Below are 72,089 nucleotides of genomic sequence, written 5' to 3'. Positions count from 1 at the left end.
CCCCACAATGGGTGGAGCCAACATAAGTTTCATTGTTGATGACAGGTTCCCTTTAAGTAAAGCAGCTTCTTTTCTGCTGTTCCTCCTGCATTGAACAGTGTATCTGAAAGCCTTCCGATGTCCACCCACTTTAGACAGTTAGGGAGGTTAATGTTTTAAAGAAGTTTGGAACTTTTTGTACATGTGGATCCATATGCAAACTCTAAGGCGCTACCTATTAGCAAACTTTCCTCTTTTATATATACAGAGGCCAGCAGTGACTTCAAATCACGCTGCATGTGCCTGCTACAGATTATAACTGCTGCTATAGCAGGCGCCTCTATAGAGTATGCGCTGTTATTTTCATGCTCCTGGTGCCTTCACAATTTTCTAAACATAGATAACCTCTTTAACCATTTACCTCCTCAGAAGACTTTCACATACAAGCAGGAGGAAGGACTGAAAAAAATACACCTCCGCTTCACTTAAATACTAAAGTTTACAATTACAAGTTCTCAATTTAAAGAATTTACACAAACTGCTTAATAAGGAATAAAAAAGTTACATGTTTGAAAGTTTATTATAAAGTTAACAATCATTTGTATCCCCATCTTATAGATTTATATCTAGGGCTCAAACCCCTAATCATTGTAAGGTGACTTTCAAATTAAATGAGTCTGTGTCCAGCGCTGGAATTGACTAACTTGAAAGAAAAGACAAAACCTGTCCTTGCAGGAAGTTAGCAAACAAGACTGATAAGTTTAAAACCATAAGGCACTTTACATAAGGCGTGTAATTAGGAAAGCAGCAACTATAATTGGGTGTTCTCACCCAGGCAATGTAACACTATTGGATGTAAGTACACAAAGGAGTCTAATACTATTGGCTACATGCAAATACTGAAACTTCCCAGGTGCTTGCCTGGATACCTTCCACTAGGTGCTGCTAGTGAGCACTAAGTCTTTGTGTTCAGAGGGAAACACCCAAACTTAGTTATCACTACACAAAGTTATATGAAATGGATACTAAATCTTTAAAATGTCCGACAATATGTAAGATGGCGTCTGAGTCCAGTGTGATATCTTTAACATTTCCCCCCTTTTGAGCTTTGCATGGCCTGTAACTTTTGTCCAGGGTGACCTCCTCAAACTCCAGGTACATACAGGTAGGCTAAGTCCTTACCTACTGGACTTGTTAACTCTTCACCAGATCCCCTGGAGGCCAGTCACTCGGGGGTTACAGGCCTGCATACTCAAATTACATAATTGTGTTTCCATAGTTTATGGGTTTATTAACAAGCTGGTTCTTCAACAAGACTGTATCCTCCACACCGGGACTTCTCCTGTCATGGTTCTTACCGCCTGGACGGCCATCTGGGACATGGTGGACTTGATGAGGAGGACCACACAACGCACAATAAGTGACGAGAGCAAAATCACAATCCCCAATATCACCCCCACTTAAAGGAAACCCTTCCAATCCCCCAACTACAAAGTGAAGGACAAAGTGTCCACCCCAGAGTTTCTCTTGAGTTCCCTGGACAGTCCTTCAATCTCTTCAAGTGCATGGGTAATGGATCCATAGGGGGCGATGTCATCTGGGATATATATGTGATAAGCCACTCCCACCATCTTACAGACTCCTCCCTTCTCAGCAAGGATCATGTCCAAAGCCATGGGGTTCTGGGAAGCATCTCCGATATAATTCACAAATCTCTGTTGATTACAATACAACCAGTTAACCCAACCAACATTTTTGCTCATAGCTCTCTGGGGAATAATGGACTCTAGACCTGCCCATATCTGATTGTGGGCCTTGTACTCTTCTGGGACCCCCCTTGGTGCTCCCACTGTATCTATATAAATGTTGTCATCTTGGTGCTTCTCTCAGACCTCCAGAATCCTTTGGGATTCTCTACCTTTTCTTTATGTGTCTGATCAAACTTATCCCTGGGAATCACGAGGAAGGAATGCACAAAAGTTATCACCGTACACTCACCTTCCCAGCCTCTAGGCCTGACCTGACTCTCCTATCCCCACAAATCCAGTACACATCAGACACTGCTAATACAGGGTTACCTGTGCTGTCAGTGTTATAAAAGGTCATTGTCTTGTTGCACAAACCGTAGGTAAAATCTCCTACCCTGGGGGCATCCTGGTCACCCCTATAGATACAGTGATAGTCATGGTTGGGGTGTCTCTGAGCATACAGTCAGTCAGAAGAGACCAGCTAGCAAGAAGAATAAGTAAGTTTGCAACAGTAAGTGTGGGAAGCGTGCTGACTTCCCTCTAGCTGCACAGACGTGGCACTGGTCAGCAGGACCGTCGTAGCGAGGCTCCAGACTCTCTCTCTCTGGAGTCTCTTTACCATCACGTAGTCTCCTGGCTTAGGAGGTTATGCATCCTGAGATCTCTGTCTGGATCTGAAAAAGTAATCAGAAACACTTTTGCGGACCTTTTCAAGGCCTGGCTTAACTGTATGGCATATTCCACTTGGTTTTCTAGTAGGGGCCTAGTCTGGGTGCATAGCCAAAAAATACTTCAAAGGGGGACAATCCCATCTTTTTGTTAGGGGTGTTCCTAACTCTATGGTGGGCAGCAGGAAGGCACTCACGCCATGGTTTCCCTGTTACTTCCATGGCCTCCCGGATCTCTAACTTAAGAGTGCCATTTATTCTCTCAAACCCACAACTAATTCGGGAAGGGGTGTGCAGGGCCTGTTCTATACCCAGGAGGGACAAGGCTTTAGGTCTTTACCTGTCCAGTGAAGTGGGTTCTGCGACTGGACTCTATGGTCTCCGGAAGTCCAAACCTGCAGAAAAATCTTACTCACCACCTTCTTGGCTGCGGCTCTGGCAGTAGCCTTGGTCATGAGAGAAGCTTCTGGCCACGCTGGAAAGAGATCAATGCACACAAGCACGTACTCCTACGTGCCACTTTTGGTAGCTGGATAAAATCCATCTGCAGTCTTTGGAAGGGATACAGCAGCTTGGGTGTCACCTTCCGTGGGGTCTTTACCACCTTACCCGGGTTGTGGCGGGCACAGACTATACAGGCTTTCACTAGTCTAGTGACAGGGGTAGTAATGCCCGGGGAAACCACTTATGGTTTATGAGCACTAGCATGGCCATTTTGGATGTGTATGTGTCTGTAGGCTACTTGACTTACTGTCGGGTGCAGGGCTCTGGGCAGGAACACCCTCTCTCCCAGCATCCAGGTCCCATAGGCATCTGAGCTCCAGCTTTCCTCCACACTCCCTTCACTTCTGATGACTCTCGGGCCACCAGGGACTGGAACACCTGTGGATCAAACTTTTAGCTCAGAACTCACCGCTGAGACTTCAGGACAGTCTCTGGGCTCCATCTGTGCAGCTGCCTTCGCCATCCCGTCAGCCACATCCTTGCCCTTGGCTTGTGGAGTTACCAAATTGTGTGTGCTTTTACTATCCTCACCTCTTGTGGAAGTAAGAGAGCATCCATGAGCTCTTTACCCAGCTTGCCAAGCTTAAAGGGGTTCCCTGCAGAGGTGAGGAAATCTCTAGCCTTCCATATGGGTTCATAGTCATGTTTAGACCCCAGAACTATACCTTGAGTATAGATATTTGCCCTTTTACCTTCCGCCAGCTGTAGCGCTTCCCTGAGTGCCATCACTTCACCTCCTGCGCTGACCTGTGTGGAGGGAGTGGTTCTTCTTGTACTACCTCATGTGCGCCACTGACCACTGCATATCCAGTGTAGAACCGTCTGTCTTCTCCTACAGACCTGGAGCCATCTATGAGAAAAAACTCAACATCTGCATTAATCACCCTTCTCTCCCCCCTCTCTGAATCCTGAAAGACTGGCGATAGAATGAAGGATTCAGAGCTGTGCACCTTATCAGTGTATCCTGGGGAATCAGGAGTGCACACTGGAGTCTGAGCTGTCTGGCCTTTGCTCAGATGCTTGGGTGAGGACACTGTGCAAGGTATGTGGGGTTTGAGTTTGCAACTCACTGACCTTGCTGAGCAGATTGCTGGCTGCAGCTACTGACACATGAGGGGCTCCCCTCACGACTGAGTCTAACCCAGCCTAATAGTGGGCCACTGGGGAGGCCACCACGTTCCTGGTCTCGACACCTGTGGCGTGGCCTAGATACTCAGTGCAAAATAAAACAAAAGTTTTATCCAGTGGGATGTGACTAGGGCCAGTGCACACAGGATTTCTCAGCTTAAGGCTATGAAATGCATCAATTGCCTCCTGACTAAGGGCAAAAGGGGAAGAGTCAATTCAATTATCAAGGGGCAACATCAGGCTGGAGGCAGCAGACCTTATCCCAGGCTGCAGGAGCTGGCCAGTCCTAGAAACATGTGAAAAGGCTTAGGGCCTCAGGGCAGGGGCACATTCTGGACTGCCAGCTTTCTTCCCTCTGCCAGGTATCTGCCTGTGGCTGAGAAGCAGTGGCCTAGGAAGACCACCTTCTCCTGGCAATACTGGAGTTTGTCTCAGGAAACTTTGCAACCCTTCTGGAACAGAAAACACATAAGGTCAATAAATGCATCCTGGCAAACAACAACAGTAGGTCCTCCGCATACTGAAAAGGAGAACATCCAGTAAGGGGCTAGTCTGCCAGTCTACTCCCTATAGGGCCGTGTAGTATGGAGTACTGGCTGGGGGAGTTTTACCCCCCTTGTGGGAGTCTACATCAGATATACTGGAATACTACACTGGTAAAGGCAAATAGGTCCTGGTAATCCTCATGTAGGGGCACAGAGAGGAAAACATTTGCCAACAGGGAAGAGTACTACAATGAAAGGCACTAACCCTTTTTTGGGGGGGCTTTTAGAAGAGGGGGACTGTTCTTGCTGACATCCTTGTCCATTACCACTCCCCTTGTCCCGCCCTGTTGGGGCCGTCTACGTTTCCTAGAGTGTGGGAAGTCACTTCAGTAATGTCTCTTTGTATTCTTATCACAAGCAAATTCCTTTAAGTCTTTTAGATTGTCAGCTCTGTTTCCCCCACTCAACACAGATGCTTTCTGTGCACTTCAAGGCCACTTCTCACAGACACAGATAAGGCAAAGCAAAGCCCAGCTGCCCACAGATCTCTCCCTGATTAACTCTTTCAACTCCAGAAAGCAGGTACCAGAGACATTGCAACACTTTTTCTAGTAATTTTTCTGCAATTGTCAAGATCAAATAAGTTTTAAAATAAAATAAAAAACAAACAGCGTTGCACACTCAAGACCCTTAGCAAATGTTTGAAATTGGTGAAAATATTCACCTGCCGGCATTTATTTCAAACATCCGCCAGGACGCCTCAAGGGTGACTCGGCTGCTACCCTACAACTAGCCTACAGTGTAGAGTTATAGGCAATTAACTTTCAGGGACTTGAAGGGAATATACTGTCTTAAGATGGCCACCACTAAAAGATGGTAGGGCGTGTTATCTTCTCTAACCCCCCAGATACGGGGGTGGAGTCTAAGAGGGTGCTGGTCTGCATTCCAAAAGATTTTTTTTTTTTTTTAATGAGCACTCTCTAGGATTCTTGTACCTCTGTCCTGGTCCGTCCGTAGTCACTGGTCTAAGTCTCCAGTAATCAACCCCATCCACTTTCCTTTGTCATTAACTCTCTACTTACATCAAAACAACCTTCTGCCTGGGTGTGCCACTTTTTGTCTTTGAGCCAGCCACCATTTACATCAAGTGCTGCCTCCTAACTTTGCACACTCAGGGGATCATCTAACATACCCAAAACTTCAATACCGCATAACTTCCTTTTACGCACTCTTTACCTTTCCTGTGTGACACTATGTCAGTTGCCTTTTTAGGTCTGCAGTGTCCAGCTACAGTCTTACTTTGCTCACTACCCATTTTGTGGAATCTGTGGAATACCTGATTTTGTTCAAGGGCTATAGATATCCTCCGTACATACAGCTCCAGACTACCCTGCTAACTATCAGTAAGTACAAATTAGAGACCTTCACACAATATTTCAGAAATCAAGGAGAACCCTCAACTGTAAAATTCCCGTCAGTGTCCTTCCTGCCTCTACTGTCCTTTCCGCATCACGGGGCCGCATCAATCCCAAAGGAATGATACGTAAATTTGGCCAGAATTTGTCTCTGCAAACTTCCAGATTCTATCTGCGCTTACATGAACAAAAATCTCCACCATCACAAACTTTCTGAACTACATCAACAATTCACAAAAGGGCACTGCAGACCTTTTTCTACAACATACATTGTAACGTCCAGTCTCTGTCAATCACCTTACAAGATATCCTTTGCCGAAATAATAGTGAACATACTATTAAATATGGACATGTAAGGCAAAGTACATATTATCACACAAGGAGATGACCTTACCCAGTCCCTTTCAGCCAGTGAAAGAGAACTACAGTCAAGGTAGACAAAAATAGACTTGACTTACCCCGACGAGAGCTCATTGTCAGTTCTGGTCACTGGCCGCCTGGACTCTTGCGGAGGTCACCTCGATGGTTAGATGTCCATAAAAGTATGCCCACCCAGGGACGCCAATTCTTATAGATTTATATCTGGGGCTCAAACCTAATCATTGTAAGGTGACTTTCAAATTAAATGAGTCTGTGTCCAGCGCTGGAATTGACTAACTTGAAAGAAAAGACAAAACCTGTCCTTGCAGGAAGTTAGCAAACAAGACTGATAAGTTTAAAACCATAAGGCACTTTACATAAGGCGTGTAATTAGGAAAGCAGCAACTATAATTGGGTGTTCTCACCCAGGCAATGTAACACTATTGGATGTAAGTACACAAAGGAGTCTAATACTATTGGCTACATGCAAATACTGAAACTTCCCAGGTGCTTGCCTGGATACCTTCCACTAGGTGCTGCTAGTGAGCACTAAGTCTTTGTGTTCAGAGGGAAACACCCAAACTTAGTTATCACTACACAAAGTTATATGAAATGGATACTAAATCTTTAAAATGTCCGACAATATGTAAGATGGCGTCTGAGTCCAGTGTGATATACATACTATGAAACTCTATAGCGAATGTTCTCTAATTGTATTGTAAATGTACAATCTCAGAAGAAACCTAGCTGGGTGTCAAGTGAGAACACCATTTCAAAACGGGTAGAAAAGAAACCTCCACAATGAATGGACTGGTACAGATATAATGAAAAATGACATTTCTATCAACTAACATATCAAGTATTCCCAAATAAAGACCAACACAAAGCTGAATTGTCAATATTTATTTGATTAATAACTTACAAAAAAATTGGATGAAATTAACTTATGTAAGGAGAGCTAAATATGAAATGTACAATGTGTTGATCACAATGTAGTACATCAAGACAGACAGTAGTAAAATAATACTTGGCACAATTAAATAAATACAAAATGAAATATACATACAGTTCAATAGCTTAAAAAAAAAATGTATTGCAGTATTTTTGTAGTTGGCTCGCAAATGGGGAAAAAAGAGGGTAAAAAAAAGCATTTTGGGGCATGAACAAGGACACTGTTCCCTAACAAGGTTAGGTTTCACTATATAAAACATTTTAGTTTCTAGATACGAGGTTCCACAGATACCATTGCCCTTTTACCAAACATGCTTTCATGTACTAGTTACTGCATAAATCCAGGCAGCCAATCAGTGTAATGGTAGATTATCAGTGCATAGAGCTACACAGTCTTCTGTGTAACTTCCTAAAATATTGGATACAAAACAAAAAAGACTTGTGTGCAATAGAAGGACATACAACAATAGAAAGAGAAGAACAAAACAAAGTGCAGACCGGCATGATCAAGAACCACCCCAGCCCCTGGGGAGGTTATGGGCACACACCCCAAGCTCTTCAAAGTTTCTCACGTTACATAACACAGTTTTCTGAAAATTGGGGTGAAAAAGGTAATCTTAAAAGTTGTCGGTCTTGGCTTTCACAGTCCCCACTTTTTATGGCTAACATCCATATCCTTTATTAGCTCCAGTAAATGGCTCATATTAGAGGCAGCAGTATAGAGTATCAATTCTGGAGAGGAGAGCGGTTAAATCTCAATTTTGCCTTGCCCCATATGACAATGTGTATATTAATGCGCAAGTAAAATACAATCTTTTGGCATTTAATATCTTCGATTTCTTTATAGTAGGCTTCCTTTAAAATTAATCAATTATCAGGAGATTCCTCCTGCCTGCCTGTGCCCTAATAGGTAATTTAATGATCTTGGAACCTAACTTTTTAACGTTATTTTAGTAATATGCAAGTTAACTGCAGAGGCTGCTGGGGCGTGGAATAGCCTTAGATCCCAGTTCCTGGCCAGGCTAGTACGATCTGCAGTTAATTAACATATTGCTAAAATAAAAAGTTTAACTATTTAGGTTCCAGGATTATTAAATTGCAGATTAGAAAAGAGGCAGGCAGAGGGAATCTATCATCAGATTTACTTCTGATGGTAGATTACTCATGGTAGGTTTTCTTTAAGACCTATACAGTCAATATAGAAATGATGTGCTTTATAGCAGTTGATCCGCTTAAGATATTGATGAGGTGCCATCAGGTCTAATTGGTGTGTTTTTCTACTGCTGTGATCACAAGCAATATTTCCCTTCAACCATTTAATCTTATTCCATTACAGAATTCAGTGGTTTAACAGTTTGAAGTTTATGTTCTTAGTAGCAATAAAGGCATCATGTGTTTTACTTTTTGTTTTATAATTGAGAGAAGAGCATTAAAAAAAAAAAAAAAAAAAAAGTGTATATTTGAAGTACCAAAAGAATAAATGAAACAAATGCTGCAAACTTTTATATAAAGATGAATCTGTAAAATGTAAATTTTACTTGAAGTATTCCCATGAAGACCAGATTCTTAAATATAGTCAGGATAACAAAATAACACATTCTCTAAGTCACCGTTTAACAAAAATACAGCATTTCCCAGTTATAATTCCAACCTGTCTTTCAGTCCTGCGGTTTTCAATCTTAGTTGCCCCTGTACGTGAATGTAAATCTTCTGATTATGGTGGGATTCTTCACAAATAATTTCTCCTGTCTGCATGGCTGCAGTGCTCTCTGCCTCCTGCATTACAAGACCAGCTCAGATACAGGCACTTCCTGCTGGCAAGCAGCAGTGTGCAGAGGCTAAGGCCACTTCCACATTCACAAGTGTGATGCGATGAACTCGCATCACTCTCGCAACGTGTGTTGCTCAGATCTCCTGGCCCGAACGCTATAAACCGAAACTGACATGCAGAGTTCAGTTCCGGTTTGCAGCATTCGGGCCAGGAGATGCGGGCAGCACGCGTTGCGAGTGTGATGTGAGTTCATCGCATCACACTTGAGAGTGTGGAAGGGGCCTTAGTCTACAAACTACACAGTCTTTATCCAGGAAGGAGATATATAGCAGAGCTGACTGTGTGTGTGTTATAATTGAGTTACAACAGAGAGTGAGCATCATTGTGTTTTATATCGAATGAATCTCACCATCTCAGATCAGTCTCATCTCTCTTTTTTTCTTTGTGCCAGATACTAATACAATGTTCAGAAGCTAAATGAAAATGTAGATAAACTCTGAACCAAAGCACATTTTCAGCACAGAAGAATCATGAAGTATAGTCTCTAAAATTAGTTGTGGGCCCTTGCATCCCTTACGGCATGCCCAAAGTAGCATCCGAGTCGGTACACAGCCCAAACTGGCAGGAAAGGGAGATTTATGTACCTTCTCTGCCCAAAAGAAACAAAAAGATAAATCCCCCCTTTAGTATTACATTCAGCCCAGAAGTCAGACAATATATAACAGTATTTAAAATTACCGCAATAGCACAAAGGATAATGTACAAAAAGAACATGACACAATGAAGATGAATATTGTATGTGGGTTCCCCTGTTGCAACAATGGCCAGCGCAACTAATTTGTCCACAATATTTTTTACCTTTTGAGGGAACACAAGAAACCGTAAAATTCCTTGAAACTTTTTGGACAGAAAAAAAAAATCAGCAGCATTGATTAAATAACATCAACGTCGCCTGTGTGATACATTATCCAAGTATATTTACATCAAGAACTTTTGTTTGTGCATAGTCCAGTCTAGCATTCAGGAAAACATGAACCAAAGCCAATTTATTCTATTATAATCTATTTGGACTGATTCGTCAAGCTCTGTGTAGCGCTGCATAATCTTTTAGTGCTATATAAATAAAATTATTATCTGCACCACTGTGGCCTACATGCAGTGTATAGTACTTTCGCGCCGAATGGGCACAAGTTACAACACAAGATACTGGAGGGTTTCAAGTAGTTAAACTAACTATGAAAGAGATGTAAGAATCTGTTTTGTGTGCAGCTAAATATATTTTCAGGCTGGTTTGGGACTAACTAGTGTTACTCAAAAGATTTACTTAAAAGGAGTTCCAGTAACATGGTTATCCCCTGTAAATCAATTCAACATCAGAACAGTATGCAGCTAGCTCACCCTAGTGGCGACTACAGGCAGTATCAAAGTTCATCTTTAAAAGCTACACTGGCTGCTATTATTTGCTGCCATATTCAAGAGCAGAAAAATGATGCTTAGCTTTATGATATACAGGTTTAAAAGACACTGCCCACACATTACAATGTTTTCCTTATAACGGAGTGTGTAAAGTGAAGACAATCCATTGGTTTACATGGTGGATATTGCTGGCAAAAAAAAGTTCCAAAATCCGGCTTAAATTTGAAAATTATTAGGGGGAAACCATAAAACAAGAAGCAGCATGTCTTTTGTTATGTGTTGTTCACAATATGTGGTATGCAAGTCATAATGCTGAACTGACCCTTACTAATCCTAGTAGAATCTATTAAGGTTATTAGGTAGGCCCAGTTACTTCATCACAACAAAGCTCTATCCACAATGAAGAGATATATACAAAGCATATTGGAGCACAAAATTATGGAGAAATATGTAGTCGATTCAGACATTAAATGCGGGTTAACTGAATGCATCAGGCACAGGAGTTAAAGATTTATCTGCACAAATATACTGTCATGTACATCAAAAATAAGTGCAGTTTTAGTCTAATTTCCATCTTTCATCTATACCAAAGCAAAAAAATATCTATGGCACAGTACAATATAGGAATTTGATAAAATACATTGAATTGTTGTTTGTTTTTCTAGGCGAGAAAAATAAGGGGGGTTGTTCATTTAAGGACATGTTGATATGTTACACAATATTGAAAGCTATACAAATGATAGCTCTAAACCAGGACTTGTGAACAGTTTCAGAATTGTAGAGAAGCAGCAACCACCCTTGTACCATAAGAGATTGTAATGTTTCTACAGTAAAGCTGACCTTAGAAATCTTTAAAAGGGCTTGGCCCCTTCACCTCATGTTTTTTGTAATGTGTGTGCAATTGGGGGAGCAGGATATTGGGTAATGTAGCAATATAAAACGGCATCCAATTAGTTTTTGAGAAAGTCGTCTTTTAAAATCATTCAAATGAGCCTCAGGGGCTCCGACTGCCTACTAATAATTTATGTCTCCAGTATTTTCTCTCCGTGTTTGCTCGAGTTTCCTCCGGGTCCTCCAGTTTTCCCCCACACTTCAAAACATACTGGTAGGTTGATTAAATTGTGAGCCCTAGTGGGGGCAAGGAACAAATTGGTGAGCTCTTTGCAGCGCTGCGTAATCTGTGTGCGCTATATAAAGGAATTATTATTATACATCTATGTATACATCAGTTTTGCACTTTGATATGTAAAGTGAAGCCTCCTGTCTTTTAACTCATCAGCCAGACAATAATATAATAAGGACCTGGCAGGGCAATTGCTTAAATATAGAGATCAGATGACCCTCCATATGCGGCCACTTTATGGTAAGGAATATTTGTCTGATGGGGAAAAAGACGGGAGGTTTCACTTTACATATCAAGAAAGAAGTGCAGAACTTTTAATAGATATCATTTAGTAAATTACCTAATATTCTGCTACACACACATTACAAAAACACATGAGGTAAAGTGGCCAACCCCTTTAAAAATGGCAGAAATGCAGTACCCAAGAACATAGGAAATGCTGAAACAATGCACTACCTTCCCCTTTGGCCAGTTTCACACTACAGCATTTTGCACCAGTATTTGTAAAGCGTAACCAGAAGTGGAACCATACTAATACTGCCATGTGACACTGGCACCTCATTGTATACTGTGATTCTATTTCACATGTATTGGACCACGTCACAGGAAGGAAGCCTCTGCCCTAGTATTGCCCACCACTTCTCAGGCAGTCACCATTGAACCATGGAAAGTAGCAGCAGGAGATGATCTGTCTGCAGTATATATTTACACATGTGCATTTGTAAGTCTGATGGCCCTAAAACAAATTGTTATTTCCGTAGATCATTCATCTCTAGGTTTAGTGTTTACTATTACTATACATTTAAATTTCAGGTACATTATTGTTCCTTGGTTATCAATCCAATTATTTGTATATTTGTAGTGTTTTACCAGGCGACAGCATGAGAAGGTATTCCTGGAAACCATTTTTCCATACAGTTTTAACCACAACTCTGGAGATTTCAACTAGAACACGTGCAGTTTGATGTAACGTTTGGCTGCTTTCACTTGTGGAACGATTATACCAAACAAAATAAGACCACAAAATTACAGGGATCAACATTTTCCTATTGGTCTCTGTAAATAGGTCACAAGTTGCAGAATTCCCTCATTTTTCCTACTGAAAGTCACAAAAAAAAAAAGAACAGAAAATAGATTTTACAGACAGGTAATCTTACACCAGAATGAGCTAAATTCAAAGAAGAGGTTGCTAAATGTTGCTGATGTTCACAGATATGCATGTTATCACAGTTTTGTTGTGTTGACTAGTACAGGTGACTGACCCAATAAATTAATGTACTAAAATTTTTTTTTTGGAGCAGAACTACTATAAAGTGACATAACAACGCATCCAGTAATATACAAGTGTGTGTTTAACCGTTACATTCCCCTTCCCCCAAACTAACACAGAGGAACATTAAACTGTACCAATAAAAATTAAATATTATAATCATTTTTTTTTCTTTCTATTTTCTTTGGCTCCACATCCATATCCAGTGTTGTCTTGTCAGTGTGAATGGGGCTTTGTTCAGGATGTGAGCACATTCACCTCTGAACAAGCTCTTATTGACATAGTTTGGCATATTCTACTAGTTGCCTTAAATTCCTATAGAACACTACTTGCATGCAACTGCTGAGAACTGCTCCACTTCATAAAGGGAAATGTATCAGGAGATCTCCGAAATCCAGAAACAGACGAACAGCTGACAGTCATACAATGTAGGAAATGTACATTCATTTTTTCCCTGTTTACCATCTTCATGTGCCCACATCAAGTTAACCCCAAATGCTGAACATCCCAAAGAAATATAGTATTCTTCAGCCCAGCATCAAGATTCACATTTCCAATGACACTATAATGGAGCACAACTGGGAGATCACATTACAGGAATAAAATGCCACAGTATTGTAGATCAAGCCAGGCCACATTAGGGGATTATGATGATGTACTAGAAAGTCTCACTCCACTGGATGTATTCAGAAAGAAAGGGGCAATGAATAGATTTTGTTCAAGCAGACCAAGACTGAAGCTTGTCGAAAGAGCAATGCCATGCTTTGTTGTGAATGGTGCAAAATAAATAATTATTAAAAAAAATTACACAGAACAAAAACACAGATTGCAGATTCACGGCTGTTCAAAAGATTTCCAATGCAAGGATCTAATAAAATCCTCCCCCAATATCTTCTTTCTCTACATCAGTGCGGGCAGAAGGTCCTGTCCATGGTCACTGTGGTTGATAAAATGCTGACAGAGAAGTTACTGTAAGATTTATCAATAGCCCTACAAACAGCATGCTATAGTTCAAGGGGCAAGTTTTCGCAAGAGACATATAGACATCTTCAGGTACCACCCTTATCTGCGGAGACTACACCAGCTGATAACCTGAGCCTGACGTTTGTTCATACTCTATTGTGTATTGCCTTGTCCAGTCCACTGTTACAGGGCGGAAGAGGCCACAGCATCGGAATTCAAAGAAGTCTATGATATTTCTGATACATCCATGGCTGGAAGAAAAGAAGAAAAAAAAAAACCTTTATTAACTGTACAGTGCTCTAAATAACACTCTAAGACAGGATGCAAGAATATTCTGTATACCCAATATTTTGTGACCATGCTAGAAGTTGAAGCACCTGAATTTTTATCTACAGCATTTTAGCAATTTTAATCTATTCACAGATTTCTTGTCACCCCATTTCAAGACTCAATTTCATCTTTCCACCTAGAGCTGTGTTTAAGCTTTTTTTTTTTTTTACGGGACAACTTGTAGTTTCTATGCTGGATTAATACTTCACTTGTGAACATATTCAGCAAAACATAGAATGGAATAGATTGGATTAAAAAACTATAAATTTCCTTTCTGCATGCTGCTGTAGGAAAAGGTCTCTGTATATTGGACACTGTGGCATCAGTCTCCCATGGGCTATAAGCCTCCCTTCAACGGAGACCATGCATATGTCACTGTAATGAAACCATCTATATCTGGACATATAGGTCAAAAGAGACCCTGATCATCATCATCAGCAGAATCACTGACTGCTATTGCACTTTATTGATACAAATTAGCGCCTAGTTGTTACTGTCCTTCCCCAACCAGAATGGTTTTGGGCATTGAATGTGTTCAATTCAGTATATAGTAGCCCATACATATTTTTTGTGCTGAGGGTGTTACATACTTTTTGTATGTTTTGATGTTTTTAATTGGGGTATATCTTTTATGTCATTTGGTGTCTGTAATTAATAAATATTGATATTTTGGTATACTGGTTTGTTGTATGAATTTTTTGAGTATATACCGTATATAAGGTTTGTGATTCATAGGTTACATAATCACTGACTGCTGTCCTTCACTCCTCCTTCTGTTGGCAGGACACATTCCACAGACATTGCATCATTTTATCTGTTTTATAGTTTTGATTTTTTTTTAAATAGATAATTAGTGGGATTTGATTGCTTGTATAAAACACTGCACAGCACTACTATACTACACTGTATTACTCAGGTAGCACAGTCTATTAATACTTTGGGCAGCACAAGACTGACCCTCCGACATTGGTTCATAATTAGGACATGAATAGGTAGTGCCATAGAGACAAACATTTTTAACCTTTGCACTAATGCTACAATCCAGATTCTCCCCGGAGTATTCTTATCTTCTGTCATTGTTGAGAATTCAGTCACTACAGACTCCACATTATATTCTTTTCTGTAGCGATACTGTCACACTCCATGAAACTCTCCCCTATGTATACATCAATGTTCCAAGGCCAGATGTTAAACTTTTACTGTATCTAATATAAACAGATAAATATTAACATCACTCCTAGTCCAGAGTTTACTTCTTTCTAGCTACATCTTGACAGTTTCATTGCCTTATGTAAGGGAACATGTCACCAGTATTTTAACCACTAAACTAATAGAAAACACAGGTAAGACAAAAAATTTCTTTATGTTGAAAATCATCAATTTACCTATCAAATATTGCCACCAAAGTCATATGAAAACAAGCTGAAAAGTCACATATTGCTTCTTTTATCATTTTAGAGATGTGAATATCAGCTTTAAAATGCATCAGGATTGAGGCTCTGTCACAATTTCCACTTGATCCAGGGGAAATGATAGATGGCAACAAGATTAAACGAGGTTCTTCCAACAGTTTGCCATATAATTTCACATCACAGTTCAAGAGGGATATCGTTCTAAAATTCTCCTGTCTATCTTGCCGTTTATCTGGCTTAGGGAATGTTACAACTGTCGCCAGTAAGTTATAAGCTCCCATTAGTCCTTTTCCCTGCCAATACCTAAATACTCTTCTATATGGTCTAAGTTGCTTTGAAAATTGTCGATAGTGTTCATTGAGTAGCCTATCTCGTCCTGGCATTTTATTTAGTTTGGAGATCAGAATTATTTTCTCCAGTTCCTCTTCATTAAGTTTTCTGATTTTCAGACAGTTTGGGGAGATTAATAGCAAAAAATGTTAATTTTCACACTTTGATGGTAATTTTAACATTTTAGCATTTTTTAAAGTTATATAGTTTTGCATAGTACAACTGAAAGATTTAAATTGTGTTCTTAACTTGTGTTTTTGGGTACTGTTACAAAAAAATTTAAAAAAAAATTAAAATTGTTTATGCACCCTATTCATGTCTGCAATCAGTTGCTCCATTTGGCCGCTTTTTTTCTTTCAGCCTCTATTCCTAGCCTCGTGACAGGCCGGCAAGCCAAAGATGGGACAAGAAGGATAATAGATCTTTTACAATGGGTTCAGGTGTCCCGGGCCCCCAGTGTGTTCCTGTCATTGGATGCAGAGAAAGCCTTTGACAGGATACAGTAGGGGTACCTGGAAGCTACATTAAAGTAATTTGGTCTGACAGGAACAATATTACAAGCTATTCAGGCATATTGCAACCCAAAGGGACAGGTCTTAGAGTCGGGTTTATTCCTCAGGATTTGGAATGTTACTTGGCAAGAATGCCCATTATCACCAATGATTTTTGCTATGATGATGGAACCCCTGACTGGAAAATTAAAGGGATCCAAGTGGTTAGAGAAACACACGCAGACAATATAATTTTTATGTGTACGGACCCCGAAAAATCTGTAAAAGCCTCAATGGGTATAATACACAACTTTGCTGATGTCTCCCTTTACAAATTAGATACTTGAGTAAGCAGAGTTTTTCAGCACAAAAAATGTCAAGAAAAAATATAAAATCAAAACTCACCTTTTCGGTGCCCCCCTTGAGCTCTTCTCTTCTTTGGTCCGGCAGCGGCAGGTCTCTGCGTGCCAGCCTTGCAGACTATGACAGCAGCCACCTGTAATCCTATTGTGTGTTCTGGTCGGGCCTCACACAGACCTGCCACTGCCAGACTGAAGAAGAGAAGACCTGCGGGGAGCAGGAATTGGGCAAACTGGGGCTGGCCGAATACAGGGCCAGGGGGCTGGCTATATACTGAGGGTAGGGGCTGGATGGCTATATACTTGGGGGGAAAGGGGGGAGGGGACTGACTAGCTATGAGATTGTGAACAATGCATTTTTAGGTGTTTTTTCCCCCTGTTTTTTTAGGGTCCTCAGCTTATAATAAAGTATATATGGTATTGGTAAATCAACACTTAATCTCCCAACAGTAACCAAGGGGAAACTAATTGACAAGTATAATATTTTAGATGGCTCAGGTGAGTTCAAATACTTAGGAATACAAATATGTTTGCCCTTGTATGTCTTAATGGTTAAAAATGTAAATATGGTATATGAAATCATGAAAAAAAAGAAAAAGGTAAATAAAATAAAATTATCACAAATAGCTAGTATACAGACTTGTAAAATGACATTTTTGGCAAAAATACTCTTTTTAGGTGTATTCCATTAAGCTTCCCTAAACCTTTAACATAAAAAAGTGCAGACTCTGCTTGTAAAATGTATATGGAAAGGGATAAAAACCCAGGATAGCAAGAAATATATTAGAAGCACTGCTTAAAAATAGTGGACTAGGAGTACCAAAGTTGGAACTATATCCTAAAGCCGACATTTTGGATGGAAAGGCTGAATGAGACCATAAAGAGGATAACCCGACTGCCAGTGCAGGGGATACGAGGATCAGACCTATTATTTGGTCAGATCTTTTAGGAACACCGTTCACAACAGAAATTAAAATAAATTTAGCATATATGGAAACGGGCTGGGGAGAGAATTATGGGGGTATGTGGGGGTCTTTTTGGGGGTGACAGGTCCTCTTTAATTATAAAAAGGAAAAGGTTCAGTTGGATAAATGTATAATTTATATGCATGTTTGGAGTTTGGGTTACAATTATAAAATATACAGAGCCAATTAAAAACATTTGAAATGTGTTCAATTGGATCTTTATCTACAGCTAGCAATCCCCCCCACGTTGGTCTTTGCATGAATCTCTGCTCCTACAGCACATAGCATGGCAAACCTGAGAAACATGGTTCTATGTGCTATGGAGCCCAACATATGAGTGTCTGAAGTAATCCTTACCCAATTGTGATAGCTAGAACTGTGTGACACTTCTCAGATTTAAAGCAGATTTTATTTTTACATAAAAGAAAGAAAACTAGAAAATATATATCTCATTCTCTACTTGAGGGTGACGCGAATCCCTTTTAAATGAAAAATTAAGAATCCTGGTCATGGGACTCTATAAAAACATCCCATGGTTTATTTTCTCTACGCTTTTGTAGACTATGCCTCTGCATGGTAACAGAAAGCATATAAATGCATTTAAGGGCAATCCTGCAGATATGGTACATTAATTGAGCCTATGTTCATTTGATAGGTTGGCCAAAAGAAAAGAGCAGACAAAAGGAAATACACTACATAGTTTGATTGCCATCTGAAACAATAGAGACATCATAGAAGCTGTAGAAACAAAACAGCAGGACATTTTTAATGACTACCTATTGCAAAGTTTCTGGAGAGATGAGAGAATACAAATAATGGCAGCAGTGTAAATAGCCTTTACTGCTTCTATTCTTTCGGGGATTATTTTTTTTACAATCAATGGATAAAATAGAATTCTTCATGTGACGTCTCATCTAAAACCCTTCAGGCTATCTGCACATTTTGCAGAATGGACTTATACACTTTTCACAAACCAGAAGCTTCGATCAGCGGCTGATCATAATGGTATTAGGCCAGAACTAACTCAATGGATGATACAAGAGAAAGGAATCAAATCTGCTTACTTGAAAGGGCTTTCAATAGAAGTGGTTGTGACTTTGAAGTGTTTGTATCTCCTTGCATTCATCCGCTCATTAGTAGTAATTCCCAAACAGGAGATCTGTGAAAGAAAGAAACACAATAACGTCTCCTTATTAGAAGAGATGATTTGGATGTAAGCACAGTATATAATGGAACATAATTTTAAGAAAACATTGATTCAATTAAGGTGATTTCATTACCTACTAGAAAACGTGAAGAAAAGGGCAAGAAAGTAAAAACGGAAGTAAATAGTTTGGTCATTGTTTACAGAGACACAAAGCTGAAGAAAGGGGAAGTAGAAAAATAGGTAGTGGAAATGTGAAAAGATAGAGGTGTGCAGTACACATTGCTTACTTAAAAAAGGAAACTGTGCTTTATTAGACTATATATTACAGGAGGAATTATTAGTATTTTACATCACTTTTAAAAGATTATCCGGGTTTTCATTTTATAATATTCTACCCACCCCCATTCACTGTCATGATATCAGTAACATTGCAGTTTAAGCTTATTCTAAGAGTGGAGGTAAAAAATATTCAATAAGATTTCTTATCGATTTAAAGGGGTTAAGAGAGGACCTGTCATCTCTAAAAAAAAAACTGCACTAAAGTAAGCAGCTCCTAGTGCTACAGCATATGCCGCAGTGTTACATTGCTAGCGTTATCGGAAAACGCCGATAACTCTAACAAACACTGCAGCGCTGTACAATTGAAAACGGGCGGTGAATCTTGGAGTAGGCGGGCGGGTCCAGGGAAGGGGCAGGGCCTCGGACCCCCCCCCCCCCTCCTGAATACGCCCGAGAAGATAGGGAGATGGGGAGAGCTCGACTTCCATGTTGAACTCTCCCCACCTCAGTGACATTATACAACCATTTTACATCTCACTTCAAAAATTGATTTTGCCATCACACTGGCCTATAAAAACTCGGATTTAGAAGGTCTCTAATGTGTCCCACAACATACTGGTAGTGGTTTATTAGGTCATCTTCTACTGAAGAGGTCCCTTTAAATAAAGGTAGTTTTTTTAAGTATGTATTACACATTAGACTTCTCTAAGATTTACACTCACCGGCCACTTTATTAGGTACACCTGTCCAACTGCTCGTTAACACTTAATTTCTAATCAGCCAATCACATGGCGGCAACTCAGTGCATTTAGGCATGTAGACATGGTCAAGACAATCTCCTGCAGTTCAAACCGAGCATCATTATGGGAAAGAAAGGCGATTTGAGTGCCTTTGAACGTGGCATGGTTGTTGGTGCCAGAAGGGCTGGTCTGAGTATTTCAGAAACTGCTGATCTACTGGGATTTTCACGCACAACCATCTCTAGGGTTTACAGAGAATGGTCCGAAAAAGAAAAAACATCCAGTGAGCGGCAGTTCTGTGGGCGGAAATGCCTTGTTGATGCCAGAGGTCAGAGGAGAATGGGCAGACTGGTTCGAGCTGATAGAAAGGCAACAGTGACTCAAATTGCCACCCGTTACAACCAAGGTAGGCAGAAGAGCATCTCTGAACGCACGGTACATAGAACTTTGAGGCAGATGGGCTACAGCAGCAGAAGACCACACCGGGTGCCACTCCTTTCAGCTAAGAAATTGGACAGTAGAAGATTGGAAAAATGTTGCCTGGTCTGATGAGTCTTGATTTCTGCTGCGACATTCGGATGGTAGGGTCAGAATTTGCCGTCAACAACATGAAAGCATGGATCCATCCTGCCTTGTATCAATGGTTCAGGCTGGTGGTGGTGGGGTCATGGTGTGGGGAATATTTTCTTGGCACTCTTTGGGCCCCTTGGTACCAATTGAGCATCATTGCAACGCCACAGCCTACCTGAGTATTGTTGCTGACCATGTCCATCCCTTTATGACCACGATGTACCCAACATCTGATGGCTACTTTCAGCAGGATAATGCGCCATGTCATAAAGCTGGAATCATCTCAGACTGGTTTCTTGAACATGACAATGAGTTCACTGTACTCAAATGGCCTCCACAGTCACCAGATCTCAATCCAATAGAGCATCTTTGGGATGTGGTGGAATGGGAGATTCGCATCATGGATGTGCAGCCGACAAATCTGCGGCAACTGTGTGATGCCATCATGTCAATATGGACCAAAATCTCTGAGGAATGCTTCCAGCACCTTGTTGAATCTATGCCACGAAGAATTGAGGCAGTTCTGAAGGCTAAAGGGGGTCCAACCCATTACTAGCATGGTGTACCTAATAAAGTGGCCGGTGAGTGTATATTTATAAATTGTTTAAGGGGACCCATAAGCTGTCTTTGTAAAAACTGTTCAGAGTAGACATTTCTCATGGGTATCTATTGATATATGATGCATAGTGTACTTGGGATGAACTGGACCAATAACTTTAGGCCAACAGTCTCCTTTAGGTCTGTGACCTACCTTACAGATAATAAGGTGGATAAGACACATACAAGACAAGAATGTTCTTACCTGGTACATTTGGCACATCAATAGCACAGCCACCCACATTAAGTGAAACACGCTGTTGAGGAACATCCAGAACATCCAGGGTGAGCAGGTCGCAATTTGGGTCACATATGTCCAGAATCCATCTTTACTGTATGTAGTGTCACAGTGTATTCCCCAATCTATAAAGACAAAAGGTTCATGCAGTACTTTTCTTAAGCCAACATATAAGCTCCAGTGTTTTGAATTTTTAAAGACTAAGGGAAAAATGGAAATGTATAAAATGAAAATGGATAAAAGCCTAACTTTTTTATTTTTCTGTGCACAGAGCTGTGTTAGAGCTCGTTTTCTGCCCAAAAAATAGCACTTCCTAGTGGCTGGATTTCATATTCCACGCTGGTCACTGGGAAGAGAAAAATCCAAATGCGATAAAATATTTTTTAAAACGCATTTGCGTTGTGGACTCAGTTTTTACAACTCTCACTGTGCGCTCCAAATGACACCCCTACTTTATACCTTTGGTCGATAAGATAGAAGGAATTGTTTCAATAGATTTTTTTTACAAAATTAAAACGGTTTGTACATCTGTGTTAGGTATAATTTTTGCAGGTGTGATGATGTTTACATTGCAACCACTTTTGGAACTATACAACCTTTTGATCACTTATTAAAATGCTTTTTATTACATTTTCTGTGGTTTTCTTTTAGGGGGTTCACCGCAGGGAATAGCCGTTTTTGTATGTTGATAGATCGGGACTTTTTGGGATATGGCAATACCTAACCCTTTTGTGATTTTATTTGTTTATTTTTAAAATCGGCTCTAGAAAAAAAAAAAAAAAAGATTTTTATTTTCGTTTGTTTTTTTGCTACCTTTCAGACCCCCAAGGGAACTACAGTATATCGAAGATTTGGTATGGATCTATAACAGTGTGCCGACAGGCCCTAGAGTCTTACAGACTGCGGGCTGCCATAGGTACAGATTGTTTCTTTCAATGACGTCACACAAAGAAATGATCCCTTTCAAAATGGCTACGCCCATTCACCAGCGGCACGTAAATCGTTAACTTGTGGGCGTTTGCTGCATAATGTAGACAACATCCACCATGTATGAAGACTCGGCGTTTAATCGTCTTCATACATCCTTGATAACAATATGACGTACAAGTAACAGTTAGCTATTTAAGATGACATTAGAGCAGAACAAAATGGTCCCCAGCATGCCAAGTACTGTAGCTTCCAATTCTCCATCAAGTCATTTTTATAGATATGGAAATGCAATAGCACTTCACTCAATATTTTTTATGTATTTTTTTATCTTTCAGATAGTCCATCAATAAAAACTTTTGGCCAACCATTTTAAACCATTAATTAAAAGGGTGTCAACAAGATTAATGTGTGGAATTTTGCTTTACTCACAGGAAATGCACCCGTAAATCATCCAGCAAATCATGCAGAGCAGGAAAAATAGGTATCCCATGAAATATCGATGGTTTCCTGCACCTAGACAGATACAAGCACACATTAATGTACACTTTTTCCAGAATAGTGAATTACTGATGATGGTTAAACTGCTGATCCATATTGAAGGCCCAGTTTGAAGTGGTCACAGCACTCCAGCGGTCGTTGCACTTGGATGTTGTGTCCTTTCGACACACAATGTGCTTGCTGCTCATTTATATGCAAGTTAATGGAGCTGACTTGCAATACCAAGCAGAGAAACTGAAGACTTTTTCCTCTACACCGAGCACATTATTTGTTCTGATTATGTGGCCTCTTCAAACAGTTTATCAGTGATGGTACTGGGTGCCAATCCCCAATCCTAGTCGTTGGTAATCAACTGAAATAATACTTTAGCATCCCGCGGTAGCATTTTTCATTAATCTTCATTACATCATCGTTGATAGCAGAATATTGAATGCATGCAATGCGACATACCTACACAGTTACCAACCCAGGGACAGTGGTGGTCAAACTTTGCTATGCAGCGATTGCAGATGCCACAGTGCTTAGATCTCACTGGTTTTCTGATCTGTAAACAGGAATGTATGAGATTAAAATAATTTTTTAAAAAAATGAAGGTAATTCTTCAGATTAGATTACGGGAGCACAATACTAAAAAAAAAAAAAAAAGGCCTGGTGGCATGATATTATTGGAGATTCTGCATAGAAGTGAATACTTTCCCTCCCCTATAAAAGCTTTTTCTTTATTTAGGGGACAAAAGCTTGTAGGTGTCATGTAACATATACTCACCAGACAGGTACTGCAGAATATACTCAGATCCAGACTCCCAGTCTCGGCGAGCTCTACAATTGTCTAGTAATGACCAAAATAAAACAAGCATTTAGTAATGGGAGACAATTCAATACAAAACACATCAACAAATACAAAAACCTCAGTAGACTTGAATTTTTTTTATAAGACTTTAGATGGCAATTCCTGCACAATGACAAAGAATCAGCTGATGTCACTGTCTCTCTGGCTGGGGAGGGAGGAGGCGGGCAGAAACACCGAATGGAGCACAAATTATAAGTAGCCGACCAGAGCCCCTGAGGCTCATTTGAATGATTTTAAAAGAAGTTTTTCTCAAAAACTAAGTGATTAGAAGAAAAACGGAACAATGGATCCTGTTTCAGTAGGCACACAAAGGCTTGTAAGTAGGCTTGGTTTAGAAGAACGAGATCCATGTAGTAGATTCCCTTAAACATCCCAAATTGCTGGAAATAACAAGAGCTTATCGTGTAATTGTCCCGCCAATTAGCCGACAAACATGTGTACACTAATTTGTACATTTTTTACGCTACCAAAACAACAATATATTGATATATAGAAAAAAATTATTGTAAGTGTATTGAATAGTGTAAAAAAAGGAAAATGAGCACTAAACATGTATGTTGCCCCATGCATTCCCAAGTGTCATAGGATTCTTAGCTTGGACTAAACTCTTCCTTCCCCCAGCAATGACATCACCTACATTAAGTTACAAAAAGAAATGTAAGCACCGTTTTAGTTTCAACATCAGAATTAAGAAGAGCTTCATAGCCTAAAATACACCAGATGAGAGGAGTGGCTGGGAAGACCCATCTCAAAAAGGGCTCCCTGTCAGTTGTATAGAAAGAGAACCAACATAAGATTTTATTAAATTTGTACCACACTCCTGAGCTGCTGCACAAGCTTAACCCAGTGTTCCCTGACATGTTAGAGAAGAGTCTCACCTGGGGGCTCTCTCTTTCACATCTTTTGGGGTTGCCCTTCTGGAGGCAGGTGCCGGCTGTCTTGTAAAAAATCCTGCACGCTGACAGACTTTGACCCAATGGCACAGCTACTCCCTCCTAGGGGACTAGGGAAGGCTAGAGCTAAAGCGGTAACTAAAACCCAAATTCCCTGTTTTAGACCCTTATGGCCGGGCAAGACACTTGAGGTCGATGGAGCACCTCACTGCTTTATTGGACAATTCCATGAAGAAATTACAGGGAACACAGTTGCTGTAGGATTTGGGTGCTGACAATTAGAAGCCCCTGTAAGCGTTCTGCTGATGAATAGATCTTGGGCCCATGGGTTCCCTTGCTTACACCTTAGTTGCTTAAATCGGTATGTGTTGTTCAACATATTTATCATGAGTCAAGTCATCTTCTTCACCAGCTGCGCATGAGAACTCATAGGGGACCTTGTAGGTTTCCTTAGACTTACATAGTTGCTGGAATGTTTCAAACTAATTGCCATTAAAGTGGTATTCCCCCTTGGCAAAATAATGTTCTTGTTTGTATGATGAAAAATTATAAAATATACTTTCTTTATCAATTCCTCACAGTTTTCTAGATCTCTGCTTGATGTCCTTCTATGGAAAGCTTCTAGGTTAACATCCAGTGGATAGAAATCTGACCATGGTCACACAGGTGCACTGTTCGTTATATCACATAGAATAATCAGAGGTGTGTGTTATATTACGTGTACCTGTGTGACCAGTCAGATTTCTGTCCACTGGAAATAAAGCAAGCAGAGATCCAGAAAGATTTGATATAGAAAGTATATTGGAAATTTATAACTTTTAATTATTTAAACAAAATCAATTACTTATTGCAATGGGAATACCCCTTTTACTATATATACGGTGTTTTGGTTATGTACTACTCTGGCCTTCCAGGACCTAGTCGCATAGGTCAGATTGGCTTGATAACTGTTTCTTTATAACTGTATTGTTTAGAAAACTGAAAAAACCCTTAATAAAAATTGTAAGTTGGGGGAAAAAAAAGCCTAAAATGCATAAGAGGGTGTTATTTTTTTTTTTTTTTTTACATGTAATAAAAATTAGTTTTGTGTTTATTATGGATATTGGCTTCTTATTGTTTGAGGTCACATACATGTTATTGTTGCCATTATTCATGCTCCACTACTAAATGACAAAAGTATGTGCAAGTCTGAAAGGGCCTAACATGGCAGATGAAAAATGACAATAGGGCCAGAAATAAACTAGGAGAACTTCAAGTTTACAATACTTGTCTTGCAAGACAAGATGTCTGGATTTTACCTTTTTCTTTTGTTCTTCTGTGGCCTTGATGATGCCTGGATCAGATTTCCAGGATTTACCAAAATTGTAGAACAGTGCAACACTGTTTGCCAAAAATGGAAGATGGATGAAGACAAAATTCAGATGTGCTACAGATTAAGGAAGAGCAACAAAGTGACACATTCATTTGCCATGGTTACACATATGTATAATTCTGACGTAAAGAAGAGCACAAAGTGAAGCCTTATGTAGAGTAAGAGATTTCCACAATTCTAAACCTTAGATGAAAAGAATGAATGGGATATAAAAATAAGTCATGTGTTAATAGCAGCAGACAAAACAGCGTTCACAGTCATAAGATAATCATATGATTTTAGAAAAATGTTCTGGAATTTTTTTTTTTGCATAACAATGCAAATCATACGTCTTATATTTTTTTTTTTTTTTAGAAAACAGGCAAGGTAACTCTGCTATAGCAAATATGCTACAAAGTATACATTTTTTATAAGTCAATTTCAACCTTCAAAGAGTTTCCCATAAAAGACATTAATCCCTCATCAGATTAATGGGGGTCCGACTGCGTGGACCTTCTGTAAGCTGCCCTGTGATGCCAGCTTCCAGCATCAACTCATTCTGTCATATGGGCCAGAAATTCCATTGAATTCAAGAGAACAAAGGACGAACGGACGAGTTTTCTTCCTACACCTCATAAACTGCTGTGTGACAGCTCTCAAGATGAGCAGCATTGGCATCAAAAAGCAGCTAGAAGGGACTTCTAGGTTCCTCTTTTGGTCATCCAGGTGGGTTCCTTCGGGCAGAATTCTGGCATGTATCACATATCCTGTGGATAGGAGATGCAAGTCTTTCATGGAAACTTATCAATAAATAAATAAATACCCATGTCCAGAGATGGGTGGGCATGCCAGGCCGCCCGGAAGTTGCCGTGCCCCTTTAAGCGAACTCCGGCACGGGATACCGGAAGCAACGGAGGATGTAAAGCCCATCTGCTACATTTTTCTAATGGTCGGACAACCCTTTTACGTTGTCTGGAAAGTCTACCCAAGTATTTAAAAGTCCCTGCAGACTAGAAATAGCAAACCACCGGAGGAAGCATATAGCAAAACACGTGTCAGGGCAGCGCACCCCCTAGTCCGAACCGTAAAAATTATGTATTTCGGATCCCTCTCGTCTATAGGTGCTTGAATTAAGTTTGAGGCGATTTATATACTGGGCGATATTCAGTGAGATTGGGCAATTTATATTTGTGGGTATTTGTACATCAAGGGGTTCCCCCGCCCCCTTGGTTTTTAGTGTTTTATTTTATCTTGTTTGAACTGATTAATGAAAATTACAATTTTATATCATTACTAGTCTCTTATTTCTTATGGTCTGCAGGGACATAAATACTAGTTTGGAGGAGGAGGTACATACATTTCGCATTTTATAGCCCAAATGTAAGCAATTTTCAGATGCTTACTGATATTTTAACTTCCAAGAACAAAAGAATTGGCTTAGCAGAATTCCAACATGGCCGGCCCTTATTTTTCTTGTACAATCTAGTATTCACAGACACAGAACATTGTTGCAATGTTCTCGAGATTTTAATGAAAACCTTAATCGAGAACAGAAAGAATTCAGCATTGATCATATAAGATATAGATGCATAGGCTATGTAAACAGATAATAATAATCCCATTAACTTAGAGATGACTAGTGCTCAGTAAATGTAAGATATCGCTACAGGGGCTTTGCACTTACAGCCTTTAAAAGGAACTGAAGCAGGACTAAAAAAAAAAAAAAAAAAAAAAAAAAAAAAAAAAAAAAAAAAAAATTTGCCAAAGCCAAAGGAATGCGGAGGAGGAACAGGCACACAATGGTTATAGGACACTGGAATCCGTGCACAACTCATGTCTAGACAGACGTCATCATTTCACTATGAAAAGCCTTAATGGTCTTTAGCCGAATATAGGAGAAATGAAGTAGCCAGGATACTTGAGCAGTGACTGCTATGAGTCAGCAAGATGAAAGACATGGAATCAGAGGAAGACTCGGCAGAGGAAACAGGAGGCAGGCTGGCTGCAGGAACAAAATATCATTTTTTCAGACATCACTGCAGACATAAAAGGGCTGTGCAAGATCCTGCCTAACCATCTAAAAACCATCTGCACTGCATAGAAAATACAGCCCAAATAATTACACTATACCGAACGCATAAAGTTAAAGTAATATGGTCTTCAAAATCAGCCATCTGTAGTAATAATAATAATAAATAATAATAATAATAATAATAATAATAATAATCTGTAAAGGATATCATTCCAAAACCAGAAGAACCAGGTAACATACATCCAAAACTTGGTCGCCAGGTATATTCCAAGTGGAAGTGCGCTATGCATTGAGTGATCAAAGAAAGACCTGCAAAAGGAAAGTATTGTAATAAATGGTTGGAAACAAGCAATATGATAACATGAACACTATGTACAAGCTGCATATGCCAAGTGTAAGGATAACCTCAAGTGAACTTGTACTAAAGGTCTTTCTAGGCACTACATGGACAAAAAAAAAAAAAAAATTATAAAATATATAACCACATCTATTACTCCCACAGTCTTGCATCAACAGTAGTAGTTCTCTACATTAACCTGAAGTTGGGTGGTACAGATCTGTGCCAGGTCTGGACAAATCTCACCTAGTTATGAGACTATCACAATCTGAGAAATTATTGACCTATGTGGAGACATTTGATAGCTAATGATCCTCCACTGCAAATGGCAGTGACACACACTCCCTTATCACAGTACTAGAGTCATTTTCAAGAAATCAGATCATTTTCTATGGCTTACTTCACACCTGAGTTTGGCAAGTTCTATTACACATTCTTATTAATAATGGATAGAAAGTAGCAGAACGTTCAGTTCGGGTTTAGATGCGTCCTGCGAGACCCGAACACTTGCTGGATTAGCGGCTAACAGCTAAACCAGCAGATCGACACCCTTAGCCAACTAGCCATGGCTTATTTTCTGGATTAGCCGTTAACCGCCAATCTGGCAATATGTCCGGGTCTCGCAGGACACCCCTGAACGGAAATGCAGGCATGAAATGGATGCATAACAGAAAATAATGAAAGGTCAAGTAAAGCCCACGGGGATTAGACGGCCTTCTGTTTTTACTTTTGTTACCTCACCTTGAATTAGACACAAAAATACTTCATAGCTCACACACCAAAACAAGCAAATTAAGTAAAAATAACATATAGAAAAATAAAATAATCAAGAATGTAAAAGTCTGGCAACAGAAAACATGGAAAATACTCTCCATTTATTAGCTATAATCAACACATTTGATATGTGCGTACATACAATGATAATAAGAACACCTAAAAATATATCTAAAAATATAAGAGATAAAAAGATAATGGTCTAACAGTCTATATTCCATATCTTAGGAAATAATATCCTTCTGTAGTAATATGTAATTCAATATAGTCAAAGTCCCATAATATGAATGGCTTTGGAACGTCAAAACATAGTTTACTGGAACTTCCAGACACAGTCGTTATTAAAATTCATCTAAAGCAAGGTACAGTATTTTTCGGACTATACGGCGCACCGGAGTATAAGGCGCACATCAATAAATGCCTGCTAAAACCTCTAGGTTCATATATAAGGCACACCGGAGTATAAGGCGCACCTGATTATAAGGATGAATGACCAGCAGGTGGCAGACTTGTGCACAGTTCAAGGCAGCTGTTGTCTGCAAGTACGGTTCATATATAAGGCGCACTGGACTATGTCCGAAAAATACGGTAATAGACAAGACTTGCTGTATACCGTGTTTGGTGCACAGTTTGTGTAACACTCACTGCGATTCACTAAAATCGCCCGATATCCTGCATGTGTCACTTCCCTGCTCAGGTCCCCCGGATTTCACCTTCTTCCTGGTGCATGCAAGTGCTTGGGCTAGCGACACAATTTGAAAGTTAAATAACGCTCTCAGTCAGAATCAGTTGGATCGTCTGACGGCCCGCGCCCTGATGATTTCTGTCACATGAAAGCCAGTGCAGCTGCGCCAAAATCCAATCGCGTGCGACACAATCCCCTGTTAAATACCTGTCACAGTCGTGCACAACCCGAAGTAGTCAGAAAGTCCAACGAAAGTGTGTCTGTGGTCCCTTAGTAAATAAGCCCCTCGGTGTTAAATATACGTGCACTGTGCGCTATAAGACCTCCAATGGTCCCCCACCATATTGTGCAGGCGTCTGCCGGTTTCTTGTAATGGAGTCATAGCTTTTCTTAGAAGTCTCTGCGCATGCGTATGGTTTCTGAGGAGCACCACTGGTCACTGGAGACCAAATAGGAGACGAAACGAGTCTTTAGCACTGAATTGCGGTACTTTTAGGTTTGTAAGCATAAATAATACATTTGGTTTTAGTTACCCAAATGTATAAAGCTTATGGATCGCCGATCGTGTTGTTTCAGAGGGAGAAGGTAGGACTTATCACTAGACACGTTTCGAAGTTTCCAACTTCTTCATCAATAGCCTAATCGGTAAAATAATCCGGTGTTGCAATTTATTCTGTTTGGGCTCCATCGAAAAACCTGTGCTGGACTTTTTTTTCCCGGAGATTGTGAAAATCTGTACTGGATAATGTAATCTTCAGAGATCACAAACGAACAAAAAGATCCAGCTCTCTTGCTTCAAACTTTATTGGTCTTTATTCATATTGGATCCAGGACATCACGTGAGTTACAACTAAGCGACAAGTTTCTGACATCCTCTGGCGTCTTTCATCATCAGCCATGTCAGTAATTCTCTAATCTCATGTATATGGGAGTTGGATCTTGGACATGTGAGAGGGACGTGGCTACACCTGAATCAAGGTGGAAAGTTGGGGACATAGTTCCAAAGTATGTAATATCTTCTCACATGGGTCTCCTAAGAAGATATACCCGCCACATTTCCCCAGCATGAATTAACAAATATAACAATACCAAACACCAATATCAAAGGTTGGCCCAATGGTCTAGTAGCCATTTTCATGGCTCCCTTCCTCTAAAATCATTGGTGCTCGACACCCCAGGACTATTAGAGGATGCAGATTCAGATTTGTTGGCCAGAAATGTAAATAGTTGCTCTATGACTCTATGTTTTCTTTGAAGTATAATTTTGTCATCTTGTCATGTAGCCATTTTAAGACACATTATCAACAGTGAGGGTCTTGGAGTCAAGGGGGGGCGCAGTTGGTTGGTGCCAATTACGTTATCTCATAAGGCCAAGTTCATCGGCCCATAATACATGATTGGAAAAGAGGGGGCACTCCAATTCTATTACCTTGCTCTGGATGAATTTTAACAACAACTGTCTCTGGAAGTCCCAGTAAACTATGTTTTGAAGTTCCACAGCCATTTATATTATGGAACTTTATTGTCTATATTGAGCTATACATATTACTACAGAAGGACGTTATTTCCCAAAATACAGAATATAGAACATTATCTTGTATCTCTTATATTTTTAGATGTTGTTATTATTATCATTGTATGTATGCACATATCAAATGAGTTGATTATAGCTAATAAAATGAGAAGTATTCTCCATGTTTTCTGGTGCCAGAGTTTTTACATTCTTGTTAATTTCAATATTTTTGTAGCTCAAGTACCGGCTACCTTGGTAAACATTGTTCAGGTGTACCTATGTATTTGTGCCATTCTTTTTTCTAGATTTATATACAGAATTCGGGTATGCACTGACCTAATACATTAATGCAACATTTGTTTCCCCATGATCATTTTTTCTAAAGGAAAATTAAATGCCAGATTCCCTCTGCCAAGTAGAAAAAGTAGAACACACTGCCCAAGCAAGTAAAAATTATCTTTATAGTTTATAAAGAGTGTTCATTTTTACACAAATAACCACATGATGTACTGTATATATGCACTGATCAGTTCACTTACTTTGATAGAAACTGCACCGTTGCCCACACTCCACCATACATAAGTCCTTTGATTAACCAGGAATCAATATCAAGATCAGCAATAAATCCAACCAACCATATAACGAGGAATGGCGTTCCTAGCATTACTTTTTGGCGGAATTCCTGAAAAGACAGAAGATTGAACTAAAATGTATTGAAATCAAAATCAAACCCCCTACTTTGTGTCTGGTGTGATGACTTGCAGTTAAGATAATAAATACCTCATGTGGAATAATAATAAGGCTTGCTGATTCCAAGTAGAGGGAGTAAGTGTAAATGACTAAGGAAAATAAACCCAAAACGCATTTCTGAGGATGTGCCAGATAATCACAAAACAAGAAAAACAGGAAGACTAGAGATATAGTAAGTCAGCCTGGAACTGTTGGTGGTCTGGAGATGCACAACCCCTGTACAATACAGGGCATTTTTAAAATAACTTTTATTAGCAATATGTACTGTACTTGGCAATCTTCATCAGCACCATTGAGATAAATAGAGCTGCTCTCTTCATCTTGGGCTACGACCGGATACAATGGACCCCTGTTCTCATGATCCGTGGGGTACCATTTCTGAGACCCCCACTGATCAGCAAGCTAGCCCCTATCCAGAGGATAGGAGCTAACTTGTATGTGGTTGGAGAACCCCTTTATGGCGGGAGGTTCATTGTTCAGATCAATTTTTGACATTTCGCTATGTGCCTCTTTAAATGACGATATGTTTGGAAAAGCTTTACATAACAAATTTTCCTTTTTTTAAAATGACATATAAAAGACTAACTTGATATGTAATCAATAAAAAAAAGTTTTTTTTAATAAGTAGTAAAATTTTACAAAAATATGTTATAAATATGTAAAGCATTATTCCATCACCCTTTCCCAAGAACAACTGCAAATGCATAGGGTGCATGTACTTCTGAAAAGTGAAAGTTTTTCCTTCTTCTACATTCTGCCTTTAGTTGACAGGCTGGTGGAGGGACACTTCAAAACGCCTTTATCTCCTGAACCCTGGCCCCTAACATTTCTGGTGTCATAATATTAAAGGGTAGAATCTTCTGTTCCTGTTTAATATAAGGCTGGAAGCATCCATACACAATCCAGGTATCATATTAAACATGAGATTCTCCTGTTTCTAGTTGCCAGGGTTCAGGAGATCTAGCCATTTCAATTTGGCCATTGTCAGTACGTTTATAAACATCCTTTCTGCACGTGGCATGTGAAAATAGGCTCTGGTAGATCCACAGGTGAATTGGGCCATAAAAGCAATCAAGAGTTTTAGCACAAAATTAAAAAAATATATATAATCTTGTTACCTTGTCTGCCTTTAGCTTTTTCAGGAATGAAGGATTATCATAACCTTTGGCTTGTCTTGCTTCTTGCAAATGGTTAATCATCCAGACATTTTTCCTTTGTTTTGCCAAATCTAGAGGAGATTCTCCCTGTAAGAATACAGGTAAAGCATGAAAGTATACCACCTAAACACATTTTAGGTCATAACTTTAAATCAAGAATATAAATAATATCTTACAAATAAAGGCATTTGGACTCCAAATCAAGTGAAATCAGTCAGTCCAATTATGAATTAACAGCGATTCTGAACCACCGATTCACGGCGCTCGGCAATCTCTGACAGCTCCATAAAGATAAATGAAGCAGCATGGACATGCGCGGCCATCTGCTCGCCTCGGGGAGCAACAAAGGGGACCGACGGAGGTACCTCGCACCCCATCGCACCCCATCAGACCGCCCCATTCTTGTGAACTATGGGTGTCTTATCACTTAGATTGCTGATCAGTGGGGGACTAACTTGTTTTGTGGGAAAACCCCTTTAATGGTTTAACTATGAAATAATTTATCAATTTACTCATCAGAAAAGAAATTGTCCTAATTAAAGTAATTTATACCTTAATGTTCTGTGCATCAACATTGGCACCGGCATCTAGAAGCAAACTGATGACTGTAGTATTTCCGGCCAGAACAGCCCAGTGTAATGCAGTGTTCTTGTGGTATTTATCACCAAGATTTACAGACACATTGAATGTGAGCAGCAGTCTTGTGGGGTCCACACTACAGAAACAAAGGGGAGATTTTGAAATGACACAATCTCCTAATAGGACAGGACACATGTGTCCGGCATCAAAGTTAACGCATTCCAAAACGGCAGCCATAATCATCAATGACAATTTTCATAATGTCTATTGAGACTCTGGTTTTATGCTTACATTGTAAGTACACATCAGCTGGATTCCTTACCTAAACTTACAATAGAAGGCAAAGTATCCCACAGTATAAACATACAGAGCGATATTCCTGCCACAGACTATTATGGTACCCATCAAACGCACACCCTTATTCACTGTATTCAGCAGGATAGTGTAGTCTACTCTTTTGACCACAGTCTCCACAGTAGTGGTCAATATGCAGCAAAGACTTATCGGCTATGGAGAGGGCTCAGCCCGTGACCAGCACCCGATCAGCTCTTGGTCCCCCACTTTTGTGCTCCTGTACAGCTCCTTTCTCTCCCACTGATGTCCGCTCACCAGGCTGTGGCCTCGTAAGGAGCAGGAGCTGTGTAGGAGCACAAAGGTGGGGACAAAGAGCTGGGCAGTCTGCAGCACTGACAAGTCCTGGATTTTGGATGCATTTCAAAACACAAGGACAACACAGATGATTTTGTCAGGATGCAAGGCAAGTTATAACACAACTGAGAAATGCTTAGAGAAAGCAAAAAAGCATATTTGTAATGCAGCTTTAATGGGCTTCTGTAGCCTCTCTTTAGTGAAAATGAGGTCCCTAGTGGGAGGTGCTCTTTAACCAGCTTTCAATTGGCTAGTCTCTAGGGCAAAAATTGGGATGGAGATCAACTTGATCAAAGGATTCGTGATTCTTATAAAGGACACAATTGTACCAAAAATATCCAAACATTCAAAGTGACATTTAAGCCTGTATACAGCAAGTCAAATAGCAGCCAATTGCTGTCCTCCACAAGTAGAAGTAATATAAAGCTGGAGACACAGATTGACTGCAACAGTCATGTACTGTATGTGGGCATGACATCACTGAAGCAAGGAGGATGACCTCTTAACTGCAGAAGTGGAGAGGGCTGAAGTCCACAGCTGGAGGCAGCAGGGATGGAAACCAGCATTGCTACTTTCATAAAATATTAAAAGGTTTGTCCAGAATAGCAACATTTGTTAACACATTGCTGGAGGGTTTGGAAAAATAAACAAAGAGCTTTTACTTACCCCCCCTGACACTCCTGTTCACCCATGGCAGTGCGCGTCACACCAATCACACCCACTGACACGCACCTGCTACAAATGGACACTAATACTGTAGCTTGTGTGCGGCAGTAGTTTGGACAGGAACTTAAGCAAAAAGAGCCCAGAATGGGAGCATCAGGGGAGGCAAGCATAAGCTCTGTTATTTTTACAGCAACCCCCCTCCAGCCGTGTATAACTAATTTTTAATTCCTGGGCAACCTATTTAAAGAACTTGGAAAAATTTAATAAACATATATAAAAGCTTACCTATGTGTCCGATAAGCTGCCCACATTAACGGAGTCATGCCATTCTGATCCATCATATCTACATCCTGGAACAACAAAGTCAATAACATGTCAGAAGTCAGCATTGTGAGTCCTTCTCTCTGATGGCCTTGTCATACCAACTAGAAGTTAGAAATTAGTGTTGTAGAAAAGAATGCATCACTGCTCAAGTATCAGGCAACTGATTTAAGGAAAGCACAATAAAGGATCACCACTGTATTGTCTTAGGATTAGATGCCAATGTAGCATCGATCAGACAACCTAGAGTTAAAGTACCCTAGGGAGTCTGAAAAATAGTAAAAAATAAAAATTATAATAAAAAAAAAAAACTTCAAAAATGCACGATTTATCAAAATATAATAAGGTTTTTTCACTCCGTTTAACAGAAAATAGCGCCCAAAGTTGGAAATGGCACTTTTTTGCCATTTGGAAAAATATAAAAAAATTCAATTAAAAGTGATCAAAAAGGTTGTACAGTCTTCAAAATGATAGCAAAGAAAACGTCATCAAAAGTTGCAAAAAAATGACACCACCCTCAGCTCCATACACCAAAATTTGGTGACACTACCCCCACACCGTGAGGGACCACTACCCCAATGTTCCTTTCTTCTTCCCAGAGTTCTCTGCCCCATGTAACAAATTGTGCTCGTGGCCATTTTGCTAATATATGGGAAAAGAAACATTTTTTTTTTTTAATTCGTTCCCACGAATCACTGTAAACTTCGGATCTCGTGCAGAATCGAAGTTTTCCTGTAATTCTAAACTAATTTAGAATCGTTAGAATCGATTCGCCCATCTCTAGTTGGAACATAAATGGGCCGTTGCTGCTCTAACCTAAAAACAAACAATCAGTACTGCAGTTTCTGAAATCAATTTGCACTGCACATTTTTTCTGAAAATAACATGTACGCCCTCTGCTGGTTGTCAACAGAACAAATTATTCTGGGCAAAAGATATGACAATAGTTTGAAATAGTGATTCTTTCTTATTCCATTAGCCCAAATATCAATACTCAGTATTCCCTCAAAGAAAGGAATAGGGAATTCTGGCCTGTACAACTCAAGTCAGAGGTCTACTCGTTTCAAATAATCAGGAATTGCAGATGCTTCAATGATTTCTAAAAAAAAGAAAATTAAAATGCAACATGATGATGTGGTAACAAGGAAATAAAACTGAATATACTACATAGGAAACACCTGTGGGTCCCTATTATATTTATAAAGTGTAGTACATGCTATACAAAAACCTGTACCCACCTGGCCCTTTGCTATAAGATATGCCACAATTGAGGTATGCCCAAACTGGGCAGCTAGGTGAATACAGCTGCAGCCTTCTCCATCTATAAGTGAGGGGTCAGCGCCATATTTCATCAACTGGACAACCATGGAAAGATGTCCTTGTCTAAAAAAAACAAAAAAACAAAATTATAAAACAGCAACAGTAAATTGCCAGTGAGATGTATCTTATGATAATCTTTTACAACTCCAAAGCAGATGACCGTATTTTATATGTACACAATGCTACTTACCGATTACATGCATTTCAATGGAAATACGTGTGTCTGGGAGGAGCACCGCCCACTTGTATTGTCTTTTTCAACAAAATGCAAATACAACATGTGAACATAGGCTAAATATCCACAAATCCTTATAATGAAGGGCAATAGTGTATCCCACTGAATGCAATTTAGCTATAATTGGGAGGAGTAGTGAACATCAGAAGCTTGGTGACACAACTGTTCTTGTATAGGGTAAGAACCACAGCGTACGCTCAGCGGAAGTCTAAGGTGGATGCATACAGGTGCATCTGTCCTCCATAAGCTATTGAGGCCTCTGCTGAGCCTATACTACTCTTTTAAGCAAAATGAAAATAATGCAGCCTACTGTATGTGATGTATACTGCACAGATGGAGGCAAACAGGATCCCTCTATCTGCAAGTACAAGTCTTTGGACACTTTTGGTGTGTGCAATGAACGTGTGCGTGTAGCCTATTAGAGGGATGGAACACGGTGACCAAAGGATGCTTGTCAATTTACAAGAAGCTAATTTAAGGCAACATCCAGTATTGAGATTACTATGGCTCCACTAGTTAGAACCGTCCATATTTAACTAAGTACAACATCTGCACAAATTTCCAACACATTCTTTTTCCCTTCCTCAAAATACAATGAAAATACAATACAAAATTTTTTATGTTAGCATTTAAGCAACAGTAAATAAAGAGGAGGCCATGTTAGGATAATCTGGTAAAACACATCCCTCTGACATAAAATGTAACAGTACCTAGTTGCCCAATGTAGAGGAGTGGAGTTTAAATCACCGCCAAGTTGGTCCACAATAGCACCTTTTGATATGTAGAACCTGCAAATGAAGAAATATATTAACTTATCCCATCAAAAACAGACCATTTCCATATAAGCAAAATTCCTTCGATTAGCCGGGAAAGGTTCTTTGCTAACAGTGGCTCCAGCAATAGAGAACTGTATACTTAGGCCCCATGAGCTGGTAAGGATACAGAGTAAGGCTTCTTTCACATGAATGTATGTTATGCCCGGGTCGCAACCTGCACGTTCAGCTGGAGAGGTGAGCGCTCCTCACCCCTCCCCTCTACATATGGAGGTGAGCTGCCAGGTCATACGAACCGTGAAAGATAGAGCGCGCCACATTTTTTTCAGCCACAACACAGTGACATATGTGTGTGCTGGCCATACTGTGCCGTGTACAATGCTCTCGTGTGGCAGCCGTACGCTAGCTGCTGCCATATGTACAGCTAGCATACGCCCGCCATATACAATCGTCTAAAAGGGATCCAATACTTTTATCCAGATGTAACATGACTGTGTGCTCATCTGCAATTCTCCCCGGTGATCAACTGCTATCACTGAGGAGTCTTATTTTAGGAGCAGTTGTCCTGGTAGGCAGTCAATTCAAGCAGAACAGCTGTGTTCATTGCCATCGTTGAGCAATAAGATTTAAACTTTCCTCTCAGGTTTTTATGCAATTATCCCATAAAGCAGTAATGGTTGTGGGTCCTCTGACGCTTTCATCCTATGCATTGCAAAAATGCTAGGTTCACATCTCTATAGTAACTGATGAAGTCCTCGACAATACACTAACAAAACAGAAAATTGAGTAAAAGAGTAAAGTCTACTATAATTATCTTTATTGTGTAATCATCACTAGGAGGTTATAATTTGAGAACTTTCTTTCATGGGCAAACCCCTTTAAGGAGACAGCCTTTCTACATTTCCATTTTTTTACTGCTCACATTCAAAAATCCATAACCTTTATTTTGCAGTCTACAGAGCTGTAAAATGGTTTGTTTTCTGCATAACAAATTGCACTTAATTAAAGGCATTTATAAAAAATTCCAAAGAAGATGAAATTGATGTAATCTCACACAGTGTGTGTAGGGGGGTGCTACTTGCACACTGTAACAACCAATGAAGCTGCGTCATGGAGGAGCTATGGTAGCACACCGCCCCAGAGCCCTTCAGGTTCATTGACATAATATTAAAAGTTAATTTCAGATGGAGGGAAGCCGCAGATAACAAATATAAAAAGATTACCAGTCACAGTGTCTGGATCAATGAGTATGTGTTCCTGGTTTATTGTGCTCGATTTTGATGGTAGATTTCCTTTAAATGTTTAAACTGCTATTTAATCCCAGGTATGGTGACAATGTACAACAGAATATATGGTGAAGCTAGAAGTCAGAAAATGTTCCCACTTCCTGTGACACGTAAAGTTACAGGTTGATAATTTGAGATAAAGACGGCACCCTTATGAAATTATACTCACTTCACCAGATCTATCCTATTGTTGATGGCAGCCCAGTGAAGCAGAGTAACATTCTCTTTGTCAGGCTGTCGTACATCATAGCCTGCGTCCACAAGCTCCCTGCAACGCTCATAGATTCCATACCTGAGGACAAGAACAAAAGGGATAAAACATTCACAAACTGCTAATTCGTAGCACATTTTCTGTTCAGACCACATTCATGGATAATGTAGGACTTCTACTTAAAGATGCACTTCTACTTAAACGCACTAAAGTAAGTAGCTCCTAGCGCTTCCCCATTTTGAGCAGTGATAAACAGCTAGCTTTATCGGAACCCTCCGATAAAGCTAGCAGACATTGTACCCTAGGAATTTCATGAGGTGGTGGTCCAAGGTGCTGTTTTTTCCCTGGACCGCCCTCCCACTCCATACGCCAGCGGTGAATGCCAGGCTTAATGTGGCAGTCACCGCCTCCTAGTCCCGCACCCGACCGCCATGAGCTCCTAGTGCATCTTTTTTGCGTGACAGATCCTCTTTAAAGGATTATTCCGACAAAAGCACATTTCTTAAATGTACGAAGGATAACAAAAGAACACATTCTCTAATTCAATGTTATTAACAAAAATACAGCATTTCACAAATATAAGTCGAACCTGTCTCTATCAGTCCTGGTGTACACAATTTTGGTAGCCCCTAGACCCAACCCTGTATCTTCTGAGTTTAGGGACAGGGAAGACATCTTGCTCTTCTGTCTGACGCTGCACTGAGCCGAGCTGCTCTCTGCCTCCAGCCCCCTCCCTTGCATTCCAGAAGGAGCTCACACACATACTCGCTCCTAGCCGGCAGCTTGTGAGGAGAGTAAAGTTGCAGACAATTAAAATATTTATCTGGGGGAGAGGGAGACGTGTTAGATCTGACAGTATGTGTTATAGGTGACACATATTACAGGTGTGTATGTAATGTCTGTAATAGTAGAGTCATGCGTTATATGCATCTCGTGTATATCATCATCTCTAATCTCGTATCTGTCTCATCTCTCTTTTTCTTGAGTCAGATACTAGTAGAAGGGTAAGAAGTTCAATGAAAGTGTATATAAACTTTGAACCCTGATAATCTAACCACATTGTAAACACACAGAACTAGACGGACCATAATGTGTCTAAGAAAGTCCCTGCCCACACTCTGGAATCTTACTCTGAACATCACCGAGTGATAGTAGTATTGCTGTTTTAGCAAATTTTAAATTAAGGGAGTTAAAAATTATTTATGGTGTAAAGATCACTAGGGGAATAAAATGTGAGTACTTTCTTTCATGGGCAAACCCCTGTTAGCAGATTATATTTTGGTACCCAAAATATGGTAAAATGCTACAATAAGAGTTGCTGTTTGCTTACACATAGGTGTCAATATTCTGTTTGATTCATAGTATCATAGTTTATATGGTTTAAAAAAAAGACACACGTCCATCAAGTTCAACCAAGGAAGGGCAGGGATTGGGTGAGGAAGAGATTTAAAGGAAACCTACCACTGCTCTCATGATAAAATCATGCGAGCAGACCACCTTGTAGGCTATTTGATACTGATGCCAGCACATACTTTAGTTCGGCACGGCGATCGTTAGTTTAGATAAAAAAATGTTTTACTTACATATGAAAATATTCCTCCGGTGCTACCCCTACGTCATCTTCGGAAGGGAGATGCCTTCCGATCTTTAATTATTCACGCCTCCTTCATTGTAGCCGTTTCCTTCGGGTGCCGAGAGTCGTGACGTCACCAAGCTCTCGGCACCTATCGCGCATGCGCAGATACTAACTCTCACACAGCCAGACAGCGATAGGTGCCGAGAGCTTGGTGACGTCACGGCTCTCGGCACCCGAAGGAAACGGCTACAATAGAAACCCCATTCTCGTGATCCGTGGGGGTCGCATAAAAAAATCAAGTCAGGGAATTTATTTTGTGATGATGATGAAATACTTACTGGGTCGCTTTAACAATGTCCCATGTACTGTAGTCATCCATGTGACTTTTACGTCCCATAGATTCAGTGCTGTAACCATGATTGTAATGACTCTGAGTCTTGATTTCCTAGAAAAGACAGGTTCAATTTATTTAGGACAGTAGAAATGACAAGGCAAATACAGCTTATATTTTACAGATTGCCATGGGAAACACTTTTTCCTGTGAATTGAAGAATACTTAAAACCCAATCAGATCTTCTAGCAAATGAGCGCAAGCCAATATCAGAGTGACAATTTGAGTCGTGTGGTAAAGTGATGATTTAGTGGGAACCTATCAGCTATCCGTTAATCAGTTGTACTGTTCAAAAGCAGCAGTATCAGAGCTCTTCTGTTAATCATGCAAGAAATTGACAAATGGATATTACTATCACCCTTTTGCAATTGCGAATTAGTATGATGTATCGGGTCTTGCGGCAGCAAGGAGTTAAAGAAAATCAACACTAGTTAATGCTGTTCAGTAGGTTGGTTAAAAATTATGTGAATGTGCAAGTGCTCTGAGTCATTGCCAGAGCCCATCTGATCTCCCTCGGGCTGTGGGGGCAGCTGTGATAGGATTGGGCTGTCATAGTGACAGCTTTATCCCACTGATGTGCCATGTGGATGGGTACAGCTGCTCCCGGATGCTGCAGAAGGTCATGTGACCGGAGATCAGCATGGGGTGCGGATGTATAATTTTATCCACACAGTGATAGATGTAAAAAACAATTTTTTTTCCCCTACAGGATGAGGGGGGGGGGGCAGGGGCTGCAGGCTATATACTGGGTGCAAAGGGCTTGCAGGTTATATACTAGGCTTGCACTCGAATTAATAGGTTTTCCCAGTTTTTTGAGTTAAAATTAAGGGCCTCGGCTTATACTCAAGTATATAAGGTAATAAAAGTAGAATGAAATGTGTGAAACGTTACCTTTAAATTTTTCCCAGGCAAAGTCAGTAACTTTACAGAACTGGTTTGCTATATAGAAGGGGAACCGCCTGGTAATGATGAAATATTTCTAATACCAACACTCTAAATATCACAAGCAACATCTAAGTTCCTGTCTAAAAGACCTATATTCCATCAGTACTTCTGAGGATACTGAGGTCCCCCACCCCCAAAAAACATCAATAAAGGCTGAACAGTAAAGAGCGCTCTTGAACATGTGGAGTGCTTTGTTTTCGTAAAGCTAATTTAACCCCTTAACGACAAGGCCCTTTTTCGTTTTTGCGGTTTCATTTTTTCACTCTCCACAATCAAAAAGCCATAACTTTTTTTATTTTCCACGAAAAGAGCTGTGTGAGGGCTTGTTTTATGTGTAACAAATTGCACGTCATAGTGACAATATTCAATATTCTATGCTGTGAACTGGGAAGCAGGGGAAAAAAATCCAAATGCTGTGAAATTGGTGAAAAAACGCATTTGCGCCGTTTATTTGTGGGCTTTGATTTTACTGCTTTCATGGCACACTGTGACCAGAGGCTGTCATGGCAACAGATCACTGCTCCCCGTTGACGTCATGGAGAGAGACAGTACAACACAACATTTTGAGCTGCCAGTCGGCTGTTTAGCTGCCGGCGGGAATCGTAGGGTGAACACCCGCAATCGGTGCTAGCTGCAATATGCAGCAAACACTCAACAACTATGGAAAGGGATTAAGCCCTTGAGCCCTCTCCAAACTTACGCAGCCATGCATGACGTAGTAAAACATCATGCATAGTTAAGCAGTTAAGAAGAGGGGAAGGTTTACACAGAGACCTGATTAAATGTGGGGAAAAAAAAAAAAAAAAAAAAAAAACACACAGAAAGCAATGACTAAGCTTACACAATAAGAGAATTAACCTCAGATATCCCCAAGAATGTGGGTCAGTTACATCTGATCAGCAACATCAAATTCATTGTATTTTAGAGTATTATAGAACTCAGTTATGTATTATGCAGAACAGATGTGAATGAGGTTCTTACAGTTATTACCTACATAAGCTGGATGCCCTTTCACACTATTATATTCATACATGGGAAACCATTTCTCATTCCGTCACATATGGATAGCAGATATACACTATACTGTCCTACTGAATAGTTCGGCAACAGCATCTTTACACCAACTCCAGCAGTTTACAAAATTGTTGACCGGCATGGGATACTTATTGGAGAAGCCGGATGCCCAGAGAATGTCCTTATAAATTCTCCATGTATATCCAAAAGAAAAAGCAGGAATAGGAATTATTAAAGATCGCTTTGTATTGTGATGGAGATCCTCCACACAACAAAAGGATAAGCTGTATCAATGTACTCTGATCACAATCTGTGCAATCACTGAAGAGAAAATATTGGCAGCGTCATAGTGCAGAATATCCAAGGGTAACTCGTAACTCGCCCTTGGATAATCTTCACTATGTTGCTGCCATCAGATTGTGATAGGAGTACACTGATACAGCTTATCCTTTTGTTGTGTGGAAGATCTCCATCACAATACAAAGCGATCCATGTAGCGGTGTGGACATAGAACTATCCTGTTCCTTCAACTATATGACTATATGATTTCCTTTTCATCATTTTATCTCCTGCTTCTATGGATTGAAAGAGTTTGAGTACACCCTGGCTTTTTCTTTTGAGTTGAGCCAACATACCATATACACACACAGGGGCACATTTATAAATAGTGTATAACTGGCTGGTGCGTGGTGATAAATCTGGTGCAGCAGAGAACTGTCTAGTTGTAGTCTGCAATGCTCTAAAGACCAACACATAAATACATCTTCCCCCAATACCTTTTAGATGTCTTTATAGCTACCTATGGGATGAAGCCAGCATTCTACATTTATTGATGTCCTCTGTTCCAGTCTTGGAGGGAGGTAGCTGAGGTATACAGTCAAGCTACCCCGTCCTCCACACCGATCTTGAAACTGGTAAGTCTGCACCCCTCATGAATGAGAGACACATGTGACTTCCTAAAGGGAATTCATAAGGAAGGGGTGAGGAGTAAAGTTGGGTTCACATAGCCTGCGTCACTCTCAACCGCCTCCTTCCTGAGGGAGTGGTTAATGATGTACCAGAGCCAATCACATCCCCCGTCTCTCTATAAACTGCCCCCCTCAGGAATTCTCTTTTCCAAGTAACACATCTTTCTCAAGCTTCCAGCATTGGGGGAGATACATTAACCCGTCTACGCCAGAATTCTGGAGTAATTTCTGACACATTTATTGTTTTAGACTATTTCAGACAATTTTCCAACTTGTCCTGATAACAGCAGGGGAAAGTACAGGAAGCTTTATATATCGGTGGAAGAATATTGGCAGACAGTCCAAGTACTAGTTCCATACCAGCAGCATGGTGGTAGCAGTGAGACCTGTCAACCAGAAACCGTGAGGCAGGGCAGTGAACAATGAATATGCAGGACTCACTCACTGTAACTGGGTTTACATCAAGTGAGTAGCATACAAACTGATTCTTGAACCCCTTAACGTTAAGCGTTGCCATCTTGGATCGGATCGTCGCTCCCCCAATCATCATTGGGGGGCGGCGTTAGGTTTCCATGACAGCCTCGGTAGTACAGTAGTATTGCAGTATAAAAAGTTTAAAAAAAAAAAAAAAAAAGAATAAAAAGCCCAAAAGTTCAAATCAGCCCCCCTTTCCCTAGAAATGATATTAAAAAAAAAAAAAAAGTAATAAACAGTAAAATAAAATCAAACACATTAGGTATCACCGCGCCCCAAAATGGCAATCAAAATATAAAAACGGTTATTGCTGGCGGTGAACCACATAACGGAAAAAAGCTCCCAAATATCCAAAAAGTGTCTTTTACACCATTTTACATCACATACAAAAAATGTAATAAAAAGTGACCAAAATGGTAGCAATGAAAACGTCGTCTCTTTTAGCAAAAAATGACACCTAACACAGCTCCGTACCCCAAAGTATGAAAGTTATAAGCATCAGAAGATGGCAATTTTTTATTTTGTTTTTGTACACATTTAATTTTTTTAAATGGATTAACCACTTAACGATCAGGCCCTTTTTAGTTTTTTCACTTGCATTTTTCACTCACCAGCTTCAAAAATCTATAACTTTATTTTTCCACATAAAGAACTCTGTGATGGCTTATTTTTCGCGTAACAAATTGCACTTCACAGTGACGGTATTTAATATTCCATGCTGTGTACAGGGAAAAAAATTCCAAATGCAGTGAAAATGGTGAAAAACCGCATTTGCGACATTTTCTTATGGGCTTCGATTTTACAGCTTTCACGGTGCGCCACAAATTAAATGTCTACTTTATTCTTTGGGTCGGTGCAATCATGGGGATACCAAATTTGTGTAGGTTTTATAATGTTTCCAAACATTTACAAAAAATAAAACCTCCTGTACAAAATTTTTTTAAAAAAATTTGCCATCTTCTGGCGCCAATAACTTTCTCATACTTTGGTGTACTGAGCTGTGGGTGGTGTCATTTTTTGCGACTTTTGATGGCGTTTTCAATGCTATAATTTTTAGGACTGGGCGACCTTTTGATCACTTTTTATAGATTTTTTTTTTTAGATTTTTCAAAATGGCAAAAAAGTGCCATTTTCAACTTTGGGTGCTATTTTTGGGGTAAAATGCAGTAATTATATTTTGATTGGGCATTTTCGGACACGGTGATACCTAATGTGTTTATGATTTTTACTGTTTATACATATTTATATCAGTTCTAGGGAAAGGGGGGTGATTTGAGTTTCTAGGGTTTTTTTTAACTTTTTTATTTTTACTATTTTTCAGACTCCCTAGGGTACTTTAACCCTAGGTTGTCTGTACGATCCTATCATATACTGCCATACTACAGCATGGCAGTATATGGGGATTTTCCTCCTCATTCATTACAATGTGCTGATAGCCTTGGGTCTTCCACAATCTTTTTGATCGGTAAGCCTTTGCTGCAATATGCAGCAAAGACTTGCTGGCTATGGAGAGGGCTCGCCCCACCATGCACCGGGATCCGGTTTGCACTGTACTAGTACGGTGCAAGTCAGGAAGGGGTTAAAACACAATAAAACATGAATAAATTTGGTATCATCGTACCGAACCAAAGAATAAACCAGAGGTGTTATTTGAAGCGCATGGTGAAAGTCGTAAAAACTGAGCCCACAAGAACATGATGCAAACGTGTTTTTTTTCTCCCAATTTTTCACATTTGAAATTTTTTTCCAGCTTCCTAGTACAGGACATGGCATACTAAATAATGTGAAGCAGAAGTAAAATAAGCCCTTACGCAGCTCTGTACACGGAAAAATTAAAAGAAGTTATAGATTTTTGATGACAAAGCTTTGTAATCATGTTTTATGTTAGATTACCTTACATCAAAACAGGTAGAATTCCCTCCCAACTACTCCTCACCATGCTTTACGCCTCACCATTCTGCAGTTCATGTCATGTGACCATGTTGATGTCATCAAAGGTCGTGTACCCTTTACATTTGCAAAATGTACCCCATGTATGTATCTGATGAGATGAAATCACAGCAGCCTCCATGAATTTCTACTCCTCCATTGAGCCTGCTGTTATCAGCAGGCATTGTTAGTCAGGTAAAATTCTGATGCCAGTTATTTAAAGGGGTTTTCCCATGAACACAAGTTAGACTATCCACAGAATAGGGCCCAACTTGCTGATCGGTGGAGGTCTCAGTGATGAAACCCCACAGATCAAGAAAACGAGGGGTTTAAAGGGGTCCCATGTACCTCCATCGTACCCCTCTTCACTTCAGAGTAATGCAGCAGATGGCCGCGCATAACCGTTCTGCTCCATTAATCTCTATGGAGCTGACAGAAACTGCCGATCACTACTTTGGAGGTTGGTAGGGAAGAGAATATACTGAACTCAACTAAGTGACTATAGGATTTTTCAGAATGTAAAATTTTGAGACAAGCCACACAGAAATTCCTGTACCATTTAAGCTACTAGTATTAAAATAAACCTGATACTAGAAATATGATTTTTAGGTGGTGACAGGTTCCAATAGCCTATGCTATGCCAATTTCAAAAATGCCTTTGCCGGCATTCTGGATCATTTCAGTAGTTCATACAAGTTTAATTTACATTACCTGGCTCCCTGCTAGCAGCACAGTGAGTCCCAGGGAAGGGACAGCCTGCATGAGGCGTCTGTCTCTTCATTCCATCTTCCTCTATTCTACAACACCCCCCTCCCTCCTCTACCTGTACAATGCACATGACAGGAAGGGGGGAGAGATCTGCATGAGTGTGGAGGAGAGGAGACTAAGACAGACACACACAGGTTACCCCCTCCCTGGTGCTCGCCAAACACTGCTGTCAGGGGACAGGTACCATAAATCAAACATACTGAAATGCTGTCAGAATGCTGACAAAGGCATTTTTTAAATCAGTATAACATATATAAGGCTGGAAAAATACACAAGTCCATCAAATCCAACCTTTAAGAATTAAATAAAATGTTTTCCCCCATAATCCATGATATTTTTTCTCCCCAGAAAGGCATCCAGGCCTCTTTTGAACACATACATGGAGTCCGCCATAACAACCTCCTGCGGCAGAGAGTTCCATAGTCTCACTGCTCTTACAGTAAAGAACCTTTGCCTATGTTGATGGTAAAATCGCCTCTCCTCTAGGCGTAGAGGATGCCCCCTTGTCCTGGTCACCTAGGTATAAAAAGATCTTTGGAGAGATCCTTGTACTGTCCGTTCAGGTATTTGTACATTGTAATGAGGCCTCCCCTCAGTCGTCTTTCTTCTAAACTGAATAATCCCAAATTTTGTAATCTGTCATTGTATTCTAATCCCCCCATTCCCCTAATAATCCTAGTTGCTCTCCTCTGCACCCGTTCCAGCTCTACTATATCCTTTTTATACACTGGTGCCCAAAACTGTACACAATATTCCATGTGTGGTCTGACCAGGGATTTGTATAAGGGCAAAACTATGTCTTTATCATGAGAATCCATTCCTCTCTTGATACATCCCATAATTTTATTTGCTTTAGCAGCAGCCGCCTGGCTCTGGTCACTAAAATTAAGTTTAACATCCACCAATACCCCCAAGTCCATTTCAGCTCCAGTTTTACCAAATAATTTACTGCTTAACATAATTATACTTTTAGTTTCCATGGCCCAAGTGCATAACTTTACATTTATCTACATTAAACCTCATCAACCATTTCTCTGCCCACTCCTCAAGCTTCCACAAATCCCTCTGTAATGCTAAACTATCGGCCTCAGTATTTATTACTTTACACAGCCTGGTATCATCTGCAAATATTGAAACTTGACTGTGTAAACCCACTACAAGGTCATTAATAAAAATATTAAAAAGAAGTGGCCCCAATACATAGGCGACTGAAACCTAACACCAAATAAAAATGACATTCCTGTTGACAAAACGTGTGGTGCTTGTGCATGCGTTTAGTTTTAAACGAATATGTGAATAATTCATTCCCTCTGGATTTAAATTGCTTTTTGAAACTAACTCAATTCCAATTCAAATACCATGTGTGAATGCAGCCTGAGGTCGCATTCATACACGGCGTTTCTGTTGTGTTTCAGTGTTTCAAAAGGCATCGCAGACTCCTGCTGTGAGCACCTATTAAAGCAAAACTGCGCTCACATCACCTAACGCAACGTAAACACAATTTTACTTCCATGCCACGCATTTTGAAACGCAACACAAATACGACGAGACCCCCCATAAAGGGACTCTATTAGGAGTGTGCTTTAAAAATGATTTCCACACCAATAATAATGATGTGACCGAGAAGGCCCAAACCCTGTCCTCCTGTAGTGTATGACCTAATATAACTGGTCTGCTGACACCTAATCAGGTTACAGCTTTCATTTTCCAAGCAGCACAAGATGAATGATAGCTAGTACCTGATTGGTTGGTATATCTACATGGTTGTCTATATGTCCTGATCCCTGGAGGTTGGAAAGCAGATGGTGAGGAGGCATTCCCTAGGGAGGTTGGGGGCAGGCAGGACCAGCAGGAAGGCCAGGGGGTGAGGGACATAATGGAGGCTACATTAGTTCTATTACTCAAGCCATAGCTACCTCTATGTGGGGCACTGCCAAGAGATGAAGAGCAGCCAAATACTGGCCATAACCAGTGCAAAGAGCCTGGGCCTCCTCTATGTGCAGGTGGCCGCCGGCTATGGCAATGAGTGTGGGCCAGGAAGGCGCCGCTCCTGAGGTACCCGGGCACCATGCCCACGCAGTGCCCACCACAAAAGAAGCGGCGACAGAGATAACTACACAGTGTGGCCGGGTCACAACAAGCCCAGGCCGCGATGCTCTGCCTGCACCTCCCGGAGCATCCTCGGTAGCAGCGGGCACACCTTCCCAGCCTCTGCCCCTCTGGTAGGACGGACAGCGCGCCCCCTCAGCCGACCCACCCGAGCCCAGCTCCCTGCACTGCACTGACAGGGCGCACTCACCTCTGGGTGCAGGATCGGGACGCAGCTAGCGTCTTTCTCATATTCCTCCATAGTGTCAGCCATCTTGGTGTTAAATCCCCCGCTGCATGCTGGGTAATGAGCAGCCGGGGAGGGAGAGGCTGTGGTCCTGACAATACACAGGACAGAGTTCAGCACCACAGCACGTTACAGCGCCCCGGTCACACACAGCGGTGACGGAATATAGGCACGTTCACAATGCTGGACTGCGGCTTCTTGAGGCTGACCAAGCGTTTGTTTAGGTCCATTACACTGTGCAACGTACTCGTCATAGAAAAGGAGGCATAGGACGTCTGACAACTCCTTTCTGAGTAGTGCTGCACATCGGAGCATTGTCAACTTTTACAGCCTTGTACAGAATACAGACCCTTCATAATAATACAGGCTGAAATGTACCAACCAACTTTTGAGCTAGAAAAAAAAGGGGAAAAAAAGTCCCTCCATATTTTCCCAAACCAGGCCCCTTTTCACCCCAAGCATAGTATAATATCGACATTAATGGCCCCATATCCTCCCTCATATTATACTGTATAATATTTTTAATGCCACCCCTTCCCCGTGAATCCATATAATACCCGCTTACGTAACATATAATGTTCCCATTTTAATGTTATTCTTCCTTTACTTTTGTTCCCCCACTTTAATTTATCTCCCCATGCTTATAACTTAACAGTAATGAGCACACATACTCCCCCCAAAAGTATTACCCACACTGCCCCTATAACCTACTATCCCCTAGCAGTACTTAGTAAACCCCATTACATACAACCCCCTAACAGTACTGAACACACCCCATAACATACTACCTCCTAACAGGAGTGAGCAAACCCAATAACATACCCCCTAATAGTACTGAACACACCCCATAACATACTACCTCCTAACAGGAGTGAGCACACCCCACAACATACCCCCTAACAGTACTGAGCACATTGTTGCCATAACATACTACCCCTGAACAGGAATGGGCAAACCACTCCCATAACATACAATCCCCTAACAGTACTGACCACACTGCACCCATAACATACGGTCCCCTAACAGTACTGACCACACTGCACCCATAACATACTACCTCCAAACAGTACTAAAAACACTGCACCCATAACATACTATCCCCTAACAGTAGTGAGCACCCTGCCACCATAACACACTGCCCCGTAACAGTACTGACTAAACTGCACCCATAACATACTTCCCCTTAACAGTACTGAGCATACTGTCCCCATAAAATACTCCCCCAAACAGGAGTAAGCACACCGTCCCCATAACATACTATGCCCTAACAGTACTAACCACACTACATCCATAACATACTACTCCCAAACAGTAGTGAGCACCCTGCCCCCATAACAGTACTCAATACACTGCACCCATAACATTCTATCCCCCAACAGTACTGAGCACACTGTAACCATAAAATTCTATCCCCTAACAGTACTGAGCACACTGTACCCATGACATACTACCCCCTAAAAGGAGTGAGCACACCGGCCCCATAACATACTATTCCCGGCTGCTGTGCCGAGGTCCGCCGGAGTTCACCATCCTATTCCTGGTGCATGTAAGTGCGTGTCAAGCGACACATATTTTTTTAAAATACTGCGGTTTTTACGAATCGGTCGGGTGTTCCAACGGCCACGCCCCCGATTTCCGTCGCATGCATGCCGATGCGACACAATCCGATCACAACCCGAGGCAATTCGGTGCAAACCGGTAATTTTCTGGAAACCCGTCGAAAATGAGCGATTCTGGCCCTTAGTAAATGAGCCCCAGTGTCTTTTTTTTTCTCCTAAAAACACTCTAGGTCAGTGATGGTGAACCTTTTAGAACCGGAGTGCCCAAACTTCAACTAAAAGCCACTTATTTATTGCAAAGTGCCAGCACAGCAATTTAAGCAGTAATTTATTTCTCCTTGTTCTTTGACAACTTTCAATCGTTCAGTCTCCCAAGGACACCAACACAGTTGAAAGGAGGAGGCCAGATTCCCCTATCATTGTAGGAAGATTCTGTAGGAAGATTCTTTGAGTCCTGTCTGGTGAAGTTCATGCTGGGGTGATGGCCTGGGTGCCCACAGAGAGGGCTCAGAGTGCCGCCTCTGGCACCAGTGCCATAGGTTCGCCACCACTGCTCTAGGTCTTATTTTCAGGGGATGTCTTATTTTCGATGAACAACAAAAAATTAACATTTATAAATATACTGTAGTCATGTCAGCAAAACATCAACATAACAAACCAAACTGAATTCCATCAAGAATTTCTTGTGACTCTATTTCCATGTACAACAATCTATGGCACATTTGCCAATTCAGGTATTTTAAGTCATATAATCATCTTTTGGAACCTCATCATAACTCTCCAAACCCTAAATTTCATGTAGAATTTTTTGTGACTCCATTTCTATTGGAAACATTGGCCCTAATCTCCCATGTTTAGCACTTTCCTTAAATTAGCCCTTTTTGTCCAGGTAGCTGCTTGTAGTACATTTTCACCGCTACAGTCATAAATTTTATCACATGAATTTTTTCCATGTCACATCCTCTTTGAATTTAAATCTACTAATACTACTGTGCGCCATGGAGGGAGCTGTAGCAATGGCTGCCGCTAGGTCTTATTTTCAGGGGAGGCCTTATATTTGTAAAAATGCACTCACCCCGACCACTAACATTGTAGATCATTTAACCCCCTTACTGACCACAATGTCCTTGCACTGAGAAAACTGCCCCTTAACATTACTATATACCTCCTAACAGTAGTAAGAACACTGCACAGATAACATACTACCCCCTAACAGTTCTGCGCACACTGCCCTCATAACACACTACCCCCAACAGTACTGTGCACACTGCCCTCATAACACACTACCCCCTACAAGTACCCTCTAACAGTACTGCACACACTGTCCTCATAACACACTACCCCCTACAAGTACCCTGTAACAGTACTGCACACACTGTCCTCAAAACACACTACCCCCTAACAGTACTCTCTAACAGTACTGCACACACTGTCCTCATAACACACTACCCCCTTACAGTACTGCACACACTGTCCTCATAACACATTATCCCCAAATAGTACTGAAAACACATCTCCCATAATATTGTTGACCCTACTACCCCCTGAAAGTGAGTACTACCTAACGGTAGTGAGCGCACCGCCCCTATAAATTACTGACCATACAGCCCCCCAACAATAGTGAGCACACTGCCCCCACCACATTTTTGACCATACCACCCCCCTTACTTACCATACTACCCACTACTGACTATACTCTGGCTTACGCCCTTTATCTATAGTACCTCTACTTATATTACCTCTCATTTATATTGCCATTTGCCTAGCCGCTCCTTATAATAATTGTTTTTCTGTTGCCTGCTTATGCTCTCCAATGACTTACTAAGGTCACGCGATCAGATTTTGCCGCAGCAGCACCGGCTTCCATGCAACAAAAATCATGGGACAGGCTGTCGGACAATCTGACTTATTTGTGTCTTAAAAATTGTGTCACAAAATATGCAATTACATACACCGGGAGGAAGATGGTGAACACATTCAGGAAATCCGGTGCACGATCTTAGTGCACTTTTGGGAACTCCTCCGGACCGGGTAAGTAAATGTCCCCCTATGAGTTTGCAAAAAGATGCTGAAAAACCTAAGGAAAACTGTCTGCAGATATGAACCCAATAAACCAATACCAGTATTTCATCAAGCAAATTAATACTTTCCAGATTTGGATAATTTTATTGCCCAGTGTGATGGCATCATCTGAAAAATCAACTTTACACAGTTATGAAAATGATTTGCATAAAGTAACTAAGGCAGAGAGACCAACACTGATGTGAAGCTCTCCTTGCCTCTGGATGACTGTGATTACTTGCTTCAGAAGGCCAGCTAGTAACCAAGGATGGTAACTACATTAATACATTAGCAGAAATCAACCATAAACATTGTAGGAATCTTTTAAAATGATTATGGCATATGTGAATGCCATTTTATCATCCATTAAAAGTGATCAAAAGGTAAAAGCAACAAAGCTTTATACAAATGTATAAAAAGTTACTGGTGTCAAAATAATAAAACAGCAAAAATATAAAAATTGGTATCTCCATAAACATACTGGCTGTCACGGGTGCTCCCGCGATCCCTGTCTCGGATCGTGGGCACATCCGTGTGCCCCTGCTGCAGCACGGTCTCTTCACTCACCTCTCCCGGCTCCTGCTCTTCCCCGGACTGCTGTGCGGCTCCTGCCAAAAATTTAAAGGGCCAGCGCACCGCTAATTGGTGCACTGGCTGAACATCTCACCTTTAAGAATCCTGCCTCTTCCTGTGTCCCCTGCCGGATCTTTGTGCCTCATAGCCTTAGAGAAAGCTTCCAAGCGAGTATTCCTGTGTTCCTGTGTATTCCTGCGTTCCTGTGTGTTCCCGCTCCTGAGTCCTGTGTTGCCGTGTAACCCGAGTTCCTCCGTGTTGCTGTGTTCCGTGTGCCTGTGTTCCCATTCCCACCTGCCTGGACCTCCTGTTGCTGACCCCGGACTTGGACTTGACGTTGCATCTCTGCCGCCTGCCCTGACTACGAGATTATCATCCACTAAGGTACCTCGACCTCGGCTGCCACCGCTGGCTAGTCACACCTGGGAACGACCTAGTGGTATCCTAACAGTAAGATCCGGCCATGGATCCCGCCGACGTTCCGCTTCCCACTCAACCAAACTTTGCCGCCATAGTGGTCCAGCAATCCCGGGAGATTGCCGCTCAACACGAACAGCTGGATCAAGTCACCACCATGCTGCAACAGCTGCTAGCCGCCCAGCAACAGGTTCTCGTGTCTGCTTCCGTGGCTCCTGCAACCCCGGACTGCCTTCCTGCTGCTGAACCACGACTACGGCTGTCTATGCCCAGCAAATTTGACGGAGACCCCAAACAGTGCAGGGGTTTTATTACTCAATGCTCTCTACAAATAGAACTTATGCCTTTGCAATTTTTCACGGAGCGTTCCAAGGTGGCATTCTTCATCAGTCTTCTCTCTGGGAAAGCCCTGGCCTGGGCCACTACTCTTTGGGACAGAGGTGACCCGGTAACGGCTACTCTCGCGGCTTTTCCGCGAGCTACTCTCGCGGCTTTTCCGGGCCGTTTTTGAGGAACCAGCACGGGCTTCTTCTGCCGTTACTGCGTTGTTGAACCTGCGCCAAGGCAACTCATCTGTGGGAGAGTATGCAGTTCAGTTCCACACCCTGGCCTCTGAACTTGCCTGAAACGATGCAGCTCTCATCGCCACCTTTAAGAAAGGACTCTCGACGCAGGTCAAAGATGTGCTGGCTGCTCGGGATCTACCGTCAACTCTGGGTGGTCTCATCACACTGGGCAATTGGATTGATGTCCGGTTTAAGGAACGCCCCGAGGAACTTCGCTCTGAGCATCCTCAAGCTCAGGTAAGACGTTTTCCTCGTCTAGCACCTGCCTTCCACAGCCTCCGCCTGTATTGTCTGCTGAGGAACCCATGCAGGTGGACAGAATCCGTCTCTCTCTCTACAAGAGGGTTCCAGAAGACGACAGGAGAACCTTTGTCTGTATTGTGCCAATCCAGGGCACCTTATCGGGACTTGTCCTGTTCGTCCCCAACGTCCCGGAAACGCCAGCACCTAGGGCTCTTGGGAGAATCGTCCCTAGGTGTGTGCCAAGCTTCTCCACGTCTGATTATTCCTGTGCTCCTCAGCGTAGACACCGGCACCCAGATGCAAGTTTCTGCTTTCCTGGATTCAGGCTCTGCAGCGAAGCCCTGGTCTCCCGGCATCACTTCTCAGTGGATCGTCTTGAGAAACCATTGTCCATTGGCTCAGTCAGTGGCCAGATTCTTTCCGTGCCCATCCGGTTTCGCATGGAACCCCTGCTTCTGCAAGTTGGAGCCTTACATAAAGAAAGACTTTTTTTTTTTGTACTACCCCAAAGCACTTCCACCCTCCTGTTGGGTCTCCCCTGGTTTCAGCAACATGCCCCTGTGCTGGACTGGTCCTCTGGGGAGATTCTCCGTTGGGGCCCGGCTTGTTCTTCTCATTGTATGGAGATCCCTCGTCCGCTCCCTGTCCCGCTCCATACTTGGATTTCGCAGATGTGTTCTCCAAAAAGCAGGCTGAGACTCTTCCTCCACATCGTCCCTATGATTGCCCCATCGACTTGCTGCCTGGCTCTTCTCCTCCACAGGGTCGGGTGTACCCGCTCTCGGTACCCGAAACAGCCACCATGTCTGAATATATTAAGGAAAATCTGCAAAGAGGTTTCATACGTAAATCCTCCTCTCCAGCTGGCGCAGGTTTCTTTTTTGTCACCAAGAAAGATGGCCCTCTTTGCCCCTGTATAGACTATCGCGGTCTTAACAAAGTCACCGTTAAGAATCACTACCCCTTGCCGTTGTTTAATCGTCTACGGGGCGCGAGAGTCTTTACCAAGTTGGATCTTCATGGTGCCTACAATCTTATTCGCATAAAGAAGGCTGACAAGTGGAAGACCGCCTTTAACACCTGTGATGGGCATTTTGAATATTTTGTTATGCCCTTTGGACTTTGTAAAGCGCCAGCCATTTTCCAGGAATTTGTTAATGATATATTCAGGGACTTATTGTACAGCTGTGTTGTGGTTTACCTGGATGACATCCTCGTGTTTTCTGCTGATCTCGAGTCCCATCAGTCCCACCTACGGCAAATGCTCAGTCGCCTCAGGACTAACCATCTCTATGCCAAACTGGAAAAATGCCACTTTCATCAAAGGAGCCTTCCATTCCTTGGCTACATTATTTCCAACAGAGGCCTGCAGATGGATCCCGCTAAACTATCCGCAGTTCTTCAGTGGCCACACCCAGTGGGACTGCGTGCTATCCAAAGATTCCTGGGCTTTGCCAATTATTATAGGCAATTCATTCCACATTTTTCATCCCTGGTAGCTCCACTGGTGGCGCTAACAAAGAAAGGTGTCAATTCTCGTCTCTGGCCTCCAGCGGCTGAGGAGGCCTTCACGAGATTAAAGACTGCTTTTTCCTCTGCATCTGTTCTTACCAGACCTGATACCAAAAAGCCATTCTTTCTGGAAGTCAATGCCTCTTCCGTAGGAGCTGGAGCGGTTCTTACCCAGAATGGGCCTAGGGGCCGAACTCTCTCCTGCGACTTCTTCTCCAAAACTTTTTCCTCCGCAGAGATTCTATTGGGGATTGGGGATTGTGAGCTTCTGGCTATCAAGCTTGCCTTGGAGGAATGGCGTCATCTGCTGGAGGGAGCTCGATTTCCAGTTAGTATTTTCACGGACCACAAGAACCTCCAGTACCTACAGACAGCTCAACGGTTGAACCCACGTCAAGCCTGGTGGTCCCTCTTCTTTTCCCGTTTTGACTTCCAGATCCATTTTCGCCCAGCCGAGAAAAACATCAAGGCTGACGCCCTGTCACGTGCTTCCGATGTTATGGGGGAGGACTATGCTCCGAGACACATCATTCCTCCAGAGAGGCTTGTGCTGGCAGTGTCGGTGGACCTTCGGCAATTACTTCCCGGCAAGACTTATGTACGACCTGGACTTCGAAAGAGGATCCTGACCGGGGACATTCTTCTCGAGTGGCTGGGCACCCTGGGGTGCAGCGCTCTGTGGCCCTGATTTCCCGTTTCTATTGGTGGCCTGATTTGGTCAAGGACGTTCAGGATTTTGTGCGGTCTTGTGCCTCTTGTGCTCGCAATAAGCCCTCACGACAAAAACCAACTGGACTTCTGTTGCCGTTACCCGTGCCTACCTGCCCGTGGTCTCACGTGGCTATGGACTTCATTACTGATCTGCCGCCATCATCTGGCAATACCGTTATCTGGGTGGTAACAGACCGCTTCTCTAAGATGTCCCATTTTGTCCCTCTACCAGGTTTGCCTTCAGCCCCACGTCTTGCCAGTCTCTTCTTCCAGCACATCTTCCGGCTTCATGGCCTTCCCCGGCACATCGTTTCTGATCGAGGTGTTCAGTTCGTGTCCAAGTTCTGGAGATCTCTGTGCAACCAGCTGCAAGTGAAATTGGACTTTTCCTCTGCCTATAATCCTCAGTCCAACGGCCAAGTGGAGAGGGTGAATCAGACTTTGGGGTGCTATCTCCGCCCCTTTGTGTCTGCTCGTCAGGACGACTGGGCTTCTCTTTTACCTTGGGCAGAGTTTTCCTACAATTCCCTGGACTCCACTTCTGGTTCTGCTCCCTTCTTTATTAATTACGGACTGCACCCACGGCCTCCTCTTCCGTTACCTGTGTATGCAGATGTTCCTGCTGTGGAGGACTTGAACAGGATCTAAAAGCCATCTGGGAACAAGTCCGTACCTCATTGCTCCAAACCTCTGCCAAGACCAAGCGGACAAGAAACGTCGGCCTTTTCCTGTCTTAGCTCCTGGTGACAGGGTCTGGTTATCCTCAAGGTACGTACGACTGAAGATCCCTGGCTACAAATTGGGACCCCGGGCTAGTCACACATGGGAACGACCTAGTGGTATCCTGCCGCAGCAAGTCCAACCCGCTTTGTGGCGGGCTCTGGTGAATACCAGGTGCCGCTGGGCTCCGGTCCCGGGTGTTGGCTAGTTCCATCTCCCGCGGTGGTCCAGAGGATCCACTGATCCTAACACTGACTCAAAGAATAAAGTGTCATTTAAACCACACATTCATTTTTTTGGGGGGCAATTCCACCACATTTGATGTTTTTCCAGCTTCCCTTAGTTTTCACTAAATATTAATTGGTGCCGTTTAGAAGTATAGCTTGCCCCACAGAAAACAAGCCGTCAAAATAAAATGGAAAAATGTAAATGGAAAAATGTAAATGGAAAAATGTGGAAAGCTGAGGATATAGTACTTTGCAAGGGACACATTAAGGGAAAATAATACCTCGTGGGGGTCACAATAAGGGGATATAATACTGTGTGGCAGGCCACAGTTAGGTGGCCAAATAGTCTGTGGGGGCCATGGAAAGTGGGCATAGGGTTAGTAGACTGTTTTATAGTCATAGTTAGTTAGGGTTAGGGTTGGTTATAAATAGTGGCTCTAGGGCCTAGCTGAGCATTATTTGGTATAGTAGTTTATATAGTATTGTTTGGGGGTTACAATGGCACAATATACTGGGGGCACTGTGGAGGTTTTTACAGTGTGGGGATCATAATGGATTCTAATGTGTGTGGACAACCATTGAGTGCTACAAGTGGGTGCATTAAAAAGAATGGGGCCACAGCATTAGCAATCTATTTTATGGTGGCCATAGGGAGGGGCAATATACATAATAGGAATCATTGTACTGTGTGAGAAAGGGGGGTGTGAATTTTACAGTATGAATCAATAAAAGGGGGATATTAACAGGGGGTATATCAGGGAAGCATTACTACTACTAAGGCACACTAAGGGAGTGCAGTTATTAATGGGGTACACTGTTTGCTGGTTATTATCTATATAGTACTATTACAGTATTTGGTGGCACAGAGTTAGAGTTAACAGCGGTATTACACTTAGATAATCAGAATGGAGAGGAAGATGGAAAAATTTAAAACATAGGATTTCTGGATGGAAAATTCTGTGATGGTGTGCTAAATGAAGAATCTAAGTTAAAAAACCAGTAATTGGCGCACATGTCACCTGCAGTGACTGGGTGTAATAGTCATGGGTTTTAACTATGTTTTCAATTGCTGCAGAGGATTAGTACTGTTGTGATTGGCATCAGCAAGTACATATGGGGTGGTTATGGCTCAAAGTTTGGTACATATTTATTGTGGCTGTGACCCCATATTTCTGATACATATTTCTTCGAACATAAAATTATTGCTTATTAATTATTACTTATCATTACCTCCAGTCATGGATATGGTCTATTTTGTGTTCTCTGCATTTTTTGAATTGTGTAATTTAACAAGGGCGTCCTTGCTGCATGTTAAATTTACTTGTTTGGTTCGTTTCATTGTGCACCACTTGTCCAGTGTCGGACTTGAGTACATTGGGGAAGATTTATACCTCCCAACATTTGTTTTATCAACTACGCAGATTGCCCCACCCACAAGCAAAAATATCGACCCCTCCTGTGGCCAACCCCTACCATGGACCCATATAATACCCCCTAATGCAACTCGGCAAAATATAAAACCCCGCTTTAATTTTATCCTACCTTTACATTTGGTTTTCTACTTGTATTTATCTCCCCAAACATATACATAATACTATCAGTACTCCTACCCCACCCCTCCTCACATGGTGTGTCCTCATGCCCTCCATCCTCATCATACTGTGGTCTCCTGTCCTCCATCCTCCTCTACTTTTGGCCTTCTGTACCTGTGGCCTCTTGTCCTCCATCTTCCTCTACTTGTGGCCTCATGTCCTCCCTCCTCCTCTCCCTGTGGCCTTCTATTCTCCAGCCTCCTCCTGTGGTCTGCTGTCCTCCAGCCTCCTCTTGTGCTCCATATTCCTCTACCTGTGGAATCCTGTCTTCCATCCTCCATTTCCTGTGGCCTCCTGTCCTCCAGCATCCTCCTGTGGCCTCCTGTCCTCCATCCTCCTCTTCCTGTGGCATCCTGTCCTCCTCCTGTCCTCCAGCCTCCTCCTGTTGCCTCCTGTCCTCCAGCCTCCTCCTGTGGCCTCCAATCCTCCAGCCTTCTCCTGTAATCCAGCCTCCTTCTGCAGTCCTCTGTCCTCCAGACTACACCTGTCTTCCAGAATCCTTCTGTGACCCCCTGTCCTCTATCCTCCTCCTTTGGCCCCCTGTCCTCCAACTTCCTCCACTGGCTCCCTTTCCTCCAGCCTCCTCCTGTGGCCTCCTTTCCTCTATCCTCCTCCTCTGGCCCCCTATCCTCCAGCCTCCTCCTCTGGCCCCCTTTCCTCCAGCCTCCGTGGCCTCATGTCCTCTACCCTTCTCCTCTGGTCCGCTGTCCCCAAGCCCCCTCCTATGGCACCCTGCCCTCCAGTCTCCTCCTGCAGCCCCGTGTCCTCCAGACTTCTCCTGTCCTCCAGCCTCCTCTTGTGGCCTCCTGTCCCCCAGCCTCTTCGCAGCATCTGGTTATGGATAAAACTGACATAGAGTAAGACCATCTACTCTACCTTTTTCACTTCTACCGACTTTTACCTCTTATAAGTTGGTTCAGTTTATGCCAGAAAATATGCAAGATTCTGTGGATTCTTATGACTTATGAAATAAGTGGACCTGAACTTCCCATTCACATTTGAGGTTCAGTGCACCCGGGATATATTGCTCACCCAACCCCAGACCCAAAAGCTGCACTGATTCTTCCAGCTCCGCCATCTGCCTGTCCTCAGCCTCATACCAGTCACAACCTGTTGAGCTTTCACCATCTGCCACTTCCCTACTGGCTAAGTGTCCTGAAAATCCCTGGCAGCAAATTCCATCCTGCTTACCGGTAGGCTCTGGTGAAGACCGGGAGGCCTGCAGGCTCCACATGCTCATTAGTACTCAGGGAAGCTGGCGAAGCAGAATTTCACCTTACCTGCAAGGTTAGTGTCTGCCGGGACAAATGAGAAGTTCAGGTCTGCTCATCTCTACTTATGACACAACTTAAGTAAAGCATAGTATGACATACCAGCCGCTAAACGGTCTAAAAAATGAACTGCCAATATTAGTGCCAAGCTTACAATATAGTAAACTGCAGCACCTGAGCTAGGCTTAGTACATAAATACAGTACCAAATTTAAGCTCAGTTTATAAACACAGCACTTAAACCAATCTCCCTATATACATATGGCACCAGAACCAAGTTCACTAAATAAATACAGCATCAAATCCTAGCACACTATATCAAAGCAGCACTGAATTCAAACTCACTATATAAATACAGTACCAGAACTAAGCTCACTATCGATACATACAGTGTCCATTCATAAATGGGGACATATACAATGGACAAGGAGAATGGAAACACACGATTGAAAATATGTCATGGGTTACAAAGAGACTTTCTGTGATGCTGATTCCTATTAACTATGGAGTGACAGCAGCAGTTTCTAAGATTACATGTATGGCTGTGCACTGTTGCTGTAGGTCAGTGATTTTCAACCAGTGTGCCGTGGCACACGAGTGTGCCGCGACACATGGTCGGGTGTGCCGCGGGAAAGTTCCCCAAATTATGGTGCCCCCTGTGTTTTGTTTCCCGGCAATGCGCAGCAATGAGCAGTTACGGCTTCTTATAATGTAGGAGACGTGTACAATAACACATGCGCAAGCTTTGAACCTCGCGCAACAAAATGACGTCAACGAGGCCGGCGCATCATCCTGAGAGCGGAGAGACTCTCGCATTTGCCCACCACCAAGGTAATGCCCGCCAATAATGCTGACTATATGAGCTTTTGCCTGAGTATATGAACTGTTGGCAGAATACTCAGCATATGAGCTGGTACTTTTAGTACTCCAGCAGTATACTGCATATAACAATGAGAAATGTAAAATGAGAAATACTATAGTCATGAGGCTGAAGTACTACAAGTACCAGCTCATATGCCTCATGGCCATAGTACTTCTTATTGTACCCCTTTATTTTGCAGTATATGAGCCACATAATAATCAGCACCATATACTAAAAACAGGGAGAAACTGAGAACTGTTGAGGAAGAGCTTTGTGTGTGTCTTTCCACCATTTCTGCCAGGATATCCCTTTTGTGTTTATCGAAACAGGCCCAGGTTTCACACTGAGTGAGTAAAATAAATTTTATTAATCTATATTATTAACTATATGTATAATATGACTGTTTTAGTGTCATTTTGTGCTATTTTGGTTGGTGGTGTGCCCCAGGATTTTCTAAGTATAAAAAGTGTGCCGCAATGCCAGCTAATTCTGGCCACCACACATATATGTAGATTTTGCAAGACAAATATTTTAGGTATCTCACTTCACCATCAGCTCCTCCAACTTCTGATCACAAATTACAATAGTATTGCTCCACTAGAGATCACAATTATGCCATCACAATAGCCACTCTATTAAAAGTGTCCCTATTATAGCCAATATGGTCACAAGGGCACCCACAGTAGCCAAGATAGTCATATAGGCCTATGCACTGAGTATTCTGTGAACAGGTACGGGCAGATGTGATAACTACTTTGCATCTCTACACCCTGGAACACAGTCAACTAGTGGCAAAGGCCTAGGCTCTTCTGGTTCCTGGCTCCAGAACAGCTCCCTATTAAATATATAATAAGGAGCTTCAGGCCAGTCAGTCACCCCACTCCACACCACTTTTAACCCACTTGTATTGGGTTAAAGGGGGCGTGGTGAGCCGGTTAGGGGCGGGTTTAAGTGAGCCATTGGGACTTTGCACAGCCTTGCACAGTTGTCCCATTGTCTAAACTTTTGCAGGTCTGTGTTGTTAAAGTAGTGCCTTAAATAAGATAATAAAACCCAACAAAGGGTAATGACATTGACACTAAAGGTGTGTCTACATGCTGGATGCTGGTATCTATTCGGTGTTGTATTTTTGCTGTATTTAACACTAGCAGGTTAAATACCTGCCTTGATAAGTGTCTCTGTTTTGTTCTCCAGCACTCACACGGGCCTCTCTGCTGGTACTTAGGGTGCTCATATGCTGCCTTGTTGGAATTCAAAGAGCCTATACACCCTCTGAATATGTGTTTTTGTCTCATCCTTAATGACGCCTGCTGAAAAAAGACTCCTCCCCTGCCGGAAGTTGCCTGAGAATAAAAATTTTTTAAAGTGCTAAATAATTCCTATCCTTAAGTATTCTTGTGCTTCTTGAGTATTCGTACATAGTCGTGGCTGCGTATCTATGCTGTCTGCCCTAACTTACAGTCTCATTCTTTCTGAAGCTCGAAGACATCCTGCCAAGACTTCAGATGGACTTCTTTTACAATGAATACTCTGAAGGTTAGTAGTGATGTGATTTTGTTGTGACACTGGGTGCCATTTGGTTGCAATAAGAGGTGGTAGTTTGTTAGGCTCCTAGGCCTGTCACTCTGCATAGTTTAAAGGGAGCCTTTCACCAGACGGCAGAATTTCACTGGTGACAGGTCAGAATAGGCAGTGCAGAGTACATTACATGACACATAAATTCACATCTCTGCTCCCCTTAGTTTGCGGAATATCCCCTGATAAAGCTTACCTGGATCCCTGTTAACAAGTCCTGGCCAAGTCCCGGGGTGATGCCTCTTTTAAAACGCTACCTCGCTAATTTTCACAACTCTCTGCTCAGCCCCCGTTGCTAATTATTCAATTATTTCCCTTCCCACTTGCTCCATCTCCTCATCCCTCCCTCCGTGACACTGGCTCACTGCACTGGAAATGTTGCACCTGTGCAGTGAGCCGTACACCATGGCGCCTGCACAGTTTGTTGTTTGATGCGACCGTCTTTGCGCATTTCAACTAGGCAGTGCTTAGTTACTCAAACTATGTAATGTGTAGACTGGCACATGCTCTCTAATAATCTGGCGCACCCTGAACACACGGTTAGTGCTTAAACTGACCCCACCAGTTTGTTTTCTGGTGCCCTCAGTTTAATGGGCGTGTGCCACAATTATGACTTTCGAAATGTTGTAAATTGGCACCGGAACGCCCCTTTTTGCACATGTATTTATGTGTAAACTACAACTGATAACTTCTCACAGCCAGTTTTATAAATCTGGGCCACTGTGTTTGTATACACTTTGTGAGTTTGTATAAAATGTATGTATGCGTGTATAAATATATATGAGTACATATATGTGTGCGTATAAGTTTATATATGTATGTGTGTATGTGTAAGAGTGTATTAATGTGTGTATGAGTGTAAAACTTTGTGTGTTTATACAAGTATAAACTTTGTGTGATATGAAAAATATGGTGGCACATTTACTTTTTACGTGCAGTTTGCCTGTGTATAGTGCAGGGGGCGCCAGATTCAGGGTTTCTGGGCACGTTCTATAGGAATCTGCCACCTCTGCACTGCTTCGGCAGAGTGCACAAATTTATTTTTGGTGCACCTTTAACATGGGTCATGCGACACACGTCTGTAGGCATATTAAATCTGGCGCACGTTGCGACTGAGGACTGGAATGCCCCCTTCAATGCAGACATTTATGTTGCATGAAGAATAGTGCAGCAGCTCCTCAAAAAGGTCATGTGCAACACAGATGTGGAGTGGACACTTCTTAAAACCTGTGCAAGCAGTTTGCACTTAAAAGAACGTGCAAAGTCTGACAGAAAACTGGCGCATGGCTGTTAGTAAATGTGCCCAGTTTTTTTTAAGGGGAAGGAGGGCCCCATGCAGAAATCTGCTAAGGGGCCCAACCTCTTCTAGTTACGCCCCTGCCGACAAACCACCCCTTTGAAAAGACACATTCCTGATGTGACCATTTTTCCCATTATCCTCTAAATAAGCCACGCTATATGCCCCTCTATAAGCAGACACCTGCAAACTATATGGGAAATACATCAGTTACCTACAAAGTCTGGTTTAAAAAACTGACAAAGTTGAGTTTTGTGACTTGTAGAGCCAATACCCTTCGAAGTGTAACAAAATCATATAAGTCTTGCAATTTCGAGATTTTGCACTAGAGGGCACATTTGCACTATTTTCCTTTTGTTCTCAACCGATTTTTTTTTACACCCTGTTTTTTGTAAATTTCTTTCTTTCTTTTTAAAAATAGTTTTAGTACAAATAAAATATTTCCACAACATAATAATTCTCATCACCTTCTACACAGTGACTGAATAACACCACCTGACAGATAATGAATAAAAGACAATACAATAAAATTAATGCAACTTAAAAAGGAAATTCCATCCAAACCACAAGTGATTACAGTACTGATCACTTACTTTGCTAAACAGCCTCCTTTGATGGACCCAATGGTCTTATTTGCGGTGGAGGCACATGCCAATCACCAACTGTAACGGCTAAAGTGAACCAGTCAGGAAATAAGGGACACTTAGTCACTCACGGGTCCTTATGGAATGGTGGTATACTGCCCCAAATCACCCTACATGAGATGCAGGGCTAGCACCAGCACTGGGAATACCTTGGCAAGTGCCAGGGCCCAGAGCTGCTGGGGGCCCACATAAGACTATACATATGGAATCCATGTTGGTGATAGGGGCTGTATCTAATGAATACAGTATAAGGGGGGCTTATATAAAATAACCATGAAGGGGCTGTTTGGTATAGTAAACTAGGGAACAGGATATTTTGTTTTTTTAATTTTTAATGCCACCATGTGAGTTCACTGCAAAGGGACCCATTGAGGCTCTGTCGTCCAGGGACCTACTGAAACCTGGAGCCGATCCTGATGAGATACCCATCCTTGGTGTTCTTGGCACCCGTGCATTGCTTCAATGAAATCAGAGTAGTATGACCTTGATTCTGGGAGGAATGAAGCCAAGTAAATAGAAGTGTTTATTTTTTCTGCTGCCCCACTGGTAATATCGCATTATTTGAGGCACTGAACTAGAAGCCAGACATCAGGTTAGGTTTGGTGGAAATTTGCCCTGATTACAGGGAAAATCGGGGGGCATGCGACAGAAATCGGGGCGTGGCCAAATGAAAACCCGACGGATTCGGAAAAACCGCCGCATTAAAAAAAAAAAAGTGTCGCTGGACACGCGCTTACCTGCACCAGGAATAGGATAGTGAACTCCAGCAGACCTCGGCCTACACCTGGTGGACGTTGGAGGAAATGCCTTAGTGAATCGCCGGAAGACCCAAATCTACCGCAGAGAACAAGCCGCTGGATCGCGAATGGACCAGGTAAGTAAATCTGCCCCAAGATGTCCAATTGAGTGAGTGATAGAGAAGAAGAAAGTAACAAGGTCTATAACTCCCAACTGTCCCAGATCTAGCAAGACTCTCCCTGTTCCAGGGAGAAGTTTGTGCAAGGATATCAGCTCTATTGGCCTCCTCTTGGGGGGGGGGGAGCAGAGACTGGAAGCACAATAGGATAGTGAACAAAAACAGGGGGGGGGGGCACCACCAGAGGGAGAGCAGAGACAGGAAGCTCCACAAGAGGGTGAGCAGAGACAGGAAGCACCACAAGAGGGAGAACAGAGACAGGAAGCACCACAAGAGGGAGAGCAGAGACAGGAAGCACAATAATAGTGTACAATAATAATAACGGGCAGAGACAGAACAAGAAGAGGAAGAGCAGAGACAGGAAGCATAACAAGAGGGAGAGCAGTGACAGAAAGCATAACAAGAGGAAGAGCAGAGACAGGAAGCATAACAAGAGGGAGAGCAGAGACAGAAAGCACCACAAGAGGGAGAGCAGAGACAGGAAGCAACACAGGAGGGAGAGCAGAGACAGGAAGCACCACAAGAGGGAGAGCAGAGACAGGAAGCACCACAAGAGGGAGAGCAGAGACAGGAAGCACCACAAGAGGGAGAGCAGAGACAGGAAGCAACACAAGAGGGAGAGCAGAGACAGGAAGCACAATAAGAGGGGGGGCAGAGACAGAACAACAAAAGGGACAGCAGAGACAGGAAGCATAACAAGAGGGAGAGCAAAGGCAGAAAAAACAACAAGAGGGAGAGCAGAAACCAGAAGCACCGTTGGAGACATTTTAAAATATGTATGAGCCACAGAAAAGGTGGCATTGTGCAGTGTAAGGGACATTAATCTTGGTATTATACTATGTAGGCATACTACAGGCATGGATAAGAAACGGGGCAAAGGGCGTAGTTTATTATGCAAAAAATGTTGTGACGTTCCATGCACAAACACTCTTGCTATGCCCTTTTCGTTGGGAGGTATGAGACCCCTGGCTCTGTGTCTCAATACACAGATACTAATATTGTACAATCTGAAAATAGCTATTCGGTGCTATTAGCTGCCTAAAGAGTGATAAAATGTATGGATAGATAAAAAACCTCCCAAAATTGAGAGGTTTTAAAAATATTATGATACAACTAAATTCAATGAAAGAAGATAATAAATAAATCATTGCCACTAGGCACAAGGTAGCACCAACGCAGATAAGGGGCTGGAAAGTGGGAAAAAGAAGAGAGGCTTTGGAATGTGGATCTACGTTATTAATTTATCTGTGTATGGGGAAACTTTTTCTATTAAATAATACGACAAAATGATTGATTAATGTTTGAAACAAAAGACTTCCACTAAGCTGTACAGCTCCGATCACATGTGTATAATCCTGCCAACCACAACATGGCCTCTTTTCAAGCTGATAATGTACCACTATCGGCCGCTAGGTGGCAGCAGTTGGACGTAGTGGGCGTGGCAATGATGACACTATCACATCGCGCTGCAGAGTGAAGTGCTGCCTGTGCTGGGGCTGGAAGCAGCGAGTACCCTGTGTCCCGAATACCCGCCAGTGCTCACCGCTGAGAGGAAATACGTGCGTCTGTTCTGCGGAAACCGGCGGCTGGCCTCCAAATAGCGGCGGCACGGTAAGAGAGCGCTGCCTGTAGCGGAAGAGTGTACAGCAGAGCTCTGTAGCATCCTGTCACTGGCATCACAGCTGCACATGCTGGAGGTGACGCTGCATATAGGTGTATGATATGTCTATAGCTCATATAACTAGCACTGCACTCTTTATCTCTAACATCATGGGGGATAGAGGACATGTAAATAATCCTTATCCTGTGTATAGGATGTATTGTGTAATACATGACATATCATGCAGTCCAGCTACCCCAAGGGTTAACTGAGGCCATTACCTCCAGCTGACATATCCGGTTTACCTCTTCTGGTCACATCTGACAGGAGGATTTGGTGAGGAGTCAGTGGAGATGAGGTAGACTATGCTGAGGAGAAGGTTTCCTGTATACAGCTCATATACATGGGCACTCGCCCACATTCTGCCTGGCATCACACCTGCCTTGCCATCTATCCAGGCTGAGGTGGAGAATTGACTGCACAAGTTTACTTTCTGGTATACAAGATCCTCATGCAGACTTGGTATACGAGAAACTGACCTGTACTTACTGCTCTGTAGGGAGACTCGTCTATATTGTCTGGGGGAAATGGTTAAATGCTTGTCATGATAACTGTTTAACCAAATGTTGTGAGCGCCTGCAGCAAATGTTTTGTGACACCCATATAACTGACAATTTTTAGCTGGAAGGACTTGTCGTACATTGCAGCTAGACAGTGACATACTAGTCGTGCTGGATAGACGCATGTCTAAAGTACATTTTTTACATTTTATTTATTTTTAAGAAACTGAGTTATATTAAACTTAAAACATGAAAGTAACAGTTAGCAATGGGGGAGGGGGTGGGTGTTACATCCACATTTCTAATGCTCAGTCCCAGTGCTCAGAGACCAGCTATTACATTCTGGAGGTATCTTCCATTGAATTCGGGTTTCTCTAGTGAGGTGGACAGCAATATACAATGGCACACATTTATCAAAAGCATGTGTATCGTGCAGGGGGCGCCAGATTCATCAATTGTGGCGCACATCCTTCTTCGTGAATCTGGCGCCCCCTGCACTGCCCAACTGCCCACCAACTTTTTTTGGTGCACCGTTAACGGTGTGTGACACAATTCTGTCAGACACTGCTTCATAAATGTGGCTGACGTCCAACTGTCCCTTTCAGTGCACAAATTTGTGTCAGGTATGGTGAAACACACTTTATAAATACACGTGCAAGCCGTTTGCACTGAAAAGAACGTGCAAAGTCAGACAAAATACTGGTGCAGGGGCTTTAATAAATGTGGGTCATTGTGGCTTTTATGTAGTCTCTATGAAAGGCTATTTTGCTACAAATTATATGGTTGATGATGTCATTGTTACTTGATACAATGGGGCACATTTACTAAGAACAGTGCAGTCTGTACTATCTGCAGTTTGCCTGTGCAGAGTGCACCAGATTCAAGATTTCTGGTGCTCGTTCTTCATGAATCTGGCGTCATCTTCATTGCCCGCCCCCGACAGAGTGCACCAATTTTTTTGCCGCACCTTTAACATGAACTGTGCCACACACTTCTGTAGGACTTTGCATGATAAATGTTTTGCACGGTCACCAGAACACCCCCTTTCACTGCATAAATTTGTGTTGTGTGAAGAATAGTAAAGCCGTGAAACAGAAAGAATTGCGTGCGACACATATGGTGCAGACACTTCTTAAATACATGTGCGAGCAGTTTACACTGAAAATAACGTACAAAGTCCAACAGAAAAATGGTGCAAGGAGCTTAGTAAATAAGCCCCAATATGTTTAAGGCCATCATAGATTGCTTATGACATGCTCTATGATATGTCGTCAGAGTGTTCCTCACAAAGAAATTAAGTGAGCCTACAAGCCCTAAATCATGGCACCAGCAAACCTTTTATAGGTATTCTTAACATACTTTTTCTGAGCCCTTTAAAGGGAACCTGTCACCAGTCATCTCTGCTCAGGGCCCTGCCCGAATGGGTACCAGCACACAGGAATTTTGACAAGACACTTGCTAGACGGGTGGGCGACATGGAGGCAGGGCATGCTGAAGGTCTGTGCCTTCCATTAGTGTAGGTTTACACCACTTCGGCAGTTATTTAAACAGGAAATTAGACGGGAGCTGTGATGATGGTAGTCTAATAGAAGCCGTTAGAAGTTCATGGAAGTCAATTAAGAGATCCGTTAGGCTTCCGTTATTATCGTTTGAATGGTGATGGATAATAAAGGAGGTCTGAATGCTGATGTCACCTGGGTCTTGCAGAACATGAAACAATAAACCATGTAGCAGTGAAAAGTACCTATGGAGCAAAGCAGGCTCTGCTTCCATGGCATAGGTAAAGTTGGTGTTTTTGTCGTGTTTTTAAAAGCATCCAAAACACAGATGGGAGGTGACAAAAACACAACATGGGAACATGCCATGAGTATGAGCTGTGGAATCCTGTTCTATGCAGACATACAGTTCAGCATGTGAATATGTACACACTCATGTAGTCATTGAAAACATCCAAGAATGTAAAGCAACTTACATTGTGTAATGATTTTTAGCTTAAGAAAAAGGTACCTGTGCTTGATGTTAGTGCTGGAAACCTGAGTTGCAGCTGTGAAATGAACAGCTCCTATGTTTACACATGGGACACCTCCTCCCCCGGGTTCTTCCATCTATTAGCTCATGTTGCATGCATGGTGTCAGCTGTACATTTGCTTGCACGCTGCTCACCCTTTATTCCCTGCATATGCAATTATTATTTTTTGTAACGTTGAACTTGAAATTGGTCACCTATATTTAGTACTAGTGGAACATGGGAAAATACTCCCAGAGGAAAACCGTTTCCCCTTATTTCCAGTAGGAAACCGATCCAGAAAACTTACAAGAAAGTTTCCACTTGCTGAAAGCAAGCGCATATAGAAATGAAGTGTTATTTCCTCTGGACCTCATTTTCCATAGGATGTCTTTGTGGCTGTCACGTGGCAAGGTGATTGTCAGGGGCCGTTTATATACTTTTTATTTGTGCGAGGTGGTCAAAACAAGGAATTCCAAACATTTCACAAATACTTAAGGGATTGTCCAATATTCACAATGCTTTTCTCAGTATCTGTTGTGGGATTACAGAATCACATCAATGTTATCAACTGGTCAATGATGAAGCATTGTGAGTACATACTCACTTGTTATTAATATCTAAAAGGAAAGCTTGTTAGCAAAAGTAAACCCCACTTACAAAGGGTTGTCCGGCATAAATATTTTTATGAATGGATGCTGGGAAAAAAAAAAAATCATTTAACCCTTTCAGGACGTAGCCAGTTTGTATGTTAAAGGGATATTCCCACGAAGACAAGATTCTTAAATATAAAAATTAGGATATATATTAAAAATAGGATAACAAAATGATACCTTCTCTAATTCACTATTAGTAAAAATACAGCATTTCACAGATCTAATTGCATCCGGTCTATCAGCCCTGGTGTACACAATTTTGTTTTCCCCGGGATCCAACCGTTAATCTTCTTACTTTAGGGTCAGAAAGACATGTTGTTCTCCTGTCTGATGCTGCACTGAGCTTCTCTCTGCCTCCAGCCCCCACCCTTGCATTCCAAGGTCAGCTCCCACAGTCACTTCCTGCTAGCAAGCAACAGCGTGAGGAGGCCATGGATCACAAAAATAAGATGATTACCTATTTCTCTTGATTACAGTGCCTGGATATAATAGTAAGTGTCCCTGGTTTATTGTGTGTGACTTTGAAGATAGATTTCCTTTAAATAGCCCAGTTTATCACTGCTTTGGATAAATGTTATGATTACAGACTTCCTTTCATAGATCTCATTCTACCTTGTGAAGGCAATAGGAGTGTTTTTCTATATACTTGAGGCATTGGTAAAATAATAATGCTTCACACCCACATAACACAGAGCAGATACTATTAAGTTTTGCTTGTATTGTTCCTGGTAAGGCTGGGTTCACATGTCGTTTTTTACATATTTTGTATGGACGCGTTAGGCGGATTCTTGACGAGTCCTTACAACATATGACGACTCCACCCCCCGATGAATGTGGGTGGAACAGTGAACAATGGTAGCAGCTGGTGATTGGCTGCTGCCGATACATTGGGTGTTTCCCCAGTGATGTTACTTTTCTTATATGGACAGTGGCATCCCCGGCGTCCTCCCTCCTACCGAGTGACCTATCTGCTCAGGAGGCATACATTGCTCAGAAGGAGGGAAAGATATAGCTTGCTACATCTTTCCATCCTGTCTATTACAGCAGATGCGTTGTATGCTGGTCAAACTGAGTC

General features: G+C 41.9%; 2 protein-coding genes across 5 annotated transcripts in view; one reads left to right on the top strand and one right to left on the bottom strand.

Annotated features, from left to right (window-relative positions):
* Nucleotides 1-12,777: 12,777 nt before the first annotated feature.
* On the bottom strand, nucleotides 12,778-49,567 carry ZDHHC17 (zDHHC palmitoyltransferase 17). The gene is made up of 17 exons (XM_072146776.1): nucleotides 49,413-49,567; nucleotides 40,963-41,069; nucleotides 39,007-39,129; nucleotides 37,489-37,566; nucleotides 36,462-36,606; nucleotides 35,188-35,252; nucleotides 33,562-33,724; nucleotides 32,971-33,096; nucleotides 31,642-31,784; nucleotides 28,002-28,102; nucleotides 25,709-25,833; nucleotides 23,434-23,496; nucleotides 23,118-23,211; nucleotides 22,599-22,682; nucleotides 21,207-21,364; nucleotides 18,733-18,827; nucleotides 12,778-14,032 (listed from the first exon to the last, which is right to left on the bottom strand). Exons 1-17 carry the CDS (start codon nucleotides 49,473-49,475, stop codon nucleotides 13,894-13,896), a joined length of 1,872 nt encoding a protein of 623 aa, XP_072002877.1. The 5' UTR covers nucleotides 49,476-49,567; the 3' UTR covers nucleotides 12,778-13,893.
* An 18,061-nt stretch (nucleotides 49,568-67,628) lies between these two features.
* The window catches only part of OSBPL8 (oxysterol binding protein like 8), a 153,438-nt gene continuing 148,977 nt past the window's right edge, over nucleotides 67,629-72,089 (top strand). For all 4 annotated transcript variants that reach the window (XM_072146772.1, XM_072146767.1, XM_072146764.1 and 1 more), the window contains exon 1: nucleotides 67,629-67,804. The gene's annotated coding sequence lies outside the window, so the exon portion shown is untranslated. The remainder of the gene's footprint in view (nucleotides 67,805-72,089) is intronic.

The sequence above is a fragment of the Engystomops pustulosus genome, chromosome 4 (assembly GCF_040894005.1).
Source record: "Engystomops pustulosus chromosome 4, aEngPut4.maternal, whole genome shotgun sequence".
NCBI classification, from domain to species: domain Eukaryota; kingdom Metazoa; phylum Chordata; class Amphibia; order Anura; family Leptodactylidae; genus Engystomops; species Engystomops pustulosus.
Note: the sequence above shows the minus strand (reverse complement) of the source record. Positions and strands in the feature narration are given on the sequence as shown.

What these genes read in the sequence shown, in the direction of transcription:
- ZDHHC17 (XM_072146776.1), bottom strand. Translation starts at nt 49,475, where the DNA reads ATGGCTGACACTATGGAGGAATATGAGAAAGACGCTAGCTGCGTCCCG. An exon ending in GCAGCTTATCGGACACATAG is followed by an intron (nt 33,725 to 35,187) that starts GTAAGCTTTTAT and finishes TTGTTTCTGTAG; the next exon opens with TGTGGACCCCACAAGACTGC. An exon ending in TGATGTGCCAAATGTACCAG is followed by an intron (nt 18,828 to 21,206) that starts GTAAGAACATTC and finishes TTTCTTTCACAG; the next exon opens with ATCTCCTGTTTGGGAATTAC.